General features: G+C 41.1%; 2 protein-coding genes across 4 annotated transcripts; both read right to left on the bottom strand.

Annotated features, from left to right (window-relative positions):
* Positions 1–23,846: 23,846 nt before the first annotated feature.
* On the bottom strand, positions 23,847–38,065 carry LOC125006072 (Krueppel-like factor 15). 2 transcript variants are annotated; one of them, XM_047581785.1, is made up of 3 exons: positions 37,849–38,065; positions 34,709–36,157; positions 23,847–25,567 (listed from the first exon to the last, which is right to left on the bottom strand). In XM_047581785.1, the coding sequence occupies exons 2-3, from the start codon at positions 35,941–35,943 to the stop codon at positions 25,399–25,401; spliced, it is 1,404 nt and encodes a 467-aa protein (XP_047437741.1). In that variant the 5' UTR covers positions 35,944–36,157; positions 37,849–38,065; the 3' UTR covers positions 23,847–25,398. The 2 variants fall into 2 exon arrangements, with proteins under 2 accessions (XP_047437741.1, XP_047437742.1); XM_047581786.1 differs by having other exon boundaries at positions 37,862–38,065.
* An 8,431-nt stretch (positions 38,066–46,496) lies between these two features.
* On the bottom strand, positions 46,497–60,337 carry si:dkey-156n14.3 (zinc finger protein ZXDC). 2 transcript variants are annotated; one of them, XM_047583009.1, is made up of 10 exons: positions 57,461–60,337; positions 56,945–57,097; positions 55,443–55,521; positions 54,093–54,223; positions 52,965–53,135; positions 51,988–52,607; positions 51,352–51,427; positions 51,055–51,227; positions 49,020–49,121; positions 46,497–47,250 (listed from the first exon to the last, which is right to left on the bottom strand). In XM_047583009.1, exons 1-10 carry the CDS (start codon positions 59,454–59,456, stop codon positions 47,164–47,166), a joined length of 3,588 nt encoding a protein of 1,195 aa, XP_047438965.1. In that variant the 5' UTR covers positions 59,457–60,337; the 3' UTR covers positions 46,497–47,163. The 2 variants fall into 2 exon arrangements, with proteins under 2 accessions (XP_047438965.1, XP_047438964.1); XM_047583008.1 differs by having other exon boundaries at positions 51,823–52,607; positions 57,461–60,327.
* Between the last annotated feature and the right edge of the window lie 11,752 nt (positions 60,338–72,089).

The following is a 72,089-nucleotide window of genomic DNA, read 5'->3' as shown; positions in this document are numbered from 1 at the left end:
ATAACTGCTACAGAGAAACCGAAATTGCATTATGCATACATAACAGGGATTTATCCATGTTTGGCTTACATGGGGTTGAAAAGTTCAATAAATAGCGGGCTGGACCTGCCGGGGGGCGTTGCACGTCAGCAGTTGTGGCGTATATTTTGTGATACAAAGATCACCATCAATTCAAATTAGAATTATATTTTTAAAAACTAATGCACTAAAATAAAAATACATTTGAATTAAATACTCGACAGCAACTAGTAAATGAGCTGCAATGCACTGTGGGAGTTCAGTGTTTTTTGGTTGATGTTACAACCATGAGTGTGGTGTGGCATTCAGTGTCATTCAGTTGTTGTGTAACTCTCACTCGTTCACTGATGAGTGACTAGTTGCCGCTATTCTGAGGCAGTTAGCGTGAAAAAGTGAACGGCTTTGATCAGCATCCTTGCTCCGCACCGCTCGCTGCAGAGAGCTGAAACAGAGGAACGAAAGAGCTGCATGCGGCTCCGGAGCCACGGGTTGCCAACCCCTGCTCTATACAGTTGACTAGGTGTGGTGTCCATACTTGAACTACTTGTTGATCGTAGTGAAGTTGCAGTTTCTGAGCTGTAACCATCTGAAGAGAAGACAGAAAACATTAGCGGTTGTTAAATAATAACAGCTAATAACAGTTTAAGAGGCAGGACCAGGATAAAGGTGCAAGAAGATACAGCCTTTTCCAACACCACAGCAGTCACACGAGTCCCACTATAGATGACACCGTTGCTTTGAGACAGACAAGCTTGCAAGATCTCAACATAACACACTACAAAGAAAATACACACCAGGCTGACTATACATGGGAACTAAATGAACAACATATTGTTTTTGGGGGAACTATTGCTACTGCTGGATACAAAAGTCATTTTTTTCTGTACATTGTGATAAAGTATCCTGTGTTCATCCCATAATCCTCATCATTAGTTGTGTGTCATTTGCTACCGAATCGGAATCTAGAGAAGATAGACCCAACTGATGATTCTGATTTATAAGCACACTGTCAATTCACTGCTGCTGGTTGTACTATATTACACTAAGTTACAGGTAGAGTATGTCATTTTTCAGCCCATCTAACCCAAAAGAGTAATTGTGTGCAACAGATGCATGTACTCACCAGAGAGGGGCATCTGGTCAGACTGTGTTACTGGACTTGTACTGGTACTGGCTCTGCTCAACTGTTGTTTTCTCTGGCTGCTTGGAGGACTGTCCAAGACATGTTGTTGGCCTTATTAAAGGACAGATAGTAGTAATATTTAAACACAGACATCACATAGCTAAATGTGGGTATATTATTACCTAACATAATTCTATCCTCAGTAGCCATTGATATATTTTAAACTGTTCCTTTCTCAATATAATGCAGTACACCACCACTAAGACCCACTATGAAATCAATGATGAACAAGGTGTAGTGTATAGTCATCACCTTTTTCAAAACATCAACAAAAATGTAGAGAAGATTCTTTGAAGTATAATTCATAGTAGAACTGCTGTATTGGACTGCATTGATTAGTACAGGTGGACCTAATAAGTAGATTTTGACTATGCACATTTTTTTAATGTGAAATTTTATTCTGTACAAACTGAAACACATACTTGTCTTTTTGAGCAGTGACAGACGTTTCCTGGCTTCAACTGGTCTGAGGACAGAAAGGAGGTCTCTCTCCTGCAGGTAGCTCAGGTCCTCAACTCCTAAACATTGCAGATGCTCCAGCAAAGGCTCAGGGTCTCTCAGTTCATGAGTTGATGAAAGACAGAAGCGGACTCTCTGCATCCATGATTAGGAGGACTAGAAGGGATGAAAAATACTGTTACTGTCAGATTTTAATCTTTCAAACTCCAGATGACTCTGAGTCAACAATGCTATGCTTAAGTGAAATTACCCTTGTTCCACAAAGCTTGTACACATGCAAATGGTAATAATCTAGTTTCTGCTCAGGCTTCCAGCATTTCATGCTTGTTTCACTTCATACAATTCAAATCCTGGCACATAGGACACACCATGAGGTGTAACAATAAAGTATACATGCTGGATCTGTCTGAATTCAAGTGCGTCACCTTGGTTTAAACACAGAAAGACCCTTTTTGTACTGAGTGCCTTTTCACTGCATCTCGGTAGCTGCTCAACATTGGGTTCTTTGACTAAGATTACTCCTACTGCGGAGCGCACTGCTTCACTGTACAGTTCAGCATGGAAAGGAGTGGAGTTCTTAACCACAAGTTTATGCCATGAAATCAACTCTCACCACTTATCTGCAGAGAGAGAGAAAAAAAATGATGAATCATGAAATTTGCCAAAATCAAAATAAATGCTATTGGTTGTGAAAAAGTCCACCTAAACTCTCTTAGCAGATCTCCCCTCAATAAACTAGAAGATAATCGTTAGCTTATCCTTTCCATATTTTTCAGTATTGTTTTGAATTTCACGTTGACCACTGACTAGTGTTGCACCAAAATTAAAATTTGAAAAACCTTGAAAAAGGCAGAGTAGGTCGCTCCTCCTGTATTTGTGAAAGGCAAGAGGAAGATGAAAACATTAGTTTTAAGAAAGAGTAACTGGTTGAAATAAACCATTACCAAATCTCAGTATCATTTATAAAACATTTGTTCTCTCTTCTTTGGAAGAAAATCCACTTAAAATGGCTTATTAGCGACACCTGCAAGTGGAAGAGTAGAAACAGTCTGTGTGGAAAGAAGACTTTGACATTTTGACACGTTCCATAAAATCCAGCTTCCTATCCTAGCCAGAAATAATGCCATTTCAAGACACGCAGTAAAAGTTATGGCCAAAAAACTAGTGAAAATGTAGAAGAGGGTTAATAATTGATTATTGTTCAAAGGCCAGCCAGTTAGAAACAGAGAAGATAGAGAGAAAAGAAGAGCAGGAGAAACTGTTGTTCCTCTTTCTCTCCGCCTGTGTCAGTCAGTTCACAAAAGTAAACATAATGACTCAGTGTTAAGTGCTAAGCTAACTTAGTGTAAATAAAATAAAAAGTGGTTGGTCTGGCTGACTGCTAACACTCATAGATTTATACATCTATGACCAACACTGGCAGACGCCACGTGAAGACCCTGCCGCTGCCGCCGGGCATACTTTTGTCATCGTAGTTAGCTAACATTTCAATTGACGACATGCTAGCGGATTGGTTTTGTCGACTGAGTCAAGTCAGAGGCATGGTGGTAAATAAAGCTAATACTACTCAGCTTCAGTTTGATACTTGCCTTCTGCCTTCGTCCTTCCTCCAGCCTCGACATTAGCTGCTGTTTGCTCCAAGTTTCTGTGACCAAACGGGAACAGCCACGTGATGGTTGTTCACCTTGTTAAGCGTAACATCAAAGACGGATGTTCAGTGTCCCAACAGCCAATGGCATGTCTTCTTCTTCTTCTTCTTTTTATTCTTATTCTTCTTCTTCTCCAACCGCTTCTGTCGACCAATCCAAACGGGACCCGCGCTTTTCCAAGCACGCACTCCAATGACATGTCACGTTCATGTTTTTGTCTTTTGTGTTTGTGCAGGGAGACGTTGGAGCAGTAAAATGTCTTCTGATTACACGTGTTTTGTTCAGACATGCTGTGAAATAATTCAAGACGTTGTGATTTATATTTGATTGTATATATATACAGACACAATAGCCTACAGTGTTAAATAGTTATTTTACTATTAATTTCTCAGTAATTTTAAATGATTTTTTTAAGTTTTAAGTTTTGTTGAATTTTACCGTTTATTCCATTAAATAACAGACAAATATTTGTAAAATTACGACACATTTGTGAACATGTTTTAACAAAAAATATCTGTATTTCGATTTTTTTTGTAAAAGAACAGAAATGTCGTGTTTTCACACGTATTTTCACAGTTACATTAATTTCATGTTATTTCACATTTACATGTAAAATCGCAGTCTTTTTCGTTGATTGTCCAAATTGTTTCTGTATTTTTAAAATACAGAAATAATCTGTAATGTATCCATTATATTACAATTTATTTTTACAGTGTATAAAATCAATGACCCGCCCACACCTTCCTCCAGACTCTCTTGCATTTTCATTTAATTAATACTGTGCTATGCTCAGTCTCGACCAGTTACAAACAAATGTTGGACATGGACACTTGAATATGTATCAGTATTATATTAACTACCTTATTTGACAGAAACCACCTTTGATTGTTTGCCAGTCAACCCGAGATCAGCTCGGCTCGTCTCAGCTTCCATGTGAACAGGGATAGGGAGGAAAAAAACAGGTACGCAGCTCTCACAGCAGGAGGTCGGACCTGGAACTGCTGGCGATGTGAAAGCACATCAAAGGCGGGGTGACTCTGGATTTTCGATGTGAAAGGGATATTTCAGAGTGAATATTCAAACTGTTGTGCTTTTGGGTTCTTGCATGGACGAGGTTTGTCATTTAAAGTTGGGGGTAGCCTAACAGCTGTTGTGTATATGTTTGGGACCTACATTTACTGGAACTGTAGCATCCAATCTCTGTTAAGTCACAACCACATATGCTTTAGTCATAAAAAGCAGTTAAGCATACCAGTGAAGTTTTCCTCCAGATTTAAACTGATACTACATAGGGGTTGTACCGACTCGACTTTACTGCTGTGCCGTGATACTTTAAGCAGGAAATTGACTAATCACTGATTAAGTGACAACAACAACACGATCTCTTCACTCTCTTTTTCTGTCTCTACCTTGCTTTAGGGAAATTGCTCCTCCATTGGAGCTTAAGGTTGTGTTCATGGTTTCTCCTTTTTTTTCCCCTTGGCCTTTGTACTTGCTCTCAGGGTTTCAGACGAGTTATTGAAAAGCCTCTTGAGACTATTTGTATTCTTGTTGACGCTACATAATTAAAACTGACATTGAAATTATGTGCGTCAAAGCACAAGACAAACAGGTTAGTTTTTTTTAGATTACTACTAAAAGTGTGTGAACATCAATCAATATCCAAAAAAGCGTTGAATAAGGTCAGCTTGACTTGTAGAATTTTTTGAAGACGTTTCGTCACTCATCCGAGTAGCTTCTTCAGTTCTGATAAACTAGTGGGAAATTGAGGTTTAAATAGGAATAAACTCTGTGGGTAACACCCACCAGGAACTTGCTAGACCAGAAACTGGGGTCACTAATTACCATAATGGCTGATACTTACCTGTCCTTGAATGGGGGGAAACTGTGTGCCTAGGCTAACTTATCCTATGAATAGAGCTCTAACGAGGCCATTGTCCATGGGAACCTGGAGGCTCAATGTGTGAATGTTGTTGAAACTTCTTGGGGACAGAAGTCAAAACTGAATTATAAATAGTAAATTAAATCTCAGGCCACCTCCTCTGTTTAGAGAAGGTTTCTCCACTTTGACATAGATGGCTTCCTTAACTCCTCTCTCAAACCATCTGTCCTCTCTGGCCAGGACTTTGACGTTGTTATCCTCAATGGAGTGTCCTTTGTCCTTCAGGTGGAGTTGGACTGCTGAGTCGTTTCCTGATGAGCTGGCTCTCCTGTGTTGGGCCATGCGCTTGTGTATGGGTTGTTTTTGTTTCCCCAATGTACAAGTCTGTACATTCCTCGCTACACTGAACCGCGTACACTACATTGCTCTGTTTCTGTCTAGGTGTTTTGTCTTTGGGGTGGACCAGTTTCTGTCTAAGTGTGTTTCCAGGTTTGAAATAAACTGGGATGCGGTGTTTACCAAAAATTCTCCTTAGTTTCTCTGATACACCAGCTATGTAGGGGATGGTGATGTTCTTCCTTTTGTTGTGTTCCTCTTCCCTGTCCTTCCTGGGATATCTTTTTGAGCCTTTGACAAAGGCCCAGTTGGGATATCCACATGTCTTGACGGTTTGTTTAATGTGTGTTCCCTCCTTGTCCTTGCCCTCCTGTCTAGTGGGGACAGTCTGTGCTCGGTGCTGGAGGGTTCTGATGACTCCCAGTTTGTGTTCCAGAGGGTGGTGTGAGTCAAATAACAGGTGTTGATCTGTGTGTGTGGGTTTCCTATATACTTCTATGTTGAGGCTTCGATCTTCTTCAACACGCACCAAACAGTCCAAAAAGGCCAGACAGTCCCCGCTGATGTCCTCCCTGGTGAACTTGATGTTGCTGTCCACTGCATTGATGTGTTTAGTGAAAGATTCCACCTCCTCTGTCTTGATTTTAACCCAGGTGTCGTCCACATATCTGTACCAGTGGGTGGGAGTGGAACCTGCAAAGGTGTCCAGAGCTCTGGTCTCTACTTCCTCCATGTAGAGATTGGCCACGATCGGTGACACTGGGGACCTCATCGCACAGCCGTGTTTTTGCCTGTAGAAACCACCATTGAACTGAAAGTAGGTTGTGGTCAGACACAGGTCGAGTAACACACAGACTTGTTCTGGGGTGAGGTTGGTTCTTGAGGCCAAGGTGTCATCCTTTTGTAGTCTTTTCCTTACTACATCCGTGGCTTCTCTCGTGGGGATGCAGGGGAACAGAGAGGTGACATCAAAGGACACCATGGTTTCTTCTGGGTCCAGTGTGACGTCCTTGACTTTGTTCACAAAGTCCCTGGAGTTTTCGATGTGGTGTGGGGTGTTGCCTACTAACGGAGAGAGGATGGATGCCAAATGCTTGGCAATGTTATATGTGACAGAGTTGATACTACTGATATTGGGTCTGAGTGGGGCTCCCTCCTTGTGTATTTTGGGGAGTCCATAAATACACGGTGTAGCTTCCCCTGGGTACAGACGGTAATAAAGGAGTCTGTCGATGGCCTTCTCCTTTTCCAGTTGTTGTAGGTAATTTATTATTCTGGTTTTGTAGATGTTGGTTGGGTCACGTCTCAGTGTCTCATACATGTCTTTGTTGTTGAGGAGGTTGTCCATTTTTGCCTGGTAGTCCACTGTGTTTTGACACCACTGTGCATTTCCCTTTGTCTGCTGGCAGGATCGTGATGTCCCGGTCTTTCTGCAGTGATACTAGCGCCTTCCTTTTCTGGGGGGTGATGTTCGATGGTGGTGTTTTTGCACCGGCGAGGGCTGATGTTATTTCCAGTCTGAGTTGCTCGGCTTCTATGTTTGTCAGTTTGTTGTTCTTGATGGCAGACTCTGTAGCAGTGATGAGGTCTACCACTGAAATCTGTTCTGGTGTTATGGCAAAGTTTAGTCCTTTGGCCAGGATCTCATTCTCTGGTTGCGTGAGTTCTCTGTGTGATAGGCAACACCCCACACCACATCGAAAACTCCAGGGACTTTGTGAACAAAGTCAAGGACGTCACACTGGACCCAGAAGAAACCATGGTGTCCTTTGATGTCACCTCTCTGTTCCCCTGCATCCCCACGAGAGAAGCCACGGATGTAGTAAGGAAAAGACTACAAAAGGATGACACCTTGGCCTCAAGAACCAACCTCACCCCAGAACAAGTCTGTGTGTTACTCGACCTGTGTCTGACCACAACCTACTTTCAGTTCAATGGTGGTTTCTACAGGCAAAAACACGGCTGTGCGATGGGGTCCCCAGTGTCACCGATCGTGGCCAATCTCTACATGGAGGAAGTAGAGACCAGAGCTCTGGACACCTTTGCAGTTTCCACTCCCACCCACTGGTACAGATATGTGGACGACACCTGGGTTAAAATCAAGACAGAGGAGGTGGAATCTTTCACTAAACACATGAGTGCAGTGGACAGCAACATCAAGTTCACCAGGGAGGACATCAGCGGAGACTGTCTGGCCTTTTTGGACTGTTTGGTGCGTGTTGAAGAAGATCGAAGCCTCAACATAGAAGTATATAGGAAACCCACACACACAGATCAACACCTGTTATTTGACTCACACCACCCTCTGGAACACAAACTGGGAGTCATCAGAACCCTCCAGCACCGAGCACAGACTGTCCCCACTAGACAGGAGGGCAAGGACAAGGAGGGAACACACATTAAACAAACCGTCAAGACATGTGGATATCCCAACTGGGCCTTTGTCAAAGGCTCAAAAAGATATCCCAGGAAGGACAGGGAAGAGGAACACAACAAAAGGAAGAACATCACCATCCCCTACATAGCTGGTGTATCAGAGAAACTAAGGAGAATTTTTGGTAAACACCGCATCCCAGTTTATTTCAAACCTGGAAACACACTTAGACAGAAACTGGTCCACCCCAAAGACAAAACACCTAGACAGAAACAGAGCAATGTAGTGTACGCGGTTCAGTGTAGCGAGGAATGTACAGACTTGTACATTGGGGAAACAAAAACAACCCATACACAAGCGCATGGCCCACACAGGAGAGCCAGCTCATCATGAAACGACTCAGCAGTCCAACTCCACCTGAAGGACAAAGGACACTCCATTGAGGATAACAACGTCAAAGTCCTGGCCAGAGAGGACAGATGGTTTGAGAGAGGAGTTAAGGAAGCCATCTATGTCAAAGTGGAGAAACCTTCTCTAAACAGAGGAGGTGGCCTGAGATTTAATTTACCAACTATTTATAATTCAGTTTTGACTTCTGTCCCCAAGAAGTTTCAACAACATTCACACATTGAGCCTCCAGGTTCCCATGGACAATGGCCTCGTTAGAGCTCTATTCATAGGATAAGTTAGCCTAGGCACACAGTTTCCCCCCATTCAAGGACAGGTAAGTATCAGCCATTATGGTAATTAGTGACCCCAGTTTCTGGTCTAGCAAGTTCCTGGTGGGTGTTACCCACAGAGTTTATTCCTATTTAAACCTCAATTTCCCACTAGTTTATCAAAACTGAAGAAGCTACTCGGATGAGTGGCGAAACGTCGTCAAAAAATTCTACAAGTCCAGCTGACCTTATTCAACGCTTTTTTGGATTACCATGACCTGGATGACTGAGAACCTTCACAGACATCAATCAATATCATATTTTATGACCCAAAGTTCCTGTGTGTAAATATACTTACAAAATAAAAATCTTCACCTGTCATAACAGTTTTGTCAATTTATGAAATGCCAAAATAAAAAATACCATCATCATGTGTTCTGTCTAACCAAAAGTCAAAATTAGAAAACTGGTAATGTAGAAAATCTTTGGATCAGAGATACTGGTACACAGCAACAAGTAAAGGCTTAAGGTTCAGAATAGTAGCGTCATAACCAGCCATAACCAGTTGTAAGTAATTTCCTCTTACATGTTGCAACAGTAAAAGACAAAGGGCATTTATGAGTGGGGCAATGACAACAAGTGATGGGGAACAGAATGTGCTTTGTTTGAAACTTGTCTTACCAGTGGTTAGGAGGAAGTCTTTCAATTGCAGACAGAAGAAACCTAGTTCTAAGTGTAATTGCACACAGATAACACTCTGACTTCCTGAAGAGGATATTTTCATAACAGCATGGTGGAACTTCCACCACTTTACAGGAACACGTAGCAGTGTCATTGCTATACCTGGTGCGGTTTAGGTAGGTGGTACACACCTAAATAACATCCACACAGATGAATGTCAGGTCCAAAAGTTTCCCAACAGATCATTGTATTGTTGATGGTCAATGTTATTTACTTCTCCTGTCATAATGTTGTGACTGATCGGTTTGTTGCCAATAACAACAATCAAAAATGTTTATTCCGGGACCAAGTGACATAATATTGGGGCTGATCAGTTTATTGCAGATAAGAACAATCAAAACTGTTTATTCCAGGATCAAATGACAAATGAAGTGGAGTGTAATTTGAAGGAATGCGTCACTCTTTAACCAGTCTAACTATCCTACAACAAGCCAGTCACACAACAAAAGGGGCTTGACATTTCCTTTCCTTTAAGATGGTCTTGCAAAGAAAAGTCACCACCTGGCAAAGCAACCCTAAGCAAATGGGTACAAGCTTCATGTTGGATAATTACTGCATGGGTGATTATCTTTCAGCTGGAAACAAGTTTTTTTTACTCCAACTGATGCAATGAGTAGCTTCTCATGTCTTAAACAACCATGTGGAAAGACAGATTCTGGGGTGGTGGAAAAGATTTTAGTCTGTTTGAGAAGGGTCAAATTATTGGCCTACAGCAAACATGTACGGCTGCTGGTGGCTTACTGTTGATCTTTTGGCTGTAATACTATAAGTGAGCACAGGGACAAACTGAGCTGTGTGCCGCTCCCTCATTATTAACATATGGCACATATAAGACGCTGGAGGGAGAAAGTAATAATAATTTGCATAAAGATTTAAAGACTGTAAGGAGGGGAAATATCTAGTCTCTATCATATGGTTACCAACAGTTAAAGTTAGCTAACCAACCAGCTGTATCTCATTCGTTAAATCTGAATGTATACAAAAATATAAACATGGCTAAATTGTATTCCTATTTTTGAGATTCACATTTTATGGTCAACATATATAATTACTATAATGATTTATACAGCAGTTTAAATGCATTTATTTTCCCACTGCTTGTGTTCGGTACTTGCTGCACACGTGTGATGTTTACCTTCTTAAGTGTGTGGATAGAAAGAAGAAAAATTAACTTGAGTTTCTACAGATGCATTATGCAGATACACAGGAGGAAATGTATAGGGAGGAGTATGACAACCCCATTGTCTCAATATTTCCTCTTGAAAGGGAAATGTATGTCTCTGTGGAAGACTGGTGCATTTGCGCAGGCTGAGGTACTTGTGGTTGCACACACACACGATGAAGATATGTGTGTATGAACATTCTTCCCTTGGACATACTACATAGCACAGACTCATCATTTTCATGTTTTATATAATCACGCCTGCAGAATAAATGAGCTCACAGCTGGCCCCAGCTCTTGACCACTATGGGCTTTCAGCAATCCCTAAGGTTAATTAATTAGCCCAGAAAATCTGCTCAGTCCTAACACACTCACACTTGATCCAGACATAAAGCACCTCCTGAGCAATCACCACTTAACCTTGAGCCCATCTGAACACCATAGACCCAACGAGAACACTGATAAGATACTGCCTGCGTACCACATACAGCCTCCTGTTTGTGACACTGTGTTACAGAGCACAGTGATGTCACAACAAACACTGATTGTAAATGTTGTCTGTATAATGTGTCTTTGGAACAGTGAGGAGGTATAAATCATCCAGTGTGACATTCCTGATTTAAAAAATTATCTTTTAGAACTGACAAACATTCATTCATCACTTTCTGTAACCACTGGAGGGTCATGGTTGGATGTAGCATATCCCAGCTATCAGTGGGTGTGAGGCAGGGTACACTCTGACAGGTCTCCAGCCTATCTCAGGGCTAACACAGAGACAAACAATCATTCTCATTCACACCTACAGCCAACTTAGAATCACCAATTAACAAAACACGCATCTCTTTGGATGGTAGGAGGAAGCGGGAGTACCCAGAGACAATCCACACAGGGAGAACATGGAAACTCCACACAGAAAGGCCCCAGTCAAAATAAAAACCTTAAAATGCACTGTTCCAAATTATTATTATAGCACGACAGAGTTTTATAACATTTTATAGGTTGTTAAGAACTGAAAATGTTCATCTTTTGAATTTGCAGCATTAGGAGGTCATATTTACTGAAGTTCAATTCAATTCAGTTTTATTTATATAGCGCCAATAACAATACAAATTGTCTCAAGACACTTTACAAAAAACAGCCTGCAAGAGAGTGAGACACATTGGTTAGTAATAGAAAATAAATTATAAGGGTTAGAAAATAAAATTAAAAGATATAAGAGGACAGGAGCCAGAGAAGAGAGAGGAGAGGACATGTCCTCAGTGCATCGTCCCCCTGCAGCCTAGGCCTATAGCAGCATAACTAAGGGATGGTTAAGCCAGCCCTAACTGTAAGCTTTGTCAAAAAGGAAAGTCTTAAGCCTGACCTTAAAAGTAGAGACGGTGTCTGTTTCCCAAACCCAAACTGGGAGCTGGTTCCACAGGAGAGGAGCCTGATAGCTGAAGGCTCTATCTCCCATTCTACTTTTAGAAACTTTAGAAACCACAAGTAGACCTGCACTTTGAGATCGTAGTGATCTGTTGGGACAATATGGTTCTATGAGGTCTTTCAGATATGATGGAGCTAGGCCTCTCAAGGCCTTGCATGTAAGGAGGAGGATTTTAAATTCAATTCTAGGATTTAAAGGGAGCCAATGAAGAGAAGCTAATACTGGAGTAATATGATCTCTCTTGCTAATTCCTGTCAGTGCTCTTGCTGCAGCGTTTTGAATCAATTGGAGGCTTTTTAAAGAGCTATACAGAGCCAGACAGTAATGAGTTGCAATAATCCAGCCTGGAAGACACAAATGCATGAACTAACTGGGGAGCTAAAGGTAAGGCTAGCCATGTGCTAACATTAGGTAGCAGTTGTGGTTAGATTAATCTTATCTGTCAGTTGAAAGGCACATGGTGGCGCGGTAGCTGCATTGAGGGGGGTGACTCCGGGACTCTGGAGCTCACTGTTAAGCCTTCTTGAGGTGTCGTGGGCCTAACTTAATGAAACATCAGTGAAGGGAGCTGCCCAATTGAAAACCCCAATGATGTGCGGCACTACACATTGCCTACTGTTGCTAGTCAGGCTCGTTCGCTGGTGTTTTTTTGTGTGTAACTTCTGATCTTGGCAGAGGGGAGGAATGTTGTTTGAAGCATAGTTTCATGTCCCATCATTTCTTACTTACTAGGCTAATTAGCTGGTGCTTTTCGAGTGTTTCGTTTCCGTGGCTAGGCTAATTGTGTCTCGTTTCTGACATAGGCAGAAGGATGAGATGTCCTGGTCTGAGTGTAGTTGCATTCCCATCATCTCTATTACCTACTGCTGGTGTCTAGGGTAATTAGCTGGTGTTTTTTTATTTCTGTGGCTAGGCTAATTGTATCTCGTTTCTGACATAGTTAGTAGCTGACCACAGGTCTGCTGGTTGGTTGTCCAGTTGGACCTGACTTCTAAGAGAGTTTTGCCTTAGATCATGGCACAAGGAATTTTAAAATCTCGTCCTGTGTATTAATGAATATGAAAGCTAGCCTAGGCTAGTGACTGCTGTGAACAGTGCAGCTGGCGACTAGGGAAAGACTTAGTGACAGCATGGAAAGACAGCTGACAGGAGGGAATAGTCCCCACTGGGGCTACAGTGGGTTAGCACCTCACTGTGGCAGTAGCCAAGGCTTTACTAAGCCTTTGACTGCAACCGTATGTAGCTACAGATTCGAATAATGATAAAATACCCCTAGAGTCTGCGAGAGCAAGGGCGGAAGATGACTCACCATTGGCTAATACAGTTATTGACTCTGGAACAGAATTGACTACAGATAGGCAAAACTTTTTAATAGAAGCTAGTGGTTCAGATGGAAATGGAAAGAAGCAGCAGGTTTGTGTGTGTTGCTGGCAGAAAGTAACAACAGTAAAGGCCTCAGAATCCAACAAGGGAGGAAAAAGTGCTTGGTAGAGGGAATGCAGGGTTGATAGAAGAAAGAAGCATATCAAGTCAGTCGGTTGAAGTCCAGCGACAGGAAGTAACCCTCAACTCGCAGGATATCAGCATCCCTAACGTTGAGGCAGGTACTAGCACGGAGGCAGAACAAGAGCGCAGCCAGCCAAGGAGGGAGAAGGAGAGGTACTTAGGTCTAGGCGTCAGCAGGAAATTGATAGACTTATACAGGAGAGGAGATTGCTTAAGAGGCAGCGGAAGAAGGCCACAGAGGAGGAGAAGAAAGGCATTAATTGCTTACAGGCTGGTGTGAAGGAACGACTGGCAGTACTAAGAAGAACGGAGAGCGTTAGGAAAAATAGGAAAAAGATAGAGCGGGCGAGAGTAGCATTCTATTTAGATTTGTGAAGTCGCTATTTAGTAAAGAAAAGAATGGCAACCTGATGGTGCCAAAGCAAGAACTTGAGGAGCACTTGGTGGAGGTACATAAAGATAAGGAAAGGCTTAGGAAGATGGCACTCCCCTCTGATATTCCATCAATCAGAGAAATAGGCAAGCAGTGTGATGTTAGCCCACCAAGGTGGAAAGAGGTTCAGGAGGTGGTGAGGCACGCAAGAGCCTCTTCAGCCCCGGGACCTAATGGAGTCCCGTATCAGCTGTATAAAAGTGATCAGATGTATTGAGATTTCTGTGGAAATTGATGAAGGTTGTGTGGAAGAAACAGGTCATCCCCAAAGCATGGCGTAGAGCAGGGGGGATTTTCATTCCCAATGATTTCCCAATCCCAATGAAGGTGAAGCTGAGTAAATCTAGGAGTATATCAGTTGTTAAGGGAAAGGTAGTAGATAAGAATTTTGTTATAAATGAGGAGGTGATTCCCACAGTGATAGAGAAGCCAGTGAAGAGTCTGGGAAGGTGGTATGACGAAAGTCTCAGCGATGTAGCACAGTTTGAGGGATATTTTCCACATCACTCTGATAAAGGATGTTCCTAACTTTGATGATATTACGAAGGTGAAAGAAAGCAGTCCTGGTCACCTGCTTTATGTGAGAATTTATGTGAGGACATATTCTAGTCAAATATAACACCAAGGTTTTTACAGTAGTACTGGAGGCTGCCATCCAATGAAAGTGGGTGTTAAGATAATGACATGTTTAGGGCCAAATATAGTGACTTCTGTTTTGTCTAATTTAAAAGTAAAAAATTACAGGTCATCCAAGCCATTATGTCTTTAAGGCATGCTTGGAGTTTAACCAACTGATTAGTTTCATCTGGTTTCATGGATAAATATATCTGTGTATCATCTGCATCGTAATGGAAGTTTATGCTTTCTAATAATATTGCCTAAGGGAAGCAGGTATACTGCGAATAATATTGGTCCTAGCACAGAACCCTGAGGAACTCCATAGCTTACTTTGGTATATATAGAAGGATTGTTGTTAACATGGACAAACTGGAATCTGTCTGACAGATATGATTCAAACCAGTCTAATGCAGTTCCTGTAATCTTGATCACACTTTCAAGTCTGTTTAGTAGAATACTGTGATCAATAGTGTCAAATGCAGCACTGAGATCTAGCAGGACAAGTATAGAGAGAAGTCCATTGTCTGAAGCCATGAGGAGATCGTTGGTAACTTTAACCAGAGCCGTTTCTGTACTATGATGAGCTCTAAAACCTGACTGAAACTCTTCAAACAAACCATTCCTGTTTAAATGATCAACCAATTGACTGACAACAACCCTTTCTAAAACTTTATTGATAAAAGGAAGGTTGTAAATTGACTTATAGTAGGCTAAAACATCTGGGTCAAGAGTGTTTTTTTTAAGTAATAGTTTAATTACAGCAGTTTTAAAAGACTGGGGCACATATCCTGTTAATAAAGATCTGTTTATCTGATTAAATATGGAGATATTAATTCATGGAAAAACCTGCTTGAGCAACCTAGTCGGGATGGGGTCTAGAAGACAAGTTGATAGTTTAGATGCTGTAATAACTGAAGTGAGCTCAGGAAGATCAGTTACAAAGAAAGAATCCAAATATTGACTAGGTCCCACAGAGGTTTGTAATGCCACTTTACTTACATCTTTGACAATTGGAAGGGTGCTATGAATTTTATCTCTAATGCCAACAATTTTATCAGTAAAAAAGCTCATGAAGTCATTATTGCTGAGGGCTGAAGGAATAGATGGCTCAACAGAGCTGTGACTCTTTGTCAGCCTGGCTACAGTGCTGAAAAGAAATCTGGGGTTGTTCTTGCTTCTATTAATGAAGAATAATATGCTGTTCTAATTTTATGGAGTGTTTTTTTTTCTTTCCAGGATATGTGAGCTTCTTCAGAATTACTGGAATGCCAAATTCTTTCCAGCTTTCGAATTGCCTGCTTTGAACTACACAACTGAATTATACCATGGAGCTACCCTCCCCTGATTTATCACCTTCTTTTTCAGAGGAGCAACTAGATTTAGAGTTGCGATAAGTGATGTTGTCGTGCTGTCAACAACAGAATCTATTTGTGTTGGAGTTAAATTGTGGTTGCTGACATCCACATCAATTAATTCCTTATATCTAGTTACAGCATTATCGGATAAGTGTCCACCATAACGAAATGTCTTTCCAATTTCTGTATAATCTCTTATAGTAAATTCAAATGTTACAAGGAAATGATCGGACAATAGAGTGTTATGAGAATATATTGTTAGACCACTTTGTATGCAGGGTGCAGGTGGGCGATACACCACAACAAAGAGAATTGTTTTTTGTGTTTTCCAGTCTGGATGAGCAAGACTAAGAGTAAGGCTTTCAAACGAATTAAAGCAGAGGGGAGAGAGTAAGACACAGTGGTTAGTAAATTATAAGAGATAGAAAATAAAATGATAAGATATTAGAGGACAGGAGCCAGAGAAGAAAGAGGAGAGGACATGTACTCAGTGCATCTTCCCCCTGCAGCCTAGGCCTATAGCAGCATAACTAAGGGATGGTTAAGTCCAGCCCTAGCTATGTACTATGACTGGGTGGCGTGGACTCATTTAAACTGACATACTCATCATCCTGCAGCCACGTTTCAGTCAAACTAAATAGATCAATCTGATGATCAGTTATCAAATCAGTCACTAAAAGTGATTTAGATGAGAGAGACCTGACATGTAAAAGACCACATTTAATTTTCTTATTGTTCTGCTGTACTAGTGAATTTGTGTTGATTTGTATAAGGTTCCTATGAATAACTCCGCTATTGTTATTTTTCCAATTCAAAAATATGGGAGCAGAAAGCACACCTATGGAGTTTGGGGAGTTATGGGTAGGAGACAGTACTAGAGAAGTGGCAGAGAGGCGTATAAGACTGCTACTCTGCCACCTGGGCTAAACTCTGGATTGTCATGGTTTTGGGGGTTAATAAAATCGGCCAAATTCCTAGAGATAAGAGAAGCACCTGCCAAGGTGGGGTGAACTCCATCTCGTCTAATCAGACCAGACTTTCCCCAGAAACAATTTCAATTATCAACATACCCCACGTCATTGGTTGGACACCACCTAGATAACCATGCGCCTGTACATATCGTCACTGATCAGATTGGGCAGGGGACCAGAGAAAACTATGGAGTCCGACATCTACAGATGGGCAAAACTTGTTTCTGTTTAAAACGTGAAGTGGTTTCTGGTGTTCTGTGGGCCGGGTAAGACTATGCTTCCTTCCTACCATCACCCAGCCGCCCTGGCTTCCCGGCTGCTCGGGAGCTGCGGGGGGACAGCTAACAGGAGCTATGCTAACGGGAACTGCGCTCGGTCTGTCCGCACCGGCTACAGGGCGCTGGCTAGCTATTGGGTTTGGCATGGTGTGGAGCCGTGCTTCCAATTAGCTGAACATGTGGTACGACAAGCAGGAGAGAGAAGAATAAGCAGAGGGAGAGAAAGTGGCCATAGTTAACCGCTAAATACACCAAAGCTGATTAAACTGAGAAGAAACATGAGATTAACAAGGTGGTACAGAAGACAGGTGTTGGGTAAACTCAAAACACGAGTTTCATCACTTATACAGAAAACGTTTATGTGATTTTAACAGAGCTAAAACAGTGCAAGCACACACGGCAACGGTGCAGAATCGGGAAGTGACGCGATACGCTTACTCACATGATGAACGTAGGAAATCAAAAGCTATTTCAATCAAAAACATCTTAACAGATCAAGTTAGATTTTAACACAGGACCCCTTATTTGATAGCAGCTTCACAATTCATCCATTGACCTTGTGAGTCTTTGGAGAGTTTCTGCTTGAATTTCTTTGCGGGATGTCAGAATAGCCTCCCAGAGCTGCTGTTTGGATGTGAACTGCCTCCCACCCTCATAGATCTTTTACTTGAGGATGCTCCAAAGGTTCTCAATAGGGTTGAGATCAGGGGAGGATGGGGGCCACACCATGAGTTTCTCTCCTTTTATGCCCACAGCAGCCAATGATGCAGAGGTATTCCTTGATATTATAGAGGTATTGGTAGAGGTATTGTCATGCATGAAGATGATTTTTGTTACGAAAAGCACAGTTCTTCTTTTTGTACCATGGACGAAAGTGGTCAGTCAGAAACTCCACATACTTTACAGAGGTCATTTTCACACCTTCAGGGACCCTAAAGGGGCCGACCAGCTCTCTCCCCATGATTCCGGCCCAAAACATGACTCTGCCACCTCTTTGCTGACGCAACATATTGGGGGCTCGTCCAGGATCGGTTCGTTCCCGATGAGTGTTTTTTTTTTTTGCCTTCTCCTAGACTTTGTGGTGTACTGAGTGCTGTGGTGAGTATAGTGTCTGAGTGTTGTTGAGGTTCAGTGATCCCCCTGGTTAGGTAGGTAGGTAGGTAGGTAGGTAGGTAGGTAGGTAGGTAGGTAGGTAGGTAAGAGTGTGCCAGCTGGACTGTGTAATCAGTTCCTCCATCGGTTCACTCATTTGTTTTTTTGCCTTTTTTATTTTTGAGGTAATTCTGGGTGGAGACATGTTCTCTGAAGGGGGTAAGTGTTCAGGTTCCCAACCATGTGGCTGTGGTTCACCAAGTTTCGGCTTTTAAGATGGTGCTCTATTTGGTACCATTGTAGTGATATGTTCTGTTCCCTAATTTGTGCTATGCAGTCCATTTTGTCAGGTAGTGGTTTGTGTAACTTGACTTTGTGTAGGCTAGTTTTCCCTGAGATTGTTGCCTTTCTGTTTTGGTTGCCTGCAGGTGCCATTTGATTAATGGTATCTGTTTGAGTAATATTCGGTGCTACATTAGTAGCTTGATGGGTTATCTCTAGGCCTACATGTTTGTGACTATGGCTTTGGTAGTCATTAGAAGAGAGCATTTGTGAGCACTGTGTACACTGGTTAGTTAGGTTTCCAGGTGCTGTTAACCAGTGGTGTGAATGTGAGGAAGTTATCCAGTATGGCATGCTTAATAACTTCATTAGTGCACCTTCAGAGGAGCTGCTTGAGCAGTTTACTAAAGATCAACTCCTAAAACATGCTAGCCACTATGAGTTAGAGATTGCTAACAGTAACAAGTGTTTGAAAGAGAGCATTAGAGAGGCTCTTAAGGCTATGTTGATTGAGAAAGGTGTGTTAGAGCCTGTGCCTCTGTCAGCTTCTCCAGAAAATGTCTCAAAACCTCTTCAAACAGATGTTGCTCTTGAGTTGAGGCTTAAGGAACTGGCCTTACAAGAAATGCAATTTCAAGACAGGCAAGAGAAGCGATTAAAGAAAAGCAAATGAACATAGAACATGAGTGTTTCCTTAAAGAACTGGAACTTAAACATGCTGCTTTGTTGCATCCTTCTCACGTTGGGTCATCTGCTTTTGATGCAGCTAGAAATATTCGATTGGTTCCACCTTTTGTAGAGAAGGATGTTGAAAAGTATTTCCCTAATTTTGAACATGTAGCTACACTTTCAAAATGGCCTGAGCATATGTGGACATTGCTTTTACAGAGTGTTTTGGTGGGGAAAGCACGGGAGGCTTACTCTGCTTTAAGCATTAGGGAAAGCACAGACTATGAGACAGTTAAAGGGGTTATTCTGAGAGCCTATGAACTTGTTCCTGAAGCATAATGCGTTAGGAGTCTCAAAAAACCTGACAAACAAACTTATGTTGACTTTGCAAAGGAAAAAGAGGCCCTTTTTAGTAGATGGTGCATGTCTCAGAAGGCCGAAACAAAAGAGGATCTCAAACAATTGATCCTGCTAGAAGATTGAAACTGTCTACCTGATGTCATCTGTACACATTTGAATGAGCAGAAAGTGTCCACCCTTGGTAAAGCTGCTGTTCTGGCAGATGAATTTATTTTGACTATAAGACTGACTTTAGTCAGAGACAGGTTGAGCAAAAGGGAACAGCTTTATTTCAGAGACCTCGTTTTTCAAAGCCTGTGTCCACTCCTGCTTCCTTTGTAAGGAAGCCAGTTGTTGGGGGCCCATCTTCAGAGAAGACTTGCTTCTGTTGTAAGAAAACTGGTCATTTCATTGCTGATTGTCCTGTCTTGAGTAAGAAACGAAAGTCCTATACAGTAAGCCTGTAGCTTTAATAAAAACTATGAAAGGTTCTGCTGTCACCCCAGTCATGGAGCATCCAACTAGAAAGAGAGAGTTAGCTGGCTCTTCAGCTTTCTTATGGATGGTTTTGTCTCCTTTGATTCTGATCCCTCAAATGGGCAGCCTATTAAGATCTGGAGAGATTATGGAGCTTTCCAGTCTTTGATCCTCGAGGACTTCCTCCAGTTTAGTGAAAAAGTCTGCTTTGGCCTCTACTGTCCTTGCCAAGGGGTTTGGTGGGGGTTATTTGTCTTGTCTGCTACACACCCTTAACCTTCAGACAGCTCTGGTCTCAGGAGTGGTGGTTGTAGCTACTTGTCCATACCTCCCAACTGAAGGTGTGTCCTTCATCTTAGGGAATGATTTGGCTGGGGGCAGAGTACTTGCTGTCCCTGAAGTAGTTTCATCCCCTGTAGCTACTGAAAGCCCAAATGAGCTGGAGGAGAAATTTCCAAATACCTTTCCAGTATGTGTTACTTCACGTGCCATGTCCAAGAAAGACCAAGGCAAAAACTCTGATGCTGATACTGACCTTTCTGACACCTTCCTAGTAAAGCATAAGGCACCAGGGTTTGGTAAAGTGTTTCCCTCTAGAGAAGAACTTAAGCTTAAGCAGGTGAAAGATGAAACACTGACTTCTATTTTTGGGGATGCTATTTCTGAGGATGAAATAACATCTGTCACATGTGGGTGTTTTGTGAATGATGGAGTGTTGATGAGAAAAATGTCCAAAAATGTCTCATCAGGATGATTGGAGCATTGTGTTTCAAGTTGTTGTTAAAAATGCTTATCATCTTGACATCTTGCACCTTGCTCATGATCATTGTTTTGCAGGGCATATGGAACTTAGGAAGACTTTGGACTGTGTGTTGAGGCATTTTGTGTGGCCTGGTGTGAAAAAGGATGTTGCCCAATACTGCAGAACATGTCATGTGTGTCAAACTGTTGGTAAATCTAATCAGAAAATCACACCTGCATCACTCTGGCTATTGGGGAGCCTTTCGAACAAATATTGGTTGATTGTGTTGGTCCGCTCCCTCGCACCAGGGAAACCAGTCAGGTAACCAGTATTTATTAACTATCATGTGTACAGACAGACCAAGGGTCAAATTTTCATGTCCTGTGCCTTCTCTCAGGTGCTCAAGCAGTCGATCCAGCATTGTACTTCGTCTGCTTATCATCCAGAGTCTCAGGGAGCCCTAGAGAGGTTCCACCAGACTCTCAGACAATGTTGCGGGCCTATTGTAAAGAATTTGCCAAAGACTGTGATGATGGGACCCCTTTTCTCCTTTTTGCACTTGGAAGTGACCCAAGAATCCCTTGGTATTAGCCCAGCTGAGCTGAAGTTCGGCCATACAGTGAGAGGTCCAAGAGAAGTGGTTGGCAAACCTGCTACTAACCTCCTAGATTTTGTGTGTACCTTCTGGTCTAAGCTCACTAAAGCATGTGATCTAGCTAAAAAGAACTTGGCTGAGGCTCAAGTAAAGATGAAGGGATGGTACGACAGGAGGGCGAGGCATCGAGTGTTTTCACCAGTGGTCAAAGTTTTGGTGTTTTTGCCACTTACTGGATCCACTTTGCAGGCTCAATATAGTGGACCATATGTGATTGCCCACAAGGTTGGTGAGTGTGACTACTTCGTTAAGACTCCAGATTGTAAACGAAAAACACGCTTACGCCATGTGAACTTGTTAAAACCTTACTGTGAGAGGAACCAGTCCACGCTCTCAGATGTGAAACCTGTTGCTGTGTTAAACACTTCAATTCATGTGGGTGAAGATGCTGATGTAATTTCAGAGGATCTTGCTGTTACTGTTACTCCAGAATTGTCTCAGGGTAGGTTGCCAAATTCTAAGATTTTGATTGACTTAGATTTCCATCTTTCTTATTTGGATTCACCCAAACGTTCTGACATCACTGGGTTGATTCATAAACATCCAGCCCTTTTCTCTGACGTGCCGACACGCACAGACGTTCTTCAGCATGACATTGATGTAGGTGATGCTGCTCCTACAAAGCAGCATCCTCACAGAGCAAATCCTGCCAAGCGGCAAGTTTTGTGTAAGAAGGTAGAATATATGCTGCAACATGGTATTGCTGAACCCAGTTCTAGCTCATGGAGCTCCCCGTGCTTTGTTGCTGAAAAGTGAGATCATACACCCCGTTTCTGTAGTGACTTTCGCAAGGTTAATTCTGTTACCAAGCCTGATTGTTACCCTCTTCCCCGACTGGATGATTGCATTGACAGTGTGGGATTTGCAAGTTTCGTTACAAAGTTAGACCTTTTAAAAGGTTACTGGCAAGTCCCTCTTACTGAGCGAGCTTGTGAAATCTCCGCCTTTGTGACAACAGATGATTTCTGTCAGTGTACTGTCATGGCTTTCGGGATGCGGACTGCACCAGCTACATTTCAGCGTTTGGTGAATAAGATGTTGAAGGGAGTTGCAAAGACATCCAGCACGTGCATAGAAAATATAGTGTTCTAGCAGATACCCTATCAAGGTCATGAGTATATTTCAGGTTAAAAAAAAAATAAAAATGTGTTAGTCTGACTGTGAGGTTGCTTTAGAGCAACCTGCTTATGGGACGGAGTGTTATGTGGAAGGTTACACTCTCCAGTCTCTCCAGTCTTACAGGTGACCCTGACACCTGTTGGAAGGCCTTTAAAAGCTCTGGGTTGCTCCTCCCATCTCTTTCTACACTGCAGCCTGGGCCTGCGGCAAGGCCACCAGCCTCCACCTTTGTTGACTCTTTGTTATCCTTTTCTACAATAAAACTATCTTGGATTGCATTGATTGTTGTAGACTCCTGTGTTGCCTCCCACAAGCCAGGGTCGTAACAGAAGGTTACCCTGTAGAAGGTTTACGCATAACTGCAAGCTTCTGGAGGATCCTACACCTTGATGTTCGTGGGACTCCAGAGGCACCAGCAGCTTCAAATATCTGTTTGCTACTTTGTAGTGGCATATTAGCAACTGCTCTCTTAATCTGATGTTTCTGTCTGCCAGAAATCTTCCTCAGTGTGCTTTTAACTGCACGAACCCGTGTGCACTCTGAATCAGCCACAAATCTCTTAATAGTACGATGATCACGCTTGAGTTTTCGTGAAACATCTAAGGTTTTCATATCTTGTCCAAGGCATTGAACTATTTCACGCTTTTTGGCAGCTGAGAGATCCTTTTTCTTTCTCATATTGCGTCTGCTTAATAATGTGGAACGCCCTTCTTAAGTAGCTTTTCCTTAATTTGGGCTCACCTGGCAAATTAATTATCACAGGTGTGATTGTGAGATTGATTTCAGTGATCCAAAGAGCCCTGCGACACAATACCATCCATGAGCTTAATTGAAAAACAAAAAAAGGTAATCTTTATGACACTTGAATACAAGTTGCGTAATAATTTGGAACACAGTGTACTTCACAGAGTTACCACTGGAAGGAGAGCCACCACATACTGATGATTTAGTGTAAGTCTTTAGGTTGCATTTCATTTTACATGAAAGCCCCAAACAGGTGATGGGATGACGTTGCACTTAAATTGACTTAGTTTTGCACAAAAAAACCCTCATGCATACATGCATCTACACTCACTTGCCAGTTCTTATGTTATACATTCGGAAAAGTTATTGTACTAAATGTACGAAATCCCCATTCATGACTGTTCTAATGACTGTTTATAGTGAAAAAATGAAATCTTCAAAATCCCTCTCATCTTCTTAAAGGTTATGGTTTTAATGCATTTGTTTAAAAATAACTAAGATTTAATGGGAAACAGTTCGGAATCGGAATGCATTCATTTTCACAAGTGCACATAATGAACTGGCAAGTGGTAAATACAAAATAAATACAAATAAATACAAAATAATAATAACAAAAAAAAATAGATTTTAGTATTACTCTCAACTACTATGGTGATTTACAAGTAAAAGCAAAACGATGTGTGTTACTTTTTCAGTTTTATTTGTAAATGAATCTTGAATAGAATAAAGAAAAAATATATATATATCATATATCCATATGTACTGAAACATTCATTTATGTACACATTTAGCACTAGAAATCTTCACAACCACTGATTTGTTTTTGGACAGCATCAGAATAGACTGTGTATTTTTCGGAAGTAGCAATGTACACTCCTGCATATTTACATACATTCTTAGGATGCAATAAAACACTTGTTTTCACACAAGCATTAAAAATTCAAAAATTGAATGAAGGGAATGATACAGTATTGCATACCCCTGCCCCTGCTTGCTGATGCTTTTTAGAAGGACGGCATAATCACACTCCTGCACTCTCTCGGCAGGGCGCTACACACTTAGCAAACAATATTTAAGAGCAATTAGTACATTCGAAAGTTTGTCATGGCCTCAAAGGGTATTGAAACTATATTTTCCAGAAGCATCATCCTCTTGGTCGTTCAGCACCATGATGTATAGTGTATTATTCATTGGTATCACATCAAAATAACGTGGCTGGCCAAGGTGGAAGGCTGTCAGGGTGTTTCCAGTAACAGATAAAGCAGAATTGAGGCAGGTTTTGTGTTGCGCAAAAACAATAGATCAAATAATAATAATAGTGGATGGAAACATTCAGGTCTATGGCTATGTGCTAAATGACAGGGCCATATTATGAACAGTTTGGCTCTCTAGTAAGGTTTTTGTGGTGCAGTAAGGCCTAGCACATCTATCTTAGCTCAACGAAATAACAAAGAACATGAAACACTGATCAGAAGGCTAATTTAAGAATCACTGTGTGCTTAACCATTATATTTCACTTTTGCATTTCTTGTGTCACTCCGTCCATCTCTTCTCTTTTATGTCTGGTTTGCTGAGTTTCTGTAAAATGTGAGACTTATTGTGCAAATTCTCTTAACTTTGTTGTGCAATCAGTAGTTCATGTCCAGGAAAGAACGCCAAGTTGAATGACAAAGATATTTTCTGTCAGTGAACAATGGCACACAGCAGCAAAACCAAGGACAAAACCACCAATGAAACCTTTGCTGGCCTGAGGAAGAGTATCCACTACTCTGGTAGCAGCTGATAGGGGTTCCAAATGAAATTCCAAAGCACTGCATACAATGAGGACAGACAGCAGCAGCTTTCAGGACAATAAAAGTCAGTTGTTATCCAGGTAAATAAACACACAAAGATACCAAAGACTTCACATAATCCAGACTGAATATCTCCTGCTGAGGCAGGAGGTAAGGATAGAACAAACATAGAAGAAACACAACATAATCAAAAGCACCAACAACCATTCAGCTGCAGTCAAAAAGGGATAGTCACTGGCGGTTTGTTTTTCACAATAAATTAGAAGAGTCACAGACTGTGAGACATAAAGCAGGGGATATTTCCACTCACATGTTCACAGCAATTGCTGATGTCGCAAAAAATATGGTGTGCACACACCCATACACTCAAACTCTGCTCCAGTAACTGCTGTTTGTATGAGGGTGATCCCAGTAATCCCTGTGATTTTGAAAAAGTTCAGTTTACTGAGCGAACTGTCCGGCTGCTTCGCGGAAAACGGTGCACTTTGATGTGTTTGGAAAGGTGGTCACTACGGGCAAACTTCTTCTCACATACAGGACACTGGTAGGGCTTGACACCCAAATGGGATCTCCTGTGACGGGACAGCTCATCTGACCGCGAGAACCTGAAAGTAGGATGAAGAATAGAGATGTTTTATATTCAACAAGGACAGTTGTAAAAGATATGGACAAATCACAAATCTATAAAATTTTTGTTGAGTCGCCCTTGAAGTGTCACTCTGGTGCCTGGTACCAGCGGCAATGGGGGGGATGTCAACTATTCACCGATTAGCCACAACATTATGACCACTGAAAGGAGAAGTGAATAACATTGGCCATCACAAACACACACAACACAGTTTAGGAACAACTCAGAAAACATGACTGATCAAGTATCTGTTGAGTGATCCACAGAGACCCCTCCCCTCAAGCCAACTCCCCACTAACAATATGGGAGAGCTACACAATATTTGAAAGCGGTCATAATGATATGTGTGATAAGCGTGTATATTAAACTTTGAACATATTGAATAAAACTTTGTATTCTGCCCCATTACCACAGCTCGGTAGATAGACAACATATCCCCAGAAACACTCTGACTCAGAGGATCCGACTCAGAAGAATATGCTAATGTTAACATTCACCGCAATCAGCGGTAATCCAAATAATAATAATCAAAATAACACACAGTATTATCAGTATCATAAACAATACAATCTGCTCACAAGAATATTTCCAAGCCAAACATTGAAACAATAATGACAGTATGTAACTGTAGCATTTGTAACAATGGCGACTCCCGCTTACAATGGCAGCACTGGCAAACAATCGCAAAAAATGAATTATTGCCTTAATCAGACTATAACAGGAGAACTTAAGTGCATGTAAACACATTACTCCGATTAGAATCGGAGTTCTCTTTATCCAATTGAGACACCCAGATAATGCGATTGGAATTTGGTTTTCTCCGGCATGTATACGGTGAATCGCAATTTTCAATTGGATAATGCGTGTGTGCATGCTCCACAAATGAAATGCCGGTCTGTCGCATGAACGACTCTTGTTTATCATAGATATAAACACTAGATGCCACGTCACCATCTCTTACCATTGGGACGATGCGTCGGCGCGGCCGCCATCTTGGGCAGGGGGAAGCCATGTCTACTTACAGAATTAGTGAACGGAGGCAGAGGTCTATCAACGATTAAAATCATCATAACTCACTGACTTTTCAACCGATTTTCAATTCATTTGGTTTATTATAAATGTCACACATATATTTACATACAATATAGATTGGTTAAATTGAAAATGTGAAACACCGTTGAAAGGCTTGTTGGGCCCGTCCGCGGCGCGTTGCGTGAGCGTCGTGTATTTGGTCCATCCTGCAACTTCAAAACCTACCGGGAACGTTTCAGAAGCAAGCGTTTAGCCCGCCAGACTTTGTTTACTTGCTCAGATTTGGGCATTTTCCCAGTGCGTGTTCTTCTAAACATGCGTCTACATGTCTAAATATGCTACGTAGTTAGCATTATGTTTAGCCCGCCAGACTTTGTTCACTTGCTCAGATTTGCCATTTTCCCGGCGTGTGTTCTTCTAAACATGCTTCTACATGTGTAAATATGCTACGTAGTTAATAAGCATCGGTTTTGTCTGTTTTTACGACCGGCAGTGTGCACGGGGTATTTTATTTTGAAAATCTCAAAGATTCTCTTTGTTTTTTTTTCTGTGTCTGGCTTCCGCCCACTAGAGGTGGTCTGTGTAAATTGACGTGTGCTTCGTAATTTTTAATTAGTCACGGTAATACCGTATACCACGGTAAAATGTGGAGACGGTATGAAGATATCAAAATTTCGATACCGCCCAACCCTAGTAAACACTCTTAAACAAAACACAAGAAATATATTCAAATAAATTCAATTAAAATAAGATAAGCATGGATAGTGTCATCGCATGGCGTTTCATTGTCCACCGAGGATAAATATAATAATAATAATAATTATTATTATTTATTTATAACTCACTTTACATTTTAAGGACAATACAACTCCAACCAACCAACACTGGGTTCTGTTTATGTAGCTACAGTTCAGACACAAAACTTAGGTTAGCAGTTAACGTTAATGTTATATATGAAACTGATAGATGGTTAAAGAATAACATTTCCTAATTAGTACAGTTACATACAGTGGCTGATTTCTAAATGTCACTTTTATCATATTACTGATATCTTACTAACAAAAACATATTTTGTTTTCTTACCCTTACATAAGATAGTAACAAGATACGGTAGCTTTAGAGATACATTCAGCACGTTCATAACAGTTAAATAATATAAAACATCTTCTTACTTGTGAAATGGTATTCCCTGTTGCTTGGTTTTGGTGTTTCTTTCATAGGAACATCAACACAAAAGTCATTTTAGTCAGTCAGATGCACTGACTACAGTCTGATCACTGGTAAAAACCCCTGCCCAAGATGATGGTCACACTGAAGTGTCTGATCAGCCAGAATGCGGCATCTAGTGTATGTATTTATGCTTGTTTATTATATGACATAATAGGTCCACCCAGAAAGCGAACCGTATTAACGTGGTATTAACCCACTGAAAAGACACACATTGCCACCTAGTGTGAGGGAGGAGGACATGTTCCGGTCAGATATTCGATTTTCTTCTGTTGCATATAAGCTGGGACAAGGACTGTAGTCAGAAAATTGAATTATGAGCATAGCTCTATTAAGCTCTGCATGGCAAGGCACTGACTATAATCTAAATATAGAACTAATACACGATCCCAACGAAAAAACAAAACGTCTGAACCTGCCCTCCATTGCATAGGCAGCACACTTTAAAGTGTTAGCTGGCTTTACAAAATGGCGTAATTTGAAATTTTCCAGTATTTTACTGAACTGGAAAACTTTTTTGCTATAGGTTGTACAAATGCTGCAACCTGCTGTAGTAGGTCTGGCCAGGTCTCCCTCCATTGAAAAGGGACCGTTCTGCTTCCTCTGAAGAACAGTAGTGTCGGGCACAGCTCTCACAATATTGTCCCGCACAAGCATTCGCCAGAGTGTTAACAATGTCTTTATTGTTTAAAATAGCCACAATCAAATCCTGAGCTGACTGACTGATTTTTGCTGCAGGTACAAATACAAGATGGTGGCAGTGCCTTCATGACGTCAATCAAGGTTTTTTCAATATAGTCAGGAATTCATTCAATATATTCAAGAGGTCTCATTCTGTGTATATACACACAGGTAAAAAGGTAGAAATACAATGGGGAAAAAAACATGGAAATGACTGAAGCAAATGCATATGACTGGTTGACATGCACCACAGAAGCACCAAAAACATGTAGTAATGGCTGTCATGTAGCTCCCTACTCACTCTCTGCTAGTATAAATGCACAAATGGCCTTGATTAAGTCATGTCAAGACTTGACTTGACTTGACGAGAGGCGGGGTACACCCTGGACAGGTTGCCCCGTCCATCGCAGGGCCAACACAGAGACAAACAACCATTCACACCCACATCTAGGGTCAATTTAGAATCACCACTTAACCTAACAAGTATGTCTTTGGAGGTGGGAGGAAACCGGAGTACCCAGAGAAAACCCTGGCAATTACATTAATTTTTATTATTTGCTTTGGTAGGCACGATGAATGGACCCAGAGGGAGTGTGCCGTTAACCCTGTTTGGTGTTTGGTGGAGACCTGGCTCCATGTGGACTTCCCGGACCACAGTGCACCTGTTCCCAGCTATGACTATGGGTGGATGGAAACATGCTCCTGGACACTGGAGTTTACATCCCTTCGTCAGCAGACAAGGCAACAGAATGCGATAAGATCCACACCACTGTTGCCATGCAACAGTCCAAACTGTTTTGCCTGACATTTGTTCATAATGATAATTCTGTACATATTTTGCATACACAGTTTTCTAGTTTATTTTATTAGATAATACTTGTATTTTATTTTTTTATTTTAGCTTTGTTTTTTACTTTGTGTTTTTTAAGAGTGTTTTTTATGTGTAGCTAAGCCAAGACCTTGTGGATCGTTAAAGTCAGTGGTGCTGCTGCTCCCTGTTTTTTCCCATCATCTACACAACTATTTTCACATGGTTTTACAAATTTAATTGCATGCATATTTCTCACAAGCAAAAATATCTTGCGTGGTGGTTTGCTACAACTCGTTCTCCTCGTTCATACACATGTCACAGCAGTGACCTTAACATGCGAAGAAACCTCTGTTTGGTTGGAAACCTCTGGGGCACACTTCTCATTAACCTAGTTAACTGGAACTGACATTTCCCAAACTTTCTCGCGACCCCAGATGTGCGTCTGCTGACCTGACAAGATAATGAACTGATGCAATAGTAATTAAGCAGCTGCATTTAAGGATCTGTATTAAAAAAAAACCTCTACAAGTATAGGTGCAGATATGGACAACAAAATTTTGCATTATAGAGTTATAGTATAGAAAGATCAGAAAAGACCTTTGGTTTAACCAAATGTTTCCTATATTGTGATCTTCCAGTAAACTGTGTGCATCCAAATCCTATCAAAGCAGCCCTTATTGAAGGTTTCACTCTGTAAACAGTAAATGATATAGTCTGAGGTCTGACGAGTGGTCAGGAAGCAATACAGAATTCATAACACTTTTAAGCACTTCTTTCCTCAACTATTTTGCTATTTGTTTTAATTTTTTTTGGAGAGGTTCTATACTTAAACCTGAAATTCAATTAACAGCAGTGGTGGAAACACTGAGCTATCCATTGTATTCTACAAAACTTCGTAACTGAGTCAGGATAGGCCATTACCTAAAACTTAGAGGTCCAGACCCTAAAAGGTTTCCTCTTAAAATGTCTCCAGTCTGTGGTATAATCTGACTGGAGTAAGATCACTTGTTGATGATTCCATGGAAGACATGGACCATACCACACACTGGTCCCTAACCAATCACCACTGCTCCTGAGCTGTGGGATGTCATGTGGATTTCAGGTGTGCACCCACAGAGAACAAGTCCACAGTATACACTGACTTGTTGCATGTGGTAGAGAATTATTTGCTTCTATTGAACAGGAGGTAAAAACTGGCCAGTTGTTTTGTGGGACATTGTGTGACACAACCACAATGACACCCAATCTATTATCAAATTATTGTCTATATCAAAAGACAACAGATATGATATGATTGAACTAGCATGGACCACTTTCCTAATGTTCTTATCATTTTGCTCATTCATCAAGTTCTTTTTCGGTTCTAAATTGTGCCTCCTTTGGCATTAAAAAAAAAAAAGCAGCTCTACTTGAGCCAGAGGGGTTCCACGCAGTTTTTGGTCATTTTTAAAGGGGCCCTGTGTCAAAACCTAATTTAGGGCCTTAATTGTCACATTTTGTAAATTACAAAATTAATTCATAGGGAGTATGGTCAAAGGGGCTGAAGCTGGGTTGGTTTGGCCCCAGACACTGTTGTTAGTTCACCTTATTTCTATACACTTATCATGCATTACATTATGACCACCTTCCTAATATTGTGTCAGGTTGCATCCTAATTTAGATAGCTGCTGCCATCGAGTGTGGTCCAAGTATCTCATTATAATCAAATCTATAAAGAGAAATCATCATAGAACAGACTCTTTTGATATGCAACGTATGCGTGTCTGGAGTGACACTGCTGTAAATCTGAACATACACCACAATAGTACAGACTTTGCTACCCTTCCTTTTCCATCCCAGTCTACATGAAGGACTTTGCCTGATCACTCACTTCCCTTTCATGCAGTATGGCAGCCTGGACGTTCCTAACCCACAGTCATGGTAACTATTCAACACTTTTTCTTTGTTCACTCCACTTCCTCACTGCTACTCCCTCTAATCATTGTGTGCAAAACTGAGACAGGCCTTTTCTCCTTCTCTAAGCGCCTCTCTCAACAGCGCATACAGTACCATCACTACCACCGAAACTACAGTTTCTCTTGTCTTTTCTACACTGCGCTTCACACCATTCATCTGCTTTTCACAACTATCTTTTAGTTTCCCCCCTCATTTACTTCATCTCTCACTCTCTCTCACATACACACATTTACATCCAAACTGTATCCTGCCTTTTGTGTACAGACAAGAGTCCTTTGTTAGCTGGAACACAGCCTGGATTACTACCGCACAGATTTCTGCAGCTTCACTCGTGTATTAGGACAGGAATGCAGGAATTCATGACTGCTGCAGGTTGCCACTGTAGTCAACAAAAAGCTTTCAAGAGATATCATGGATTGACAGCTGATTTTTCAAAGACTGGTCTCTGTAAGGTGTGGCAGAAGCCAAATCACATAACAGCTAGTTAAATACGGTAGTCTGCCATGCACAAAGATTGGTACCTAATGGGAAATCATATGAGAATGGTATGCAACATGTAAGTACGTGTGCGTGTGTACAAAAACATGTGGATTAAATCTGTAGAACAATAAAGGGTCTTCTTTATACTGATGTTAAGAGAGAACTTCTTATTTGCAGTTTTACAATTTACAATTACCTTGGGTGCAGTCTTGTAAAAGCAAATAACCAGTTCATGTAAACAGAAAACTCATTTTCATGTCACAGTGTTTATTATGTGGCTATAGTCACTAGAATGTGGGATATTTTCGTTAAAAGGAAAGACTGTTGCATTCAAGCTCTTGCTGTGCACACCAGAATTCTGATTAAGCTCATGAAAAAAATCTGTGTATAAATCCATCTATGTTTTGCATATATTGGTTGCAAACATGATCAGCCACAACATTATGACCACTGACAGGAGAGGTGAATAATATGAATAAATTCAGTGTTCTGCTGGGAAACTTTTGGACCCGTCATTCATGTGGATGTTATTTGGACATGTAGCAGCCACCTAAACTAGAGACAGACACACACACACATATAAATGGTTTAGGAACAACTAAAAAAAAAAACAGCACAAGGTATTGACCTGGCCTCCAAATCCACTAGATCTCAAACTGATCAAGTATCTTTGGGATGATCCACAGAGGCCCCTCCCCTCAACCCATAGGACCCAAAGACCCCCACTAACAAAATTCTGTTGCCAGACACCACAGGACACCCTCAGAAGACCCTTGTCCATTTTCTGATGACAATTGGCTTGGAGGCACAAGAGACCTACACAGTATTAGGAAGGAGTCATAATGTTATGCCTGATCGGTGTATATTGTTGCCTGTTGCAACATTCCCACACCAATAGCCCAAGAGTTTTATGTCAACCAGACATTATTATTTACTGGAGATGGTGTGAGGGGTTTCAAAAAATAATGATGGAGGTATAACAAGCTATAGTAACTAGAGCAGCAAAATTCAATCTATCAGTTGAATGAGACAAAATGAAACATTAAATTAAACATTTTATAAGCACTAGAGGTGTACCTCTGTTTTAGTAGCTTCCTTGTTGCCCCATCAGTATAAAGGGCATTTACGCAATGGAGGAAACTAGAGAGCTGTAAATATTTTGGATTATCCTGCCAGTGAAGTGTAGCAGCAAAGGTACAACAAATGAACACAGTCATGGGTGAGTGGCTCATATAATGTTTTAATCCGTTCAGTATTAATGGTTTATGGGTGGTGGGGTTGGAAAAAGGACATAAATCATGAAAACAAACTGTGCAAAAATGTTTATTTAAAACAAATTTAAAACGGTCCGCAACTCCCCTTACAGCTGATTTATAGACTCTGTGATCTTCCTTACTGTCCCTTATGCTCCAGTAGAAGGTGCTCTTCCGATATATTAATTATCAGCTCGACCTATGCTGCCCAATGACTAAAGCAAGCCAAGAAATAAAAACGGTGGAGGACACTAGCGAGCTGCCTGGAGGCACCAGAGACCAAGGCAACTATAGAGCCTTGTCTGGCTGCATCCATTTCATCATTACCATCCTCAAATTACAAGTTGCAAAATCTGTCACAAATGGGCTTTGTCCTAAATGTACAAATCCTAAATGTCAGTAAAACATGTACTCCAAATTAAAAGTGCAAAAAAAAAATGTTTAGATGAAGTTAACTTTCAGGCACATCCATTCAGAGTCCCTTTTAGGAGCTGCTGGTTAAATAAAACATGGCACAACAAGTCAAATGTTGTACCCTTCACTAATTATAATCTCACTGGATGACCTAAACCAGGTTATTCAAGTGTGGCAACTCTGGCCACAAGTCACACTTCATCACACACATATAAACACATACTGACAAATATAAAAAGACACTTTACTTCAAAGAGTTAAGAAATTGTTCACTGATGAAGACAGTCAAATTCTCTCACTGCCATTACAGTGAGCAATTAGAGCTTGCTGTGTTATACTTAGCATACACAAACATGCACACACACACACATTGCCCCAGCAACTGCGCAGAGTTGTTTAGTCTCAACAGGAGATGCCCATGTTGTGCCCATGTTGTGCCCATGTGACTCATGGCCACATGCTCTAGCTCAGATTTATATTTAGTTCTACAGTCATAAAGAAACGACTCAGCTGGAGGGAAACACTTTTTCCGCAAATCCCTATCACCGGAGATGATGCAGGGGGGTCTTGTGACCAGTTTATTTGAAGTCACTCTTCATCAAAGTGAGTTCTCACGTGACAAGAGAATAATGGGATATCGCGAGACAAGACTATACAAGAGTTACAGCTCAAACCACTTTCAATGGAAACACGTACAAAGCGCAATTGTACTTTATCAAAATATCACTTTTATTTTATGAAAAACTGTAATGGAAACACAGTTAATGCCACATCCTTTAGCAATGACTTCATAGTAATGAATTAAGTAATTTCTCTTACTTTTAGTTGCTTGGAGCTTTGGACGGGTATGCAGGATGTAGCCCTATAATCTCTTTCTCAAGTGCTAATAGATGCTACTCAAAGGGACAGTGTTTACAATAATCATCTGCATTGTCCGTTGTGACTAACATAGCACCAGCACATAAACACGCCTCACTAACATATAATTGCTGCTGTTTCAGTGTACACTGAGTAATGGGTCAAGTCATTTTAAATCATGCAGATGCATGCTGGAGTCTGTAAACAAGTCTGTCATAAATATGAGTCAATCCCCAAGTCTAATCTACCAAGACAACACATAAACATAAAAGGTTGTGGTGTGCAATTAATGTAATTTTACATGGGGCAGAGATCATGTCGAGGCGAATGCATGATGTTGTCAGCCAGTGACCTGTTTAAGTGTACATACAAAACACTTTCATTCTCTTTCCACACCAGTACCCACCTCCATCCGCAGCCTTGCCAGTTGCAGGCAAATGGTTTCTCCCCTGTGTGCCTCCTCAGGTGGGCCTTCAGATGGCTGCTCTTGGTGTACATCTTGGTGCAACCAGGAAAAGTGCATTTGTGCATTTTGATGAGATCCGCCACTGAGTTCTTTTGGAACTTCTGACCTCCAACAAGAATCCCCGACTCCTGGTTTGCAGAACTAACTGCAAGCCCAAGAGGCTTGGCTGCAATGGGGACTGGAGCAATTCTTACAAACTTAGAGGAGGCATTCAGGCTGGGGGATGGCAAGATGTGGGGCACCAGAGCAAAGGTCTGACCTTGAATGTTGACCAGTAACTGTGCAATTTTGAGGTCTGAAGCTGGGGCAGGCTGTGGAGGCTGGACTAGTGGGGTAAGTGGTGCTACAGTGGGCTCCTGCTTGATCTGAATGGGCTGAATTTGTAAGATGACCGGTATCTCATTGCCATTCATGCCACTACCTGCTGATGAAGCTTTGTCTGTTGCCACCTTTTTGGTCCCTGTGCTAGATTCACGTGTGGGATTAATTGATGTGGTTTTAGTCTCACCGGATGCAGCAGTGGCAAGAGTAGTAGTACTGGGCACAGTTTTGTCTGTATATTTGGCCTCTGGCTCCAGCTTAGGCTCAGGGGAGGCTTCCCTGCACCACTCCACACCATCTTCTAGACCAAGAGCCTCCTCCCGTTCCCCTCCTAAACCAATGCAACCGCCTTGGATCTCCTGCTTCATTTTCACCACCTCCATATTCTCCTCCAGAAATTCTTCAATTTCCTCCAATGTGGGCTGGAAGGAACCTCCAAGTTGTTCCTCTCTCTCCACATGGGACCAGGAAAGGAAGTCAAAATGTTCTTCTTTTATAGCCTCACATTTTGAGGGCTCATCTCTCTGTGAGTCCCACAAGAAAGTGGACAGTGGTATAGGTGCCACAGATCCAGTTGGAACACATCCTAAGGAGGCCTGAGACAGAAAGTGGTCCAAGACACTGTCCTGGCTTTCAGCACTTGAGTTGCTGCCATAGCTGGAGCTGAGCACCTGGGAGTCCGGGCTGGAGCAGGAACGAGGGCTGGACGACTCACTCATGTCATCCTCTGAAAATGATGACGCCATCCCCTGGTAGGAACTGGGGTCTGTGACCATGTCAGACAGCTGGTAGTCTATTTGAGATCCACTATAAGGAAGAAAAGTCTCCTCTCTCTGTGGGGAGTGATCCACCATCCCTCGCTACTGCCAAACCACTGTCTCCTGCTGGACTCTGCAGTCTATGTTTAGAAAACGTAAGTATTCCTTGTGTTTTGTTGAAAAGTTAGACCAAATTAACCCAGGTCACCGAGGACACACTTCCCACTTGGGTGAGATAGTGAAAAACCTAGCATGAAAAAGGTAAGCGTTGGGGGAACAATCCAAGGTCACCAGTCAGGATACAGTATGTCTAAAAAGAGACAAGAAGAGGGTGAGAAGTCTCAAACTTAATCCGACCACCACCTATTGCTCATCTGACACAGCCTAAGACAGTATTAGATGTTTATAAAGTATATCTGCTGAAAAATGCAGGAAATGGCTAGATCCTAATCGACTCAGTCAAGTTGATACTGGCCATGGATAACTGAATACAGCTGCTACTTAACAACAAGGATATGAATTACTAGACAAAAACTAAGAAACTATTGTTACAGAATCACTTAAACAGTATTTCTACTACACTGGTTTCCAACTTTTTGTGTGTGTGAGCCTTAATGCCCCTGTACCCACTCAGCACACATGGTCACAGATGTATACAAGGCATGTTAAACTGAAGGATTTCTTTCAATAGTGAAAACTGTTGTGGAGAAAAGATCATTTCTAAACACGAGGTTTCACTTTTCTTGTTCCTGTCATCTTGTTTTCCCTATTGATGATCGGGTGGTTCACATGATTAAATCGGTGTGGTCCTGATCCCCAAGATGGGGAAACTCTTTGCATATTTTTTACGCAATTTAATTTACAGTGTTTTTCTTGTTCTGCTGGGACGTCCTGACTTCAGAATTTTTATATATTTATATTATTATATTATATATTTATTCTTGAGTTCCAAATATTATATTTAGTGGCATTTGATATTTAACAGGGCGCCATAACGTTATCATTTTACAGTGGCCTTAAAGCCTAGGATATATATTTAGTTCAGTGCTCAGGTCTGTTGGCTTTGCGTCTGATGCGTCAACAACAACCCTCAGCTTTATCATATTTTCTTTAATAACCTACTGTAGACTTCATAAAGGGTTATTTTCCTGGAACAAGGAGCGGAGCGTCGTTGACACCACCCGCCTCCCCCTGCGCACACTTCTATTCGCTTTCCCCCTCCAGGGGCCCCTGTATGGTCTGAGTGACCGAGAGTAAACCTGGGGCTGTGACGAAAAAAAAAAAAAAAAAGAAAGAAAAAAAACACATTATTGTCAGAAAACACCGCATGGGGCAGCCGGGAGTAGCATGCGCTCCATCCGTTAGCTTCATGCGTAAATCACCTACCCCGCTGGACAAACACGGAGCAGTAAATCTGACACATCGCTGCCTCTGTAGTTGGGCGGAGGAATTTTTGAGATACCCTTTTTTAATTCATTTCACAGGACAGCTTGGGCACAGTGTACTGAAATGACTGCATACATTCCTGCACAGCCGGAGCTTTGAATTTGTAATAAAGCTACATGTGCACAATCATTCCTATGTTCATTTTCATAGTGATTACTCATACAGTATAGCCGTTAAGTGGTCCACTCTGTCAGGATGTGCAGGCAGAAAGGACGTAAGAACTTCGAAATCTGGTCACACGCGGAGACGTAAACAGGAGGAAAAATGTCATTCAAATTGCTGACATTGCCATTGCTAACCAAAATCAGACCTAAACATGAGCTCCAGAACGCTAATAAAGGATCTGCGTGTTTTCCTGCTGCCCCCATATGCATAACGCATAACGCATGAGCAGGCGCGTGTCTCCGCTCTCAGCGTAAACATGTTTTCGTGCAGTTCGCTGCAGCAACATATGGCAGCGAGCAAGAACAATCAATGCCCCCCCCCCCCCCCCCCCCGCCCCCAAACAAACAAACAAACAAACAAAAAACAAACAAAACAAAACTCCAGCCTCACCTTGTTCACTCACATTAAATATAATCACAGTGCAATGTGCGCGGGTAGGAATGGTTTTCTCTGTCGCATTCGACGGGGCAGTCTGTGAACAGAGCAGGACTTGCCCTTGAGACTCTCCATGCAGCAGCAGTAGCAGTGCTCACACTGGACGGGGCGCTCACTGAGTTGTACTATATTACCGTCACATGACTGCCCGTGTGAGTCCCAGCGCTCACTGTAGTGAGAAATAAGAGGCTGCTGCTGAAGGCTCGTCCCCGCTCTGCAGCCTTATTGGTTGGTTGTAGCGCGGATGGAGGAGGCCGGTCGTCGTGTCCGTCAGTCAGAAGTCCTGCTGCCGTGGGATAACATGCGGTAGTCCTTGGTGGAAGCAGGAACACATTTCTCATCTCATCTTATCTTCTACCGCTTATCCTCACAAGGGTCGCGGGGGTTGCTGGAGCTTATCTCAGCTGTCATCGGTCGGGGGGGGGGGGGGGGGTGGAACACATTTCTATGATAAATTAATAATAGTGATTTGTGTAACCGAATAGGATCATTCACACAGTTAATAAATTCCAGTGACACTTGGGGGTTAGTCATTATCCAGGCTAGATGAAAAAAAAATAGTTGCTGAAATGCATTACTCAGATCATAGACTTTGATTTATGATCAATTCAATCCATATCAATTGTATTTAAAGAGTGTCAATAACAATACAAATGTCTCAAGACTCAAGGCAAAATCCTGTCTGAAGCCTGGCCTGAAACCTCCTGAGGAAGCCTGAAGGCGATGGTGGCAGGGAAACCTCCCTTTTAATGGGAATAAACCTTGAGCTTCACCCAGTTCATATATGATTCATTTCATTCATTCATTTATGAAGTCTAAGTATTGGCTCTATAAAAGTGTCTTAAGTCTTAAGTTTAAGTTTTGTTTTTTTGTTTTTTTGTTTTTTTTTTTTTTTCCGGATTGTCTGTTCTGGAAACTTAAATATTTTTGCAGATTATCAGGCACCCTGTGGCATAACATGCAAAGGTGAAGGTGAAGCTTGTCAACAGACGAGGTAAGCAAATGCTTGGGTCCACAGACCAGTAGGGGGCCCCTGGAGGCTTACAGACAGATTTTTTTTTTCACAGAACATTATTGTGAAACTGCAATAACATGCAAATATATAATCCCTGTATCTCCTGTTTACACTAGGCCTGTCTGCACTTTGTCCACTTTATTCATACAGTCAGGTTTACATCCTACACAGACGGGTTGGAAAGTTTCAAACCTTTATGTCATCATTTTCGTACATTTTGTATATTATTCTAATTTTTGTATCTTTAAAAATATCTTGTGTGTGCATGTCATGCTGCTCACATGTATCTTTAAGAGGCGAATTTATTTATTATTTAGCATATTTCCCTTTTCCTGTTTTCCCTTTTTGAAAAAGCTTGAACCTAATCTAGGTTTGAAAGCCACAAAGACAATGACTTGTAAATGGATGTTGTGATGACCTATCTTCCTCACTGCTGTTTTCAACATCAAGAATACATCTTTATTTTCCAATTGTCATTCTATATCACAGAGTCTGTTTATCTGTCTTGACTACAACAATAACATCAGCTGGGACCAGGGACTGCTCAGCCGACCTATCAGAGGCCTGCTAGAGCTAAGTATCACTAACAGCAGCATCAACACTTCCTCACGCACAGAGGAACTCACTCTGTCAGGAACAATGGGCTGACCAGTCAGGCTTCAACAGGAAGTATTTCAGAAGTGAAACGCTTATTTTGAAGTCACTTCAAGATTGAGTAAGACATGTGACCAGAGGGTGCGTGTGTGTGTGCGTGTGCGTGTGTATTATAGCTCCAAGTACAGAACTATCTGCAAAACACATTCCTCCCCACAGATTGTTCAGTGTACTTTTTCAGCTAGCAGACACATGACAACTGGAACAATGATGTGTAGGGCAGCAGTTAACATCACCATCATCATTATTCCACTAAAATCTTGTATGACGGTAAGCACACAACAACCTTAAACAGTGTTAGCAACATGATTATATGCATTCTCATTAAAGTAGAGTCTAGAAGGCCCAGGAACACCTGTACTTTCTCCAGACACTGAGGAAAAAAACTCACAGCCCTGCTAGTTTGCTTAGGACAACCACCCGAGCATGGTTTGGCAACAAAAGATTATTGACCTCTCCCTCCCTCCCTCCCTTGGAAGACATCTACAGGTCACACTGTCACAGCACAGAATTGTTGGGGACAGTACTCATCCTTTCCTTGTTTTTTGAATTGTTTTTAAAGTGTTTTTGTGTGTGTGTCTGTGTCAGACTGCATCCTGCTGCTATGGAGTGGGGGTGCCTAGCCAGGTCTAGGTGGGTTGTATAGGTCTAAGTAACATGAATGAATACCAGGTCCAAAAGTTTCCCAGCAGAACATTAGATTGTCACAAGATGGTCAATGTTACATCACCTGTCAGTGGTCACAATGTTGTGGTTGATTGGTGTATATTGCTACCATTTGGAAGTAAAAAGAAAGCCCTGAAAAGAATCATTTGTGTTGTAGGTTTTGTAACGTTTTATAACTTGAATTTATAAATTCAGTTGTGCTCTCTGATTTCTTTTGTGTACGGAGGATATTGGTTTGTTCAGCTGCCAGACAATGTCTCAACGTTCTGATTAGTCAGTTGGGTCATTTGAGATTCTGGTGTGAAGCAATTTGACAGTGAAACTGTATGCTCTTACAAATATATATGTAGGAATATTACAGGAACATTTAGGACATTAAATGGTCAAACAGGAGGAAAATTTAATTTTTTGATTAATGTTTTCAGTAATACAATAAGCCATATTATCTTTAATGAGCATGTGAAGCATTGAAAGTATGTTGGAGTAAAAATAAACTTTAATCAATGTCATGGTACCAGATTAGCCCAGTAATATTGTGAAAAGATGGGTTATATGATCCAAAAACTTTTGGACATCATCAATTCCTCACTTTACAGTTCAGATAGTTCTCCTGTGAGCCCATGTTATGTCCTGCTAAGGAAAGGTCTGGAGAAGGGTCTGCAGAATGCATTACAGTAAGTGGATATTATTAGGCCGACCATGTTGAATGTCAGAGAGGTCACCACATCTGACTGATCCCTCTTGACCTCCTAATCTAGCATTCAAACCTTTGGAACCAAAACCCACAACATTACATATTATAAAAGTGGTCTGGAGGGATGGAAACATGGCTCATTTGAGGATTCAATTCAATTCAATTCAATTTTATCATATGGAGACACGCATCTGTTGAAGACCAGCTAGGTAGAAACATTTAAGACAGCGAGAAAAGAAGAGCAGGAGAAACAAGATGAACAAACTTCTGTCATAGATATATATATCGAGCAGCATAACTAAGGGATGGTTAAGTCCAGCCCTAACTATAAGTTTTGTCAAAAAGGAAAGTTTTAAGCCTGACCTTAAAAGTAGAGACTGTGTCTGCCTCCTGAACCCAAAATGGGAGCTGGTTCCATAGGAGAGGAGTCCGATAGCTAGTTAGATCTTTGACACCTGGAAGAATGCTATGAATTGTATCTCTCTGTACAGGCTCTTGAATTTTATATGATGGACACTGAAATCTGGTTACTGTTTCCCTCCAGAGATACCAAATTATTACTAAAGATGCCACCTGAATGTAAATGAGCGAGATGTTTTTAATTTATTCTACAGAGATGCAGAGATGGTGTTATTTTTTTCATATTTTAATTGAGTGCACAATAATAGAATTTAAAAGATGTTACAGTTTTTCACTTGATGTTTTTTCAATTAATTATCAGAATAGTTCCACAATCTTCAGCACACTGCCTTGCAAACTAATCAACCATAACACTGAAACAACTGTCAGTAAATAACAGTGATCCTCTTGTGACAGCTCATCTCTTTTTCCTTTGAAGTACTGATGATAAATTGATGAACATTTTGTGTTTTTGTTGAATGATAAACAGTACAGTCTTACATTACCCAGTTAACTTGTTTAGTCTGAACATTTAAGTTTGATCTGAAGCAAAATTGCAAGCTTGAACACCACCTACTGCTTTGAAATAGTACTGTAATAAGCATTGCTGCATATAGTCTACATGTGTTTGTGTATTGTATGTATCAATGTAACAAATTACATTTCAAATTCTGAACCTTTTAATACACATCTCCGTGTATCTACAGTAGATTCATAGGAACATTAGATTAGAATTATTATGACTGATCCGTTTTTATTAATTACATTTTGTACCATGGTCCGGGTGAATCCTCGATTCTGATTGGCTGCGGGGTGTAAATTAAAAGGGGATAATGGACACCCATAAAGACGTTCCAGTCAAATTACCTGATGAAAGTTCTAAATCACTGCGCTGGCTCAAATGCTTTGGTAACTGTGGCAACAGAAACACAGACACAGACTCTGTCCAGTCGACCAAGGAAGGAGGAGAATACAGTGTTGCCAGTTTTAGGAGCCTGAGAGCCGGCATTAATCGCCACTTAAGAGACGTAGACATCATTAGTGACATGGTGTTCAAGACAAGTAATGCTGTTTTCAAGGCGATGCTGTAGCGCTACAGGAAGAGTAGGAAAGACACCAGCTTCCACCACCCTCGTATCCCTGAGTCAGAACTTGAAGAAATCAGAAGTTCATCTTTCTTGCAATAAAAACGATTTAGGAAACGATCTGTGGACTCTGTGGAAATTTCGCATTTCACACACGCGGTAATAAATGCACTGGCCTTCTGAAATTATACTTTGTATCACATAATGTAACGTTAAATAGTCCGTTCAGCCGCTTCTTGTGAAAAACTTATGCTTTAAACACAACAAAAAACCTAATATTTATTTGGTCACTTACCGCTCCGCGTCGTCCATTAATTTCAGATAATGGACACATCGTCAGGCATTAACCCTTACATATTGTACGGTATTTTAAATTATATAGTGAGTAAAATAAGTATCGAACACAATTTTTCATAGTAAACATATTTCTAAAGTGCTACTGACATGAAATTTTCACCAGGTGTTGTAACAACCCAAGTAATCTATACATAGAAAGAAACCAACACAAATAAGTTCAGTTATTTAATACTTCGTACAAAAGCCTTGGTTGCTAATGACATCTTCAGATGCCTCCAGTACGGGTCATTCTATAATTAGGGGTACATTTCAAGTTCACCAAAACGACCAGAAAACGATCAGTTTTCATTTTTGATTTAAAAAAAAAAAAAAAAAAAAAAAAAAAAAATAGTTTCCATAATATACATGTATTACAAATACAAGTACAAATGTACTAAATTCATTATTTGGCAAGCTTAAACCCAAATTAGTTTTAAATTTTGTAACATTTTAATTTTATAACATGCAATCCAGTTGACAAAGTAACACGGTTGACAGAAGTAACAGTTCACTGGACAGAACCTTTCTTGATATAAGAATTATGAATTGATTAAATTAAAGTGTCTAGGCTGATAAATTCAACTGAACAGATTAAAAGTACATTAAAACAACAGATTGTGGTAATCCAGCTCAAACTGTAACACAGTTGACATTTCGGCCATTTTTAACAGACCTCAGACCTGTCACATTAAGACCTTGATCAACTCCTGTTTTTATACACTTTCTTCATATTTGTAAATCTAACATCCAACACAAATTCACATTAACATGTTGCTAACACAGTTGACTATCACTTAATCTACTCTATGTGGACACATTAGTATATTGTAAAAATATTGAAGAGGAGAAGTAAAGATTTGCCATTCTGTCTTAATCTCTCCAAAAAGGGAATGGCATCACATGATGTTGGAGATGTGGCTTAAGAGCAAACCATTGCAGATTTGTGGGAGGATTTTCAGTGGGTAACACAGGTGACAGATTTCTCACACACACACATAAATTGGTTAATTTAATGTATATGAATGAGCAAAATAGATTTCTTTATGCAAAAACATAATTTAGTATCTAAAGAGCAAAACCTGAAATTTGGCAAATCAGACAGCAAAAAAAAAAAAAAAAAAAAGCACACACGCGTGTGTTGACTTTTTTTGTATTAAATAAAAGAAATGTGCCCCAATGTAAAATTGATGATGGCTTTGAATGAACAGTTAGTAAAATTGAAAAATACAGCCAATAATGGCTGCACTAGCAGCCCCATAGTCGCATGAAAAATAACCCCTGCGCGCCCACACACTTTAGGTTGGATTGTGACACTTCTACATTCATATGAACATACAAATGATCACACATACATTTTTAGTTCATACAGCGTTATTATGGTTTATTTAGCATTTGCTGAAAATACTTTAGTTCTGTTAGTGCGCAACATTTAGTTAACTGTTGTATATTCTACATTATATTAAGTTGGTTTGTGTCAAGTTATTCAAATCTGTTTTTCCGGTGCCGGGTGTTCCTTGCTTCTGCTGCTGGGGGGTATCTGGCTCCGGCCAAAGGACAGGGGCAAAAGGACAGGCCCCAGGAAACAGTCTGTTTAAATCCAAAAAAAGTGTTGAATAAGGTCAGCTTTACTTGTAGAATTTTTTTGAAGACGTTTCGCCACTCATCCGAGTAGCTTCTTCAGTTCTGATAAACTAGTGGGAAATTGAGGTTTAAATAGGAATAAACTCTGTGGGTAACACCGACCCGAAACTTGCTTGACCAGAAACTGGGGTCACTAATTTCCATAATGGCTGGTACTTACCTGTCCAGTGCCAGCTTTTTCTTCAGAAATGGAGTCTTGTGTGGTGAGCATGCATACAGGCCATGGCTGTTGAATGTATTGCTTATTGTTTTCTTTGAAACAATTGTATCTTCTAATTCCAGGTCTTTCTGAAGCTCTCCATAAGTGGTCCTTGACTCTTGAACAGCTCTTCTAATAATTCACTCCTTTTCACTCCTCTGTCAGAAAATGTTACAAGGAGCACCTGGTCGTGGCCGGTTTAGGGTTGAATGATGTTCTTTCCACTTCTGGATTATGGCTCCAACAGTGCTCACTGGAATTTTCAGAAGTTTAGAAATCCTTCTAGAACCAATGCCATCAGAATGTTTTGCAACAATAAGGTTGTGAAGGTCTTGAGAGAGTTCTTTGCTTTTACTCATCATAAGATGTTCCTTATGTGACACCTTGGTAATGACACACCTTTTTATAGGCCATCAGTTTGGACTGAACCAGCTGATATTCATTTGCACTGACAAGGGGCAGGATGGCTTTCTGGTCACTGATAGATTTCAGCTGGTGTCTTGGCTTTCCATGCCTTTTTTCACCTCCCTTTCTGCGTGTGTTCAATACTTTTCCCTCTGTCATTTTACATTATTACACATAACTTAATTTCTGAATTTATTTATACTGGTTTCTTTCTATATATGGAATACTTGGGTTGTTACCAACACCTGGTGATTTCATGTCAATAACATCTTTACAAATATGTTTACTCTGAAAAATTGTGATGTGTTCAATACTTATCATGTGCAGCAGTGTGACAATATTTATTGGTGGTGGTGAATTACGGCAAGCATAACATTATGACCACCTTCCTGATATTGTGTATGTCTCCGTTGTGCCTCTTAATCTGTTGAAACCACAGTTGTGACTCATCAAAGAATGGACATGAGACTTCTGAGGGTGTCCTGTGGTGTCTGGTAACACAGTGTTGTTAGTAGGGGCCTTTGGGTATGTGTGAAGGGATGGGCCTCTGTTACCATCCCACAGATACTTGATCAGTTTGGGATCTAGTGAATTTGGAGGCCAGGTCAACATCTTGTGCTGTTCTTCATGTTTCTTGAGTTGTTCCTAGAGCGCTTTGTGTGCATCTGTGTCAGGCTGCATCCTGCTGGGGATGGCTGCTGCCATCAAGGAGTGTCATTGCTATGGGGTGGGGGTGTCTGGTGTGATCTAGGTGGTTGGTACGTGTCTAAGTAACATCCACATGAATACTAGGTCCAAAGGTTACCCAGAAGAACATTGTATCGTCACAAAATGTTCAATGTTATTTACTTTTCCTGTCAGTGGTTTATGGCTGATCAGTGTAACTTAATGTATTGACAATTGGGACTATAGGAGTAGGACTGGAGGCCAGGGCAATGACATTGTATATAAGCATAACTATACGGTTTGATTGTGTTTGTTTTTTTTCTAGAATTAAATGCAATAACCTCCATTTTTCAGAATTTAGATATAGAAAATTACACTTTAAAAAGGTCTTTACATCTTAAGATATTCTTGAATTTTTACTGATTTGTATCATTTGACTTCATGATTATACCTTAACATCATCTGATTACAAAATGAAAGTCTAAATAATAAACAGAACTTCCAACATCTGGTTTAGACCTTAAATCCCAATACTGTAATCCCCAATGTTCTGGTGTTTGCAATCAAATGCTGTGCTCTTCAGTGTCAAATGCAGCGCTAAAGAGTAGCAGGGAGAATATTGTTATCAACTTTAACCATTCAGGAGATTTGCCATTTGCCTTCAACTTCAGTGCCAATATAGCAAACATTTATCAGCAGTGGATACTGGACTGCTGCTTATTATGTTAATATTGTTTCCTGCATGAATCATAAGATCATTGAAACTTTTCTCCAGTTAAAATGAAAACACATTAGGCCTATAGGTAAATAAAGTGAAATGAAAGCTTCTCCACACTGTTCTGATTGTGCTTCGATTCTTTAGTTCAACTGTTTTGGCTCTGCCATTCTGTAAACCTGCAGCTAAATAATAAATAAACCAATGAAATTATTACAAGGTATTAATTCACATACATAATGTATACAAACACACAAACAGACATGTGGTCAACATGGACTTACTGCTGCCATAGATAAATAAATCTAACAAAACAGAACAGACCAAGGTAACAACAATTAAAGAAGATAACCTGCCGTTGGAGGCGTGCACAGCGTGAGGCGTCTCTAAGGCAACTGGAGCATAGACGGCACATAGTTTGTGCATGAATGGCAATGTGGCACTGTGGAATAGACACCATAACTGTTAACACCAAGAGGACACAGAGGTGTCTCTGACATGACAGTGCTCTGCTTTGATTTTGGTACAAAATGGACAAAAGAACTATTTACTTTAAACATACAATTCTCAATTCCTCCTCTCAAGGTGCATTAACTGTGGAATCATATCCACCCAGCTCAGAAACTACATCAAGCGGACGTTCAAAAAGGCCTTCAAACTTCTGGGTTAAGTTTAGGCAACTGTCGGATGGAGTCAATCACTTCAGGGGATGTTTGTCAAAGAAGCTGAAGAGTGACATGGTGTTGATGAGGCCCAGCATCGCAGCAGATCTTTGGCCCCGGTGCTCTGTGGCAGTCACTCCAAGTCCTGTAAGTTGATTGTGCTCCCTGTGAACTGGGAGTTGTCAGAGCCGTTATCGTCCTCCGTCATCACCGACGGTTCCTGCAAGGAAAACATCAAATTTGTCACATCAAACCTGGACCTAAATGAATACACAGTTCACCCATCTCTCAACCTGCCTTGACATCAAATGAAAAAGTGACAGATCTTCAGAGCTTCTGCATTCTACACAGGCAGTGGATAGATACTACTCACATCAACATTCAAATCATTTGTGTGTTTGCCATTTGCAGAAATGTTTTGGTCTTCAGGCTTTTAATGAAATATGAACATAGATCCAACATAAAAAAAAGGCTCTACCAAGCATCAAATGCAGGTAGATTAGTATACAGACACATGGTACTTATTTAATTGGCTAATAACAGCCACTACTCCCCAAGTTTCTAATTGCCCCTCGGGGATAAATAAAGTTTCTGATTCAGTTTAATAACTATGCCTGCAGGTAGGGAGGAAATGGAAGACAATGGAGGACAAGATGAGTCATGTCTATGTTCTTCATTCTCTCTAAACTTCTCTTCTGTCAGCATTATTACTCATTTTAAGATATATGCAAATAAGGAATTTGAGCACTTTGGTGATGCGGTCAGGACCGAGGCATCTAATGACGTTAAAGCACACCCTCGCAGGTAATATTTAAGCAGTATAACCTGAGAGGGTGTCCTTTAACGTCATTTGAGCACGACGGTGATGCGGTGTGCAAGCATCACCGTCGTGCTCAAATGACGCTCAAATTACGTTTAAGCACACCCTCGAGGGTAATATTGCGATTATACAACAATTACCAACAAAATAAAGCGTATAATTAAATATATATTCATGTTGATGGACATTTTGCTCTCAAAATTTAAAGGTTTTTGTGAAATAAATGGGGTCTGACTAATAACTGGAACACAATCAGTCACGTTAGTAGACTCCTATGTGTAATGAAACCTAGTTCACCACTACAGCAAATAATCCAAACCTTAGTAACGACCTAGCAGCGGAAATGTTTTTCTAGTCCCAGATGAGTGAACTCTGAGCTAGGTACTACTTGTTGTATAACGCTTAATTCTAACTTGTATCAGTGCATTATTTATTTTTTAGAACTTGTGGAATGCACTTTTTCACTTTATTTACTTTTAAACCTGATGCAAAGTATTTCAGGTCTAGAGGCCTTTATTTTGTGATATTCATTTGAAATATCAATCTAAAATATATCCGGATGTAGACCCTACCTGTAACTGCTGGAAGCATTCACCTGCCTCCATAGCACACTCATTCCAGCAGTGTTCTAACTTGTCAGCTTACTGGAATTCCATCTTCAAAACTCTATCAGATTTCTTTCAAATGAAAATCAGGCCAGACCCTCTAATTGCCATCTTTGGGGTGGCAGGGGTTAATATACTCCGTATAACAAAATTTGTAACTCTTTTGGTAAAAAGGTTAATCCTTTTTCAGGGGAGTCTCCCCACCCCCCAAGCTGGAATTGATGGATGTCAATGTGTTGCACCATCTTAGCCATGACAACCTGAGACTTGAACGACAATGAATGGGCTCCTCAGCCACATTTACGGAATTCTGGCAGCCACTCATAGACCATATGAAAGAAGAGCTCCTCACTCCCTCATCTCAGTTAGCTCTTGCTTCTACATCTGATGCAAACTTTTTTTTTTTTTTTAAACTTCTGTAACTGCCTTTTTCTTCCTCCTTTTACTTTTTCTACATTTTGTTAATCACTGTTTATATATGCCTTTAACAAAAAACAAAACAATAAAAATATGTTAAAGCAATATAAATTGAGAACTTTTTTATTTTTTTATTTTTATTATTACCTGTAAAATGTTGACGGGTAAGTCGACAGTGAGCTGAGAGTGGGAGGTGGAGGGCTGAGAGCTCAGCTGGAAGGCGAGGTCTCCATCACTGGCAGGGTCATCCTGTATGTATACACACACTCATCAACAACCTATGGGCATTATTTCACCAGAACAGTGGGGAGGAGCCCTGGAAGGGGTGCACTCCAACAACTACACTTCATGTTGTTATTCAATGGACTCTGTACTTTATGTATCTGGTCAATGTTCCCACCACCTTACTGGTAAAAGGTTTTTGGACTTTTATCTTATAAGATCTGGTCTGCAACAAAATTGGATCATATAGGAGTGTCACTGCTATGGGGTGGGGGTGTCTGGTCTAGGTGGGTACTACATGTCTAACTGTCTACATGAATGGCAGTTCATGCAGTTTGTAGTTCATATAAAAGTTTCCCAGCAGAACACTGAACTGTCACAAGATGGTCAATGTTATTTACATCTCCTGTCTAGGGCTGCAACCAGTACTCGAGTAATTCGAGTACAAAAAATCCTTGAATCATTATTTTTTGCCTTGAGTATTCGTTTAATCATTGATTTCGTTTTCCCACCCTGGGCATCGTGTTCTACAAAGACTGTAAACAGTCGCTTATACCATGGTCACGTAAAAAAATAAATAAATATTAGATCATTTATTAATACTTTAATGTTGTTTTTTTTTTAAAATCATACGTTTAAAAAAACAAAGCGACTATTTAACGTTACATTATGTGATACAAAGTATAATATCAGAAGGCCAGTGCACTTATTACCGCGTGTGTGTAATGCGAAATTTTCAGAGTCCAAAGATCGTTTCCTAAATCGTTTTTATTGCAAGAAAGATGAACTTCTGATTTCTTCAAGTTCTGACTCAGGGATACGAGGGTGGTGGAAGCTGGTGTCTTTCCTACTCTTCCTGTAGCGCTTCAGCATCGCCTTGAAAACAGCATTACTTGTCTTGAACACCATGTCACTAATGATGTCTACGTCTCTTAAGTGGCGATTAATGCCGGCTCTCAGGCTCCTAAAACTGGACAGAGTCTGTGTCTGTGTTTCTGTTGCCACGGTTACCAAAGTGTTTGAGTCAGCACAATGATTTAGAACTGTCATCAGGTAATTTGACTGGAACGTCTTTATGGGTGTCAATTGTCCCCTTTTAATGTACACCCCACAGCCAATCAGAATCGAGGATTCACCCGGACCATGGCATAAGCAATAGTATGGTAGTGACCCGGAATAATGGAGCTACGAAGCATGAATTGGTTATGCCGGTCTTTATTATTCAGCTTGAACTGGGCTACTGTGGGCCGCAACCAACAGAAAACAATAAAACACGCAATCAAACCGGCATATAGTGTTATCAACATTAGCTCCGTCACGTCTCTTTCCCTACACACACACACCCTGGACACACCTCCACAGGTCCTCCACTGATCCCAGCTTGCTACTTCGCCCAAGTCATTGCCCTGGCAACTGCCATGACTGACAGGCTTCACAGCCTCTGACAACACCACCTCCAGAGATGTCCCACAACTGCAGTACAACCTAGCTGAACACAACCCGAACAGCCGGTCCGTTACAGTATTGTTGTTTTTCAAAAAAAAGAAAAAAAAAAAAGAAGTCAGATTACTCGATTAATCGCTGAAATATTCGGTAGAATACTCGACTTCAAAAAGAATTGATAGCTGCAGCCCTACTCCTGTCAGTGTCATAATGTTATGCCTGACTGGTGTATAATCCAGAGACAGCCGTCTGTACATTCGCAAGTACATTTCAAACATGAGATGAGATTTCATCCTGAAAACATATAGTTTGGAGTCAGGTAAGACACATTTGCTTGTAGTAACCCAAAATCCTGCCAGGAAAATAATGAAAATAAGTGGAAAAAACTATTGACAAGGCTCCAGATTGGATTTACAGCACAAGAGGAACTGGTTCTCTGGATCCAGCTACATCAGATCTACACAATAAGTAGTTGGTGACATAAGCTCTACTATTTTCAGACGTCTCTGAATCTCACCTGCAGCAGCTGAATCTGAACATACTGGGCTCCAGTCACAGGGTCCCGGAGAGTCAAACATCCATTTGTTGCTGCAGTTCCATCATTGTAACGAGCACCAGAAGAAGCAAGTGGCACAGGTGCAGGGGTAGTCTTCACTCCTTTGGTCTTTCTTTGGCTTGAACCTGAAGCCCCTGGATTAGACACAGAATAAGCTACCTGTCATTCAATGCTGTATAGTGACTTCATTCTGAAGTCTCCATCTATTCTAAATGTAGAGGATTCAATAAGAGGGTAATACTGATGAATGTGTGTTACCAGAGGTTCCTTTTTGTTTCTTCTTCTTGGCCAGCTGAACGGCTCTGTAATCAGTTCTGGCTGAGCCTCCACTGTCCTGAAAAACAAAACGGGTGGAAGTTAGGGCTGTATTTAATTTCATTATCAATTAATCAGAAGATAATTTTCTATGACTGCTGGAAATTAATTTATTCATCCCATGAGTTGGCACATATTTAGAAACACACATAAATTGATTTTCAGATAACTGCTTTACATACGTCACTATGAGACCAGTTGCACATCGTGGTCAAAGCATCAAGGATTTGTTTTCTTTTTTTTTTTGGAATAAAATATTATTCAGTAAACTAATACTCTACTAACATGCCAGCTAAGAAAATCTGAAAATCAACTAATAATTTCTGTTGTAGCACAAATAAGAGACATCAATAACAACAACAACTGTATTTTTTTTATTTTTTTTTTTATTTCATTTCTGGTTTGGATGCTCACCGAGAAGCTGCTTGGTGACACAGCGTTAAGTTCTGGGTCTTTCTGTGGACTAAAGCTGCTGCTGTGACTGGGGAAAACAAACTGGGTAAGGACTTTTCCTCCCTCTTGGGGTCCCAGCACCTCCACACAACCCAGAAGAGGTCCTGCACCTCCTTGTCCACCCACCTCCACCATCTTTGAAGGTGTGCCCAACAGTTCAGCAACAGGGGCAACAGCAAGAGAGGCTGTAGAATCCACATTCAGAGAACCAGAGGAGCTGAGTGGGTGCTGCAGGGCGGGGTCCACAGAGGTACCAGGACCCTGCATAGTGAGAGCTGTGAGAGATCCCAATGCCTCTGGAGTTACTGTCTGCACATCATCCAGGTTGAGAGTGCCTTGTGGAGGCAGGACATCACCCACTGATACCTCCAGACTGTGGTGGGAGCTCATGTCAGCGGTAGCTGCTAGGATAAGAGGATCGACAGCCTTGGCTAATGTGGTGCCAGAGCTGGTACAGAGTGTGTTGCCCAATGAGGAAGGGTCGATGGTTAGGATGCCAGGGCTGACCAAGGAGAGGTCCATCGTAAAGGTGCCACTAGAATTGCTCCCACCCACAGGAATTCCCACTCCGATGCCAGTAGTGGGTGCAGTGCCTCCAGGGACAGGAGAGAACAGAGAGCTGAGATCCAGGTTGGTCAGTTGGTCACCCACAGTAATACCAGTCCCTGCAATTGTTGCTGAGGTGGTGCTGATGAGCTCACTGCTGGGCGTTAGGGAGGGTGTAGTTTCCATCTGGTTGAGAACATCTGGTAAGGAGAAGAGGAACATGTTTATTTATAGTCCACATTTATTCAGACACCAGTGCATTTTCAACCACCCCTTAAAAAGGAATCATAATAATATTTTTCATATAAGATAAAAAAAATTATGTTATTGTGCAATTTAACTGAATTGTATAATAACAAAATTTAATCAATGTTCTAATTTTCACAAGTTGCATTAATATCTTTATAAAAGGCATACTCTCAAGTGTGTAGCTGTGTTTAAGAAAGCTATTTTTTAGACTGCACAGATATAGACAAATGAATTTGCCTCAATCTGTTCTTGCATAGTGATGTACAGCACTGATTCAATAAGTCTGTGAGCCACTGATGGTTACTTACCAGGACTGAGGTGGTGGTGTTTGAGCATGTGGCTCTTAAGGCTGCTGCGGGAGGAGAAATGTTTGGAGCAGTTGGTGACAGGACAGCGAGTCCTCAGGGTGCTAGCATCCTGCTTATGCTTCTTGGAGTGAATGTAGAGGCTGCTGCGTGCTGAGAACTTGGCATTACAGCCTGAGAAACACACACAGGAGGCAATTGTCATATATATAACTGTCATTATATATATGCATTTTTTGTTCTTTGGCTGTTTATAAAGTTATGAAGTTACAGTCATATAATGAATTTTCAGCTTAAAGTGCAGGCTCCCACTTTAACTTACTAGCATATTCACAACGCAACTCAAGGAATTTGGGATCCACGTTGACAGATGAAGATGAAGTTGTTGAAGGTAAAGAAGTAATATTCTGCAATGGGCCAATCAGTCACCCGATTTCAACCTGATCATGCTGGATTTTACTTGCTATAGACTAAACCAAAAAGACTCATAAACAAACAACAGCTGAAGACAGCTGTTGCAAAGGCCTGGCAAAATTTCACAAAGTAGAAACCCTACCCTTTGCTGATGACCAAGGTTTCCAAATTACAGGTAGTCAAAGCCCTCAAATGACCTTTGACAAAGTATTAAAAATTAATATTTGACATACAATAATCACATCTGCACTTATTGTGATGGCAGACAAAGTATCTGTGTAGGAACAATCCAAGGACACAAAGACTGTATTTTGTGGCCATTTTCTGAACTGCCCACAAAATATTAGAGTCTAGACTGATCCACTGAAAATGACTGAAACTGCTGACGTACTTATATTAGGCCTTATGACGTGTTGTAAAGTTACTCTGAAAGTTACCCTGAAACTGGAGAACAAGACCTGAAGCATGCACATAAGCTGACACGGTGGGGCTATGACATAATTGCCTCCAAAAAAAAAAAAAAAACAGATCTACGAAACCAGTTTCAAAAATGTGTGGTTTTGGGCTCTGAAAATGCCAGCTCCACGAAGACCTAATCAATAAAATATTTTACCATTTAGAATGAACCCGGCTTTGTGTCAACGGAGCCTTAGTAAAGAAAAGTACTGACAAATTAAACTGAGTTGTAGTTTTTTGCTGTTAGCTCCACTAGTGTACCTTCTGCATGGCACTGGAAAGGCTTGGTACCAAGATGTGTGATACTGTGACCCTTGAGGTGCTCAGCCCGGGTGAAGGACTTCCCACAGCCTTCCTCCGTACAGACAAATCGACGGTCATCATCATGTTTCCTGACAAACACACAGAGACACAAACACTTAGGTTAAGTCAGAAAAACTACACAAGAAAAAAGGGACTACAATTTTTAAAATCACATATAATAATAAATGTGTTATATCTCATTATATCTAAGGGCTGTATGAATAATCTTGGTCACCTGTGACACAAACAGCAGTGAGATTGTTACAAAGGTGTCATAATACAGATATATGTTATGTCAGAGAAAATTATAAATTTGTGTTCTCGCCTAAAAAAACACATTTTTTATTTGGTCAAAGTGTATGTCACATCAGTCAAAATAAACAGTTCTAGTATCTAGTCTTTCTGTATTGAATGGTAGCTTGTATCAGAAGTACTTACTAGGGTTTTTCGGTATACCGGTACTAAAGAGAGAGAGAGAGAGAGAGGGGGGCTGCTGCAACGCTCACCACACCGCAACTTGTGGACAAAGCAGGGGCGCGAAGTACGATATGGCACTACTTCCGTTTGAAAACTAATGAGCATGGCGAGGCAATTAACGCCAACACACCTCTATGCAAACAGTGTTTTAAAACATGCCTGGCTAAGGGTGGAAACACCTCCAACTTAGCCAAGCACAAAGGATAAGCACCCAGACCTGCACGCCAAGTTCAGGGAACAATATACCCATGAAAAAAAGCCACATTCAGTGTTAAAAAAAGCAAGTAACGCCACTGCCCTTCACTCTCCACAAAAGTAGCTCTGGAACAAAACAAATTAGAGTAATTACCACTAAACTCTGGTTTAAATAACCTTTTATATTATATTATATTACATTATATTATATTATATATTATCATAGTGATTTTTTAAACTTTTTGCCATACATGTAGACATGGTGATTTACAAAAAATCTGAGGTGGTCCCTTAATTTTCTTACAGAGCGGTAAAATGCATGCATGCATGATCTTTATAAAGTAACAAACTTTTACATACATATTTAGCAATTTAATATGTTATAAAGACTACAGCATAGTAAAATACCATTTAAAGACATTGGTCCTACTTAAGACGGCCTTAAGTAGGACCTAGAAAAGGAAGGCTTAGTGTTTTGAATTGTTTTTTATTTTATTTATTTTAAAATTGTGTTCTTGTTCTAATATTTTCTATTTAAAAAAATCAGTAATGAATTTTTTTGTGCTCTCTTTTTATTTGAAAAAGTATTGAAATACATGTTGGTACTGGTATCGATACCATAACACTAGTACTTACCGCTTGTGTCGGAGCAATTTTGACATGCTGATGAAGGACCAGCCACATCCCTCTGAGTCACAAACAAATGGCCTCTCACCTGGGGACAGAAAGGTAGTTTATTTACCACACTTCTAAAGCCACGTCCACATGTATGAAAACCACCGGGTTTTCCTTGTCGTCGTGTTGAATATTTCTCTATAAATGTTGATCCACTGCGAAAACACTTCTAGTTGTAGAAAGGCTGTAGTACATATCCCAGGCGTATGCGTGACCCAGTTTCTGCTAGAGACCTCGACCAAAAAAAATAAGAAAAAGAAGTGGAGCATGCGCATCAACCCTGCATGGCATACACAAATGTACAGTCCAGATTACAGTCCGTAATTCTTTTCAGCTCATCATAGTGGTGATGCAACAGTATATATTGGACTTAGCAACCCAGCAAGCAATATCTGATGTAGCACCTTCACAAGTCTGTAGTCCGCCATTAATGTTGTTGTTATGAGATGTTGGGGGCTAGAGGGTCGGGGGAGTGGGGCACTGACTTTATCGTGTTTGTATCAGGCTGTTTACACAAATGAAAAAAAGGAACCACACAGGCTCGATGTTTTTTTTGTTCGCCCTGGGACCTGGATTCAAAAGGGTGCGATTCCAGTCACAGGTAGATCCGTATCTGTCATTGACGGCAAGCAGAACCGTTTAAGTCCTATGCAGTTTCACCCAAAAATTGGATTCGTGTAAACATGGCCTAATAGGGCTGCATGTCACCTTCAGCCATGCGGCTTCGACCAAGGTTTTTCGCTCTGCTGTTGATGTATCTGCCTTCTCCATTCTGAGTTTGCCACTTGATGGCCTGACAGACTGTATCACTGTAGAAGCTTCAGCTCAAAAACAAGTTTTGGGGTTCTCTCATGAAGACCAGTCTCTAAAGGTCAGAATTTTTTGTTAATTTTCTTCAATCAAACAAATTAAATGTGTTGTTACACGATCGTAGGAGAAGAGGAGATTCAGCTGCAGATATCAGGCACTGTGCAGCCTTTTCAAAGGGTGGGGGTTTGATTAGTCCATTCTTCAGCTCATCAACAAACTGACAAATGGAGGAGGAAAAAACAGGCATCCAGTTCTCACAGCGAGAGGTCCGACCAGGGACTTCTGGTAATGTGAAAGGGCACCAAAGGTGAGCCAACCTGGTATTGAAAATGCTGGGTCAAGCTGGGTCCAGCCAGGATTTTCAATATGAAAGCAGGGTCTCTGTGGATCATCCCACAGATACTTGATCAATTGGAGATCTTGTGAATTTGGAGGCCAGGTCAACACCTTGTGCTGTTTTTCATGCTTTTTGAATTGCTCCGTGGTTTTAATGTTTTATGTCTGTGTAAATAAAACTTGACGAAACTGAACCTAATCTAATTACTTTTTTTGTGATAGCAAGGAACCACTCCGTGGCCTTCATGTAACCACTGTAGAATCAGCAGACGAAGTAATATTAATACTACTGTCAATCAAGTCTAGCATCAGCTTACCAGTGTGACTTCTCATATGGATTTTCAGACGACAGGCTTTGTCGTATGTCTTGTCACAGCCTGGGTAGTTGCATGTCAAGTGGCCAGTTTCTCTGAAGTGAGTACGATTGTGGGAGAACAGGGCACTGAAGGTGATGAAGGTTTTCTCACAACCTAGACAAAGCACAAGGTGGACAAATTTAGGAAGGCAAGGGAGAACACTAAAGGTTTATTTGTACAAGAAATCCATCAGTACCTGCACAATCAGATTTGTATATCTTAAATTTGTCTGAAAGACTTTTTTTTGCATGGCTGAGATCTACTATTTAAAGCATCAAACCGATAGAGAAAGTAAAGAGAACTGTAAAGAGGTCTATATCTTATAAATATTGGACTTCCATAAGCATCGGGTTTTAGGTTAATTTGCTTCATCTCAAATGCACTTGTGCGGTTGTTACCAAACCATAAACAAATGAGAGGTGAACCAGTGTAAATGTAAATATGAGCAAAAATAATAGGAAACACTGGTGGTGTTACCTGGGAATTCACACTTGTGGGGCCTCTGAGGTTCAAAGTGGACCCTCTGGTGATTGGTGAGTCGTGTGGCACTGCGAAACCTCTCGCTGCAAATCTCACAGAAGAAGGCATTATCTTGCTCATGGACTTTGACATGAGCCTTAAGGTTGTAGACTGTGGTGAAACGCCGCCCACAGCCTTCAAACTGGCAAGTGTGTGGCCGCTGCTTTTCATGGGACTGAAGATGGCGCTTCAGCTTGTAAGAAGTGGCAAAAGCCCAGCCACAACCCTCTATGGCGCACTGATATGGACGTGGGTCCTCTGCATGGTTCAGAAGGTGAACCCTGAGCTTCTGTCGCGTGTTAAATGTACAGGAGCAGCCCTGTTCCGGGCATACAAAGGTGGCAACGTTATCTTTCTTGGCCCGGATTAGTGGTGCAGACTGGAGGTCCTCGTTGTCACAGTCTGCAGTGACTTTTGGAGGTGGAGTGACCAGATCAGCCTCTGTTACAACACACAGCGCGGCTGCTTCCTGTTTGACAATGGGACAGGAGTCCAGTGAAGTGCCTAGCTCTGATAATGAGCAGTCGTCCACTAATGCTAACTCAGAATCACTGGCAGACAAACCAGGTCTGGGCTCATCCTGCTGGCTGGAGCTGGCTACTGCCAGCGTGCTGATCTTCCCGATGGACTTAGTACCACTGTCATAGTTGAGAAGAACAATATCCTCATGGTCCTTCATGCCTAGATGCTCCTTTAAACTGACCATATCGTCCTCTTTGTGTACATATCCCTCTGGTGGGGCAGCAAGAGTCAGTATCCCATTCTCTATGGTCACTATGATACTTTGATTGTTTATTGTGATCGTCCCAGAAAATGTTTCATTAGCAGGTGGGCTTGTAGAAGCAGAGACCGGGTTTGCACTTAGCCCATTGCAGCCCAAAATAAAGTCTGATGTATCCATGGTTTCCACGATGCCTGTAGTTCCCGAAATCAAAGCACTGCTCTGCGACGAGAACTCTCTGCCTAGTTTACTGTCGCTGTTTTCAGTGCAGATCTGGCCACAGATCTTCTCGCCATATTTGTTTGTCAAAACAACGTCTTCGATAGTGTGGTGATATGCAGTCTCTTTAGCACTAAGCACGGTAGAGCTGTCGTTAAGCAAATTAAGAACGTGCTCAGTTTTTTTCAATGCTGGGTTTTCAAGACAGTTCAAGTTCTCGTTTGATTCACATTGAATAACGTTACTGCTGCTCCCAACCTCCATGGAGCCACAGTGACTTGATTTAGCGCACTCGGGCTTTTTACCTTTCATTTTATCGCCATCTTCGCATGATACATCCGCTTGGTGTTTACTTGCCTCGCCGCCGTTGTCATCCCCTTGAACGACATTACAAACTACATATAGTTCCTGGTTGGGTTTGTCTCCTCTGTTTGCTGTGTCAAAGCTCCCCGGAGAAGCAGCAGCACAGTGGTTCGCTGTAGCAGCCTTCTTCGCGGCGCCGTCTTCACGCTGCTGCCGTAAAACTGGAAGCGCTAACGTTGGCTGCCGCTGCGGCAACGGTTCCTCTTCCCCTTCAAACAGGGGCAGCGCCATTTGCATTACAGTGTCCCCGCTTTCTACCCCGTATTTCCAAGCCGTCCTGACAAACTCATGCGAACTAAGCAACGAGTTAAGCTCATTCTCTTTCTCGGTGTTCGAGTTATAAAGTCCGACATTCGTTCTGTAACTTGGTAAATTAGTTTTAACGACTGTTTGCGGTTTGCTGACAGGCGAACAAGCCACCTCGCTGCCATTTTCTGCCAGTAGGCGAAAAGGCGATGTCCTCGGCCTGGTGTTGTTGTTGTTGTCACTCTGTGGCTCGGGCGACTCCAAAATTCCGCCCGCGTCGTTTTCGGTAGATATAAAATGAGGTAGAGACCCTGTCGCTGACCGAAGCGGAGACAAACTAGTTCTGTGTGAGGCGCCATGTTGAGTATGAATGTTTTGGGTATCAGAGAGCCCCTGGATTTCCATCTTGGTATCCCTGTAGCAGCGGCACAGAAAAGGCCCGCCCTGTCTGACGCAGATGATCCACGGACCCACTACACGGTTTCCAGCAGGCCGAGTGCTGCATTCAGGATCAGCACGGAAATCTTGTTTTTTCTATCACCAAGCAAGCACATTCCCAGAAGCTTTTCCTTTTGCCCCTTTACACGCACACACACACACACACACACACACAAGTGTGTGACACTACCATTCCTCATTTTCTCTGTAACAAATAATATGCCCTGTAGATCGGTAAGAACAACAACTGGAGGCGAAGCCAAACAACTACAGCATTAATCCATTTGTAGTTTGGCATGGTGTTTTTGCATATTCCTTCCACTGAGTGGCAGTGTAGTACTACAAAGCAGGGAATGTACCCCTTCCCTTCGCAGAACATTATAAATTATCTGAAACCAACGACACCCTCAGGTTTTAGACGTCAAATACATCGGGACAAGCGGGACAGTAAATACATGAAAACTATTGTATTTGATGTAGTGTAACAAACCTAATTTCAGAAAAGCTGCCGATATTTATACTAGCTAACTTTACCAGCTATCTCGCTTGTTATAAATGTACTATTGTCACTGACAGTTTTATGCCTCAGTGCTCTTGTAACAATAACTTTATAGTGCTCGATATACCCACTAAACTTTTCTACAATGAATATTTTGAATGCTAGCTCCATCTGTTCTTTTTATATTCCTTAACAAACTCTGTTGTAGCGTGCATCGCCTATACCTTGTATTTTTGTTTGGATCTTGTTTATATCATGCTTGCTTGTTCTTCTTGCTGCTCTCTTCTCCTCTGTTACAGCTGCAGCTTGTCACTTCTGTTTGTGTTTATATGAAACCTGATCACTCCCTGGTCTGCCAAGCTGTCTGCATGCTGCTGAATCCTGAAGCTCCACCCTCTGACCTGATTGGTGCGGCCTTCTTTGTTCCTGCCAATCCAACACCCCCCCCCCCATAACACCTGCAGTTCCCTTAGTCATGGTGGCTGTCTGTTAGTGTCAGTTGGCCTTGGCCACTTGCTGTGCTCTATGTGTATATCCTGTATATTTGTGGACTGTAGTGCCTAGGTTTTCGGCACTTTGGGGCAGGCTGTGACCACTGCCCAAGGTTGTACTTAACTGTAGCGTCTTTATTCTAGTTTTGTTCCGTTTCTGAAGAGTGGCCAGGTCTTAGATTAGTTTTAGGCAGATTTTGCTAGGCATAGGGGTGCTGTTCTCCCTTGTTCTTTGGGTTTTTGTTAGCTTAGGTAGTGTTTGGGTTCTTTTCTTTTTTTTTTATTAGCAAGATTATTAGCTCTTAAAGAGTCCTCTCTTTGTTATCTTCTGTTTTGCTTTGAACAGCATCCATTGGCCCTCCTCTCTGTTTTGTTGTGTTTAATTAAGTTATCCTACAATAAACTACCTAAAACCTTTACCATCTGGTTATTTTGTGTTGCTCCCCTTTTCCCCTGCGAGCTGGGGTGTAACATCCTCCTTTCCTCACTTTTTTCTTTTTCTGCCTCTATCCGGCCAACCTCAAGCACATAGGCAATGCCAGATAATCGCCAGATAATCTGGGTCAGTTTGCTCCTTTCTTGCCAACATCACCTTAGTACTTGCTCTTGAGGGTTCAGGCTCTGGGTTTTGCAAAGCACATTGAGTGGAATTGTTATTAACAGACTTTAATTAACACATTCATTAACAGACTGCTACAGCGTTAGGACAGGGACTACTGTTGAGCCTTAAATAATATTTTATTTTATTTAATTTCTAAGCAAAAGCTAGAGAACACGGGAAACTTAAAAGTAATCCATGAAACCAACACAAATTAACATAAAAAAACAACCATACTTTGAGTACCAGAGACTAAACTAAATTTCACTGATTATTCTGTGCATCATGTTTCGCCACTCATCTGAGTAGCTTCTTCAGTTCTGATAAACTAGCGGGAAATTGAGGTTTAAATAGGAATAAACTCTGTGGGTAACACCCACCCGAAACTTGCTTGACCAGAAACTGGGGTCACTAACTACCATAATGGCTGGTACTTACCTGTCCTTGAATGGGGGGCATTTTGTTTAAATGTAAGGTTAATGTATTTGTATTGTATCCCGACAGGTTGTGGTTTGGCTGGTAAAAGGGGAAAAGGAAAATTAAACGACACCTGACATCCCACTTCTTATTTTTCTGAAATTATGTTTATGATGTAAACTGTTTAGATACCCACTTTCAAAAAAGAAAAAGAACAATCAGTTGTCAAAATGGGGATGGGAAAATGCAAACATGATTTCAGCAGATTCTCTGCTCCGCAATTCAAAATTTATGTCTTTCCTTCATAGCCAAAGTATAAGCTGGAAATAAAAAGTGAAAAGTTAAAGACTTTAGAATGGCACTGATATGGTGTGTGAGAATGTGTGCTCAGAAAGAGAGTATAAACAGCATTTATAGTGTGTACTAAGACATTTTTTGCATGATTTTATTCTATATAAAATTATTTGCAGATGTGGTTTGAACTGCAGAGATCAGAGACACTATCATTGTCCTGTGAACAGTAAAGCTGTATTGAGGAGGACAGACATGATAAGACACTTGGAGGCTTGCCAAGGTGCCACGACAGCCGCCTCTCCAGAACATGTGTATGTTTTGGTTATTGGATTTTCCGTTCATAAGAGGATATTAATAAACGAAAAATGAGTGGTTATTTGATTTCCATTTTAAAATTCAAAAATTAAAATTAAAATTCAAAGCATTTTTAGTTTCCAGGGTCAAGAGGGATGACCAAACCTTAAAAACACCAGTTGATTTTCATTTTCTGTTTCTAAAAACAAAAAATAATTGTTAGAAGATAGAAACAAAAAACTAAAACAAAAAAAAAAAAACGTCTGTGTTTCCATTTTGTGCGACCAGAAGTTGCCGTATTCAAAATAAGAGTACGTATAGACGGGTTTCTGTGCAACGTCATCGCACATATGTGCACGCAGCCAGGGGGCAGAAAGCGGGATATTTCTTATTTGTTTACCACAGACGGCAACCTCCGGCTCTGAGCAGGCGGCAACCTCCGGGGCTGAGCGATGAAGCCCATGTGGAAGTGCAAAAGATTGCAGTTAATCGAGTGGCAGCTTCAGGTTGTTTGCAAAAGGGACCAAATCCCCATAGACCCCCATGTTAAAAAGCCCAACTTTACAGCATTATTAAACATATTTACAACCTGGTTCAAAAAACAGGTTTGGTCTCAATGGTGTATTGCACTATTCGTGACAACTATACGGGGTGTGATTATTTTTCTAACTAATTCGTTTATTTTTTATTAACGTTTAAAATTCTACATAATTAATGGCGTTCCCGCTTTGACTGACAGGCGCTGCCAGAGGCCGCTAGCTGCTAGGTTTGGTCTCTCTGCTAATGTTAGTCCTCACCTGACCTAATGACAACCTTTTGGCTGAGTTTGAGGTTTTGGTCCATTTGGATCATTTTAAATAAAAAATAATAGTTGTCTGCTTTGCTGGACCTCCCACAAGACCATCCAGTAAGTGAATTAGGAGAATTATTCTTATGGTGTCGGTGCCCAATATAGCCAGTCCGGTAGCTGAAGTTAACTATGTGAATTAGCCTTAGGCTAGCTTTCCAGTGAGGCTCTGGTTTGTTATCCAGGCTAACAGGAGGCTATCTATCAAACTGCCACCAAAGTCAGAACGTAAATAATAATAACCTAGAAAATTCCCTCTGAGAAATTTTGAAAGGGCTACGGGGGGCTATTTCCCGGGGTACCGTCTCTGTCAACATGGGCGTTAGCACAGTTAGCCTACATTTAGCCCAATTAGCTTACAGTTAGCACAATTAGCTTACAGTTAGCACAGTTAACCCACAGTTAGCACACTTAACTCACATTTAGCACAGTTAGCTTACGGTTAGCATAGTTAGTCTACATTTAGCACAGTTAGCCTACATTTAGTACAGTTAACCCACATGTCGCACACTTAACCCACATGTCACACAGTTAGCAGTGAATACTTGCAATCTAACCAAATATCTAGTTTTGCAACAGTTTTTTGACATGTTTTAAAAGATGAATCACATTATTTTGTGTCCTATACTGTTATATTAGATCAAATATAAATTATTATACAATCTCTTCCCATAAAATAATGTCATTAAAACCGACTAATAGCAGCACATTTCTGTAAATTTAAGCATTATTATTTCTAATACAACATTTATTTACCATATTTCTAGGTAATTTATTTGTTTTTAAAATATGAAAATGTTTCTAATTAAATGTTAAAACAACCTGAAAATAAGGCAAAATCTTGTTAAAATTACAAGTACAAACTGTATTTTAATATGGACAATAACTGTATTTTTACAAGAAAGTAATTTAATATTAGTTCACAGTATTTTTTGGCACCTCAGCTGCTGGAAATTTAGCCTTCTTTGGTGGAATTTTTATTTTTTTTGGAATGTAACTGAAAGGTGTCGCTGGTAAAATTTTCACTTTATCCCCAGTGTCAATGATTGGAAACATCCTCTCAGTGAAAGTGTGTGTGATGGTGTGTATGTGTGTGTTAGTGTCTGGATCAGAGAAGGACAGATCTCCTGTGTCCCAGTCCAGATTCACTCTGATCCTCTGGAGCTTCTTCTCTGCTGAGAGATCAGTGAGAGGAGCTGGTGGTGACCACGCTGAGTATTTACCTTCATAAAACCTTATTCCCCACAATCCAGATCCTATATATCCCTTCCTCTGGACAGACTCTGCTAACACACCCAGATACCACCATGTGTTATCTCCAACCTCAACATCCCAGCTGTGAGTCCCTGAGTTAAAGCCCTGAGAGCCCAGGACAGACCAGTAATGATCAAATCTCTCTGGATTATCAGGAAGTTGTTGTTTATCTCCTCCTCTCACACTGGTCAGATCTTCAGACAGGATCAGACATGGATGAGCAGTGTTTGGATCCAGAATGACAGGAGTGGAGAAGATCGGGCTCGTCAGGTTGAACCAACTGTTTTTGGCCAGGTTGCCCAGATGTTTGGCCTGGTCTATCAGAGCTCCTGAGGGCAGCTGTGGATCATCCAGCAGGAGGCAGCGCTGGACTCTTTCCACTGCAGCCTTGTAGTTGTTGAGGCATGAGACGTCTTCAGCTCTCAGCTCCTCCTCTGTGGCTCTGATTTTGTCTGAAAGTGCTACTATCTCTCTGCTCAGAGCCTCCATCTTTCTTCTTCATCATCTGACTCTTCTGCTCCTCTTCCTCCCTCAGTGCAGCCATCCTGGCCTCCTCTTCCTCTGCTATAAACTGGTCAAGCTTCTTGAACTGCTCCTTTATCTGCTTCTCTGTGTGTCGGGCCTGGATCTTGATGTGTTGTTCTGTTTCATCAAACTTCACTTTAACTTCTTCATAAACCTTTAACTTCTCCTTTAAGGGCTCCAGAGTTTCCTGAAGGTTCTTCTTATGCTGTGATGCAGCTTCATCGATGGGTCTGAATCTGTGGTTGGAGTGTTTTTTCTGAATCTCTGCAGACGAGACACACTGGATGCTGATGGTCCAGACAGAAGAGTCTGAGTTTCTCAGAGTGCAGACTGCAGAGAGTCTCTGGAGATCTCTGATCTCTCTCCTGTAAGAAGGACTCACACAGGTTCCTCAACACCAAGTTTAAAGGTGGATCATCTCTTGAAGATCTTCTCTTACAAACTGGACACTGGTGTAATGGCTTCTGTCTCCACAAGTTCTTCAGACAGACTTTACAGAAGCTGTGGCTACATGACAGAAGAACAGGATCTCTGAAGACCTCCTGACAGACTGGACAGCAGAGATCCTTCTCTGATCTGGAAGCCATTTAGTTTCTGAGTGAAGCTGGAACACAGCAGACACACAGTCCAGTCAGTCATGGCTCTCCTCCATCTTCTACCAACATCCTGTTTTTGGTCAAACTCACCTTCAGTGTGTGGAGAGTCAGCAGCTTGAAGCAGCAGTGTTGTAGTTTCCACTTTTCTCTCCTGTAGCTGGACTCACTCAGAGGAAGGCGTTAGTTAGGTCTGAAGCTGAATCTGATCGTCTGTGTGTCTCTTTAGTCGCACACAATAATAAACTGGTTCCTGGTGTGTCTCTCAGGTGAATCAGGTGAGGGGGTGGAGCTTAACCAGAACTACTCTGATAAATGTAGTTAAACCTGTTATTCAGGGAGTGTTTCATTCCAAAGGTGTTTAATCTTAGAGGGAGTATCAGTTGATGGTATTTAATTGTCGAGTGAGTTGTTCCAGTGTGTGTTATCAGTATATTGATATGATCAGGGTCTAATCTGATCCCATTCAGAACAGAACCAGTTGAGTTGTGAGATGTGTTGCTACTGTCACATACTCCAGCCAGAGTCAACTCTGTAGATAATCCCTGACTGTTACTGGAGTGTATCTTTGTACTAGGGTCTATAGCTTGTCTTCATATACAGTCAGCTACCATCTCTATACATCTGCTTGTTTGGTTTTATCCTGCAGTCCAGCACACAGCAACAACATCATCGACTCCACTGAGGTCGGACTCATCTCAAAGGGAGACAGGCAGCCTACAGAGAGGAGGTCCAGAACCTAATATCCTGGCATCTACTGATGCCTAACATCTACACCACACAGAGCCTCAGCAGAGCTCACAACATCATCAAGGACAAGTCACACCCTGGTTCTCAGCTGTTGGGAGTTGTTGCCCTCTAGGAGGCACTACAGATGTATCAGAGCACGGACAGACTGAAAAACTGTTTCTTTCTGAGAGCCATCACCACCCTGAACTCCCACATGCAATGATCCACGTAACATATGATGTGCAACACAAGACTTGACTACATTGACTTTATTATATCTATATATCTAAATAAGACATTCTTTGCAATATTTTGCACATACTTGTGCTTTTTGCACTGGAAATGAGAAGCTCTACATTCTTGCTGTACATTGTATAATGACAATAATTGGCATTCTATTTGTAGGAGAACATTTTATTTCTCCCCTGACACACCAGGAGGGGTCACTTTGCCGGACAGTCCATAATGGACAGGACTGTTGTTGTTTCCTTTGCAGATTTCTGAAACCATAAAACAAAGCCATAAAACAAGCTTTTAAGGACATTCCCGTGACAATGAACAAGGATTTCAATCTTTTCCCCCCATTTTCATGTAATCCCCCAACAGGCACCACCGATGAGAACAACCAGACTTCTCGGCATGGACCGCCTGTGGCAAATAAAAAGATCTTAAATAATTCAGAACTGTAAAATCTTTCTCTGACTATAACTAAAAACTACAAAATGTACACTTGTAACCAAAATTACAATGTTTAATCTATATTTGCGATCTATAGTTGATGATTTGTGTCAAAAACCAGTTTTGTTTGTTTTTCTAACTCAAAATTTGGTTTTAATCATAAGTCTCTATCATGGAGCCATACTATCCAGAGGCTGGCTAAGGAAATGTCTTTGGAATGTAATTTTGACAAGTAATACAGTTAATGCGTTTTAATACTATATTCTACAAAGCAAGACTGGTTAGCATAGAATATGTTCTACTTTCCTTCTTCTTGATATTAGTTAGCGTTGCTTACTATTATTGTTTAGTTATATGAATTAGGATTTGAGGAAAATTGTAGAAATGAACTAGAGAATTCCTTCTGAGAAATTTTGAAGGGGCTACAGCAGCTAATGCTGGGGTTGGAAATATGTGGGACACAGGAATCATGGGAATTAGCACAGTTAGCCTGCATTTAGCACAGTTAACCCACAGTTAGCAAAGTTAACCCACAGTTAGCACACTTAACCTACATTTAGCACAGTTAGCCTACATTTAGTACAGTTAACCCACATGACGCACACTCGACCCACATGTCACAGAGTTAGCACACTTAACCCACATGACGCACAGTTAGCATACGGTTAGCACAGTTATGTTACAGGTAGCACAGTTAGCCTGTGTGTGAGAGAATAATGCACGCTTTATGCTGTGTGTATATCTGTAATTACAAAGTTACCTGTATGGGTGGGGAGGTGTGTGTGTTGGTGTGTGTTGTTGTAACATAAATGTGTGGGGCACAGGGATCAGCTGTATTAACAGTAGAGACAACTGATTAATGAATTGGTCAGCTGTGGCCAGAGCTGCAGCTCAGGGGTTGCCGTGGCTTCTCACAGTGGTCGTCAATGACGACGGAAGCGCACGGAGTTGGCCAGCTGCTAGCACCTCGGATGGCGATTAGCCTAGCTCGGTATCCTAAGGTAACCCATTAACGCCGAGGTTGGTGGGCAGGTTTCAACGTTCAGGCTGCTTTAGCTCTGCCCCAACCCGACCCTCATATCCATATTTGGAGTTTGGGTGGAGTAAAGCTCATCCAACATGGCGACCGCAGCCTCCGCCCACTTCAGGCTTCATTTTCGAGGTTCAGAATCCAATGGGTGACGTCACGATGGGTTTGTCCATAGTATATACAGTCAATGGTTTACCAGTGGAGTCAGCGGAGAAAGAAAACAAATACATTCATTAATGCCTGTAAACGCACAGAGGGTGATCTACAAATATTTTTGATTTGCACACGTGTTTTGCTATCCAGAAATACAAATTTATAATTTGTAACTTGTATTTTGGTTTTTACAAATATCTGTGTACTTGTAAATATATTGTGTTTGTGTAAATACACAATTTTCCATTTGTAAAAACAAAAAGGACTAAGGACTAACACTGCCACATACTGGTGAGGAGGGCAGGCCATTTGCGAATCTTCGACAAGAACGTCTCAAAAACGCGTAAGTGAGGAAAGAGATGCATGTGCGTGATTGATGATCCACAAATGCTGAGTCATACTTCACAAGTAGAATTTTCAGTTTTACAAATGGCTTTTTTGTTTTTACAAATGTAAAAATTGTGTATTTACAAAAACAAAATATATTTACAAGTACACCTGTATTTATAGAAACCAAAATACAAATTATAAATTTGTATTTGTGGATAGCAAAACATGTGTGCAAATCAAAAATATTTGTAGATGATTCCCTGTGCGTTTACAGGTATTAATGAGACAAATTTAATCCCGTGGCTTTCATTCATAGAGATTTCACTATTATGGATCCCTGCATGGAAATTATGTTGTCCAAGAGGCATGAGACTCTACATCTTCTTGTGAGGGTCTCTGGTCTGGAGTGCTGAATATCTGACCTGTGGAGTTCTAAGCTACATCTGCTGCTGTGGCCTCATCAACCAGCCCAGTCTTCATGGTCTGGAGTGCTGTGTATCAGCCTTGTGGAGCTCCATAAACTAGATCTGCTCCTTGTCTTCATGGCCTCCTCCAGTTGTCCACTCCTACCTGGATGAACACCTACCTAGGTGAACAAATTCACCAACCTATTCATGAATCCTCTTATACACACAAACTGTCACATAAGATCATCAGCTATGTGTTATATTACTAGATCCTTCGTGTTTCCTTCAGCTTGATATATGTATCTATGACAGAAGTTTGTTTATCTGTTTCTCCTGCTCTTCTTTTCTCTCTGTCTTCTCTGTTTCTACCCGGCAGGGCTTCGGCAGATGGGCCCTCCATATGAGCTGGGTTCTGCTCAAGGTTTCTTCCTGTTAAAAGGGAGTTTTTCTTTGCCACCATCACCCTCAGGCTTGCTCTGGAGGTTGCAGGCTGGTTTTTATGAAGCGTCTCAAAACAATTTGTATCATTATTGGAGCTATATAAATAAAGTTGAATTGAATTGAATTTATGGTGGGTTTTTAATAAAGATATGATAACTTTTCTAATGTTCCTCATGACTGCATTGTTTTTATCTGATCTGGACCCTACATAGCATTTGTAAGATCTCATTCATGAGCTTCATAATATAAACACTAGAGGTCACAGGACAGTTTGGAATTCTTTAAAAGGACAATTACAACACAGATTAGTCATTTTCACCTGCCAAAAATTGATTGAGGGCCAAATATAGTTACTCAAATGTTATTTCTGCCTAAATATGACTTGATCTCATTCATGAGCTTCATAATATAAACACTAGAGCTCAAAATGGTCAATCATGACACTGAATTTTCTTGACAATAACTTTTTCTTTGTACCTTGTACCTTGAACCTTGTAACTCCATATTTTGTTTTGGACACACTAACTTTCCAACAGTGACTATCTAAGGATGGGTCAAGACTTGTGTCTTATTTCTGTGAAGACTGACCAACAACAACAAAAAAAAAGTATTTTCACGATTGACTATTTTATTTTTCAATTTGATGGCAGGATGGCACCGTGATTAGGTGGTATCAATGAGTGTGCAGGAAAAATAATAAACTGTATTTGGCCTTCAATCTATTTTTGGCAGGTGAAAACACCTATTTTCTGTTGTAATGGCCTTTAAAGGGATTTCAAGCTGTCCTGTGAGCTCTAGTGTTTATATTATGAAGCTCATGAATGAGATCAAGTCTTATTTAGGCAGAAATAACCTCTCCTTAACTATCCTATGCCTTAGGTCAGTTTTTGTGATGTGAAAACTGATCAAAAACTGAAAAACACATCCAAACATGGGAAGCAAATGCTATGTAGGGCCCAGATCAGATAAAAACAATGGAGAGTCACGAGGATCATTGCAAAAGTTATCACATCTTTATTGAAAACCCACCAATAAATCATATTCATTATTGTCTAATTTCCAAAGACAGGGCTAAACAAAGTCATCAGACATACCAAGCACATAGACTTGTCTATCACGTAATTGCCATGCCTGATTTCGCTACAAACTACACTTCTTTTGGCCACAGTTGTAATTATTTCATAACAACAAACGTTAACGTTTCGAAGACACATGCCTTTGCTATAATTACATTGTAATACAGTTGTGTGTATCTGCATATTATGATTGTTGAATCCAGAGAAAATCAGACGTTTTTGCACTCCCGCGCCCAGAAATCAGATTCTGGCAGGCCATCACTTTTTGGCACGACACCTGTCACTTACAGCTGTGCATAAACGGGATTGTTTCCATGTATCCATGACAACTGACTGGAAAAAGACCGGTGATACATCCCTCGACTGTGAAAATGAAACAGTCAATTTGCTTAATGTGAAGCACACTAGTGTGAAAAACACTTGGTCAGTTTTTGATTATTTCTGGTCAAAATTCATTGTGTATAATTTAACACAGTACTTAAATATTGTCATCAATAACCAACTAATTGTTTAATATTATTTAAAATGTTATTGTGAGAGACAATGTTATGTAGGGGAAAAAAGAGAGAAAGCGGAATCAAAGTGCGGGTACCGTTGCGCCGCCGTGCGTTAGGTGAGGGACCCCTCCCTCTTCTCTCAGACCGAAATTTGGGGAAGAAGATGGAGGTTCGCGCTTTCACTCACTGACTTAATGATTCTGTTTTCCAGGTTAGTAAATGTTAAAACATAGAAAAAATGTTTCCTCTGGAAGTGTACGGTTGTGTGTTCTAGCTGAGACGATTCTTTTGTCCAGTCGTTGATGTATTTAACCGAGTTTAAGAGTCGCGGTCTAGCACCGCGAGCTACGGCGTGCTAGCGGCCATTTAGCATGAATATGCTATGAGAGTATGTGTGTGTGATTCTGTACACTGGTATCCTCCACTCCCTGGCGATGTTTTTGTTTCAGTTTCTAAGGTCCTGTCATGTTATGAAATAGTGTTCTGTCAAAGAAAAAGGAGGTTTATTTTTAATGAGTTAAAGGGAAGTGTTTATTGTTTTATACCATGATTTTGCAAACTTGTAATAAATCAGACCGAAATTCGGGGAAGATGGAGGTTCGTTCTTTCACTCACTGACTTGATGATTCTGTTCTCCAGGGACCCATCCAGGAGAGTGAGAGCCGAGAATCGCGATAAATATCATTTGTTACTCCAGTTTACACGCCTTGAAACTCGTAACATTAACGTTATTAATCCTATATCATTAGTCTGCTTGAAAGCCCACTGGTTACTTGCAATGTTTTTATGCTTCTGATATAGCAGCCGTTTCTGTTAAAATCACTTCCACCAGTTCCAGTTGGAGGTTCCTCAGATACCGTCGTCTTCCCGTATGTCTTTGGTTTGCCGCCGAGAGTCATAAATATATATGAAGGGCCAAAACAAACGCCGCAACAGCTGGCAGCGGCATCTTGGATGTTTGTTTACAGTTGTCGCAAACGGCAATGCGTGATGACGTAACGGCAATCGACTACCATAATAAAGATCCTGAGATACTCGAATGTTTTCACCCCTCACCCTTGTCACTCGAAACAGAGGGCTGACGGGAAGGGTTTAGGGGGAGGATTGGGATTGGGCCTAGGTTTTCAGGATGGTCTTACGATTCCACGGTCTGAGTGATTTTTGGATAGGAGCTACCGTTTTATCACAGTAAGGCCAAATGTGAGACCAGTGAAGAGGGAGAAAATCAGCCTATTTCTCCATGTCTCTCTCTGCCCCGGCCCAGCGCCCTGCTGTCGTCATTGACAACCGCCTCAAGTTGGCACTCAAGTTAACCAGGGAGTCCTCTGATAGCTCTGCTGTTAATACTGCTGACCTGTCTCCCAAACAATTATGTTACAACCACACACATTACACAGGTAACTCCTCACCCACACAAAAACACAGGTAACTTTATGTTACTACAGTT

This window comes from Mugil cephalus, chromosome 4 (genome assembly GCF_022458985.1).
Source record: "Mugil cephalus isolate CIBA_MC_2020 chromosome 4, CIBA_Mcephalus_1.1, whole genome shotgun sequence".
NCBI lineage: Eukaryota > Metazoa > Chordata > Actinopteri > Mugiliformes > Mugilidae > Mugil > Mugil cephalus.
This window is presented reverse-complemented; position numbering and strand designations above follow the sequence as displayed.

Excerpts from the sequence above, each read along its gene's own strand:
- LOC125006072 (XM_047581785.1), bottom strand. The coding sequence starts at position 35,943 with ATGGTGGATCACTCCCCACAGAGAGAGGAGACTTTTCTTCCTTATAGT. Across the intron at positions 25,568-34,708 it reads TGGCAAGGCTGCGGATGGAG|GTTCTCGCGGTCAGATGAGC; the intron begins GTGGGTACTGGT and ends TCCTACTTTCAG.
- si:dkey-156n14.3 (XM_047583008.1), bottom strand. The coding sequence starts at position 59,456 with ATGGAAATCCAGGGGCTCTCTGATACCCAAAACATTCATACTCAACAT. Across the intron at positions 55,522-56,944 it reads CCATATGAGAAGTCACACTG|GTGAGAGGCCATTTGTTTGT; the intron begins GTAAGCTGATGC and ends TTCTGTCCCCAG. Across the intron at positions 49,122-51,054 it reads TTCAGATTCAGCTGCTGCAG|GATGACCCTGCCAGTGATGG; the intron begins GTGAGATTCAGA and ends GTATACATACAG.